We start from the raw sequence: 72,089 nt of genomic DNA on the forward strand, positions 1-72,089 counted from the left end.
AGTGTTTAAACACCCTACATATCTGTAGTACTCTACAGGAACCTGTTAGAACAAGATTTGTTCTGATCAATTATCTTAGTTTTGATGATAACAATAATATGAATTTTGCTTAAGATAATATGGTACTCTAATCCAATGCAATTTCCTTTTCAGGAAATATATAAAGAGTATGCATAATTCAGCGCTCAGAAGCTTTGTCTCAAAGGGTTCAGCATGCAACATCAGAACATGGTCTGGCAAGACATCAGAAGATGGTCGAAGCAGAATCAGAACATGGGTCTATGGAAGCATCAGAAGAACATGAGATCAGAAGCACTGAAGTTCTGATGGTATCACGCTCAGAAGCACTTCAAGGTCAGAAGATCAGAAGATGCTTTGCACCAAGCTGTTTGACTCTGATGATATTCAAACGTTGTATTCACAAACATCAGATCAGAAGGAAGTACAAGTGGCAAGCTACGCTGACTGACAAGAGGAACGTTAAAAGCTATTATAGGCAACGTCAGTAGACACAGCGTGAACAAGGCTCGAGGTAGTTGACAAAAGCATATAACATTAAATGCGATGCTGTACGGAACACGCAAAGCATTAAATGCACTCAACGGTCATCTTCTCCAACGCCTATAAATATGAAGTTCTGATGAGAAGCAAGGTTAACGATCCTGAACAAAAACAACTCATATTAACTTGCTGAAACTCTGTTCTACTCAAAGCTCAGAATCTTCATCTTCATCAAAGCTCACTACATTGCTGTTGTAATATATTAGTGAGATTAAGCTTAAACGTTAAGAGAAATATCACAGTTTGTGATTATAGCTTTTAAGAAGCAATTGTAATACTCTTAGAATTGATTACATTAAGTTGTAAGGAACTAGAGTGATCGTGTGGATCAGAATACTCTAGGAAGTCTTAGAGGTTATCTAAGCAGGTTGTAACTAGAGTGATCGTGTGGATCAGAATACTCTAGAAAGTCTTAGAGGGTATCTAAGCAGTTGTTCCTGGAGTGATCAGTGTGTGATCAGAAGACTCTGGAAGACTTAGTTGCTGACTAAGTGGAGAACCATTGTAATCCGTGCGATTAGTGGATTAAATCCTCAGTTGAGGTAAATCATCTCTGCGGGGGTGGACTGGAGTAGTTTAGTTAACAACGAACCAGGATAAAAATAACTGTGCAATTTATTTTTATCTGTCAAGTTTTTAAAGCTACACTAATTCAAACCCCCCCCCTTTCTAAGTGTTTTTCTATCCTTCAATTGGCATCAGAGCGCCGGTTCTAAGGTGCAAGCACTTAACCGTGTTTAGAAAAGATTCAGGAAGAGAAAAACGCTTCAGTAAAAGATGGCTGATGAAACTGCAAAGTCTACACCTGCATCTACATCTGGCTCTGCTGAGCAACACAACGGTAACAATGGTTATACTAGACCGCCGGTATCTAATCTCCGCATAGGTGTTGTATCAACCGTCAAATTATCTCTTACTTGAACATCGTCCAATTGAATAACATGTGATGGATCCGTAATATATCTCCTCAATTGAGACACATGGAACACATCATGGAGATTAGAAAGAGACGGTGGCAATGCAATCCGATAAGCTACATCACCCACCCTTTCCGAAATTTGGTAAGGACCAATAAAACGTGGTGTTAACTTGCGTGACTTCAACGCTCTACCAACTCCCGTTATTGGCGTGACACGAAGAAACACATGATCGTCTTTATCAAACTCAAGAGCTTTCCTTCTCTTATCATGGTAGCTCTTTTGGCGACTTTGAGAAGCCTTCATCTTCTCTTGAATCATCTTAATTTTATCCGTAGTCTCTTGAATTAATTCGGGTCCAACCACAGCACTCTCTCCCGACTCATACCAACATAAAGGAGTTCTACACCTCCTACCATAAAGCGCTTCGAAAGGTTCCATTCCAATACTTGTATGGAAACTGTTGTTATAAGTAAACTCAATCAAAGGCAAGAAACTATCCTAACTTCCTCCTTGTTCCAAAACACAAGACCTTAAGAGATCCTCAAGTGACTGGATAGTCCTCTCCGTTTGGCCGTCAGTTTGCGGATGATATGCGGAACTCAAACGCAACTTCGTACCCAATGCGCCTTGCAAACCTTCCTAAAATCTCGAACTGAAACTCGGATCTCTATCCGAAACAATACTCGATGGAATACCATGCAAGCACACAATCCTCTCGATGTATAACTTAGCAAGTCTCTCCATTGAATAATCCATCCTCATCGGAATAAAATGAGCATACTTAGTCAACCGATCTACAATTACCCATATCGCCTCACAATTACTCGATGTCCGCGGTAAACCTGAAACAAAATCCATGGATATACTATCCCATTTCCACTCGGGGATAGATAACGGTTGCATCAGACCAGACGGTTTTTGATGCTCAATCTTTGACTTTTGACAAGTCAAACAAGAATACACAAATTCCGCTATGTCTTTCTTCATACCTTGCCACCAAAACATCTTCCTCAAGTCTTGATACATTTTAGTAGCGCCCGGATGAATACTCAAACCACTCCTATGTCCTTCCTCAAGAATCCTCTTTCTCAAGTCCGCAACATCTGGAACACAGACTCGATCACGACACTTCATAATACCATTCTCATCAATTCGAAAGTCACCACCTCTTCCTTGATTAATCAGTGTGAATCGATCAACCAAACCTAAATCAGATTTCTGCCCTTCTCGAATCTCATCCAAAATACCACTAGTAAGCTTCAACATACCAAGCTTCACACCACTAGAAGTCTCTTCACATAACAAACTCAAGTCTCTAAATTGTTCCAATAATTCAAACTCTCGAACCATCAACATAGACATGTGTAATGACTTCCTACTCAATGCATCGGCTACAACATTCGCTTTACCAGGATGGTAGTTTAACCCAAAATCGTAGTCCTTCAAGAACTCCAACCATCTTCTTTGTCTCATATTCAACTCTTTCTGATCGAACAAGTACTTCAAGCTCTTGTGATCACTAAATACATCAAACCTTGATCCAAATAAGTAATGTCTCCAAAGCTTTAGCACAAACACCACAGCTGCTAACTCCAAATCATGTGTAGGATAATTCCTCTCATGAACCTTGAGTTGCCTCGAAGCATAAGCTACAACTTGCCCTCTTTGCATTAAAACACCTCCCAATCCTAACAAAGAAGCATCACAGTATACCACGAAAGGTTCTAACGGATCCGGTAAAATCAAAATGGGAGCAGAAGTCAATCTTCTCTTAAGTTCTTGGAAATTCTCTTCACATTGCGAAGTCCAAATAAAGGCTTGACCCTTTCTAGTCAACTGCGTTAATGGTAACGACAATTTCGAAAACCCTTCAATGAACTTCCTGTAATAACCAGCCAACCCAAGAAAACTTCTAATCTCAGCAACAGACTTAGGTGCCTCCCATTGGGATACAGCCTCAATCTTTGAAGGATCAACAGAAATACCTCCACTTGAAATCACATGCCCAAGAAAGGTTACTTCACTTAACCAAAACTCGCATTTAGATAGCTTAGCAAACAACTTCTTCTCTTTCAACACGGATAGAACAACTCTCAAGTGCTCAGCATGCTCTTCTTCACTCTTAGAGTAAATCAAGATGTCATCAATGAATACCACAACAAACTTATCCAGGTAGTCATGAAAGATCCTATTCATATATTCCATGAATACACCAGGTGCATTAGTCACACCAAACGGCATCACAGAGTATTCGTAATGACCATACCTCGTCCGAAAAGCAGTTTTCTGAATATCCTCAGCTCTAACGCGAATCTGATGATAACCGGACCTCAAGTCAATCTTGCTAAACACACATGCTCCAACCAACTGATCCATCAAGTCATCAATTCTCGGAAGTGGATATCGATTCTTAATTGTCACCTTGTTCAATTGTCTATAATCAACACATAATCTCATCGAACCTTCTTTCTTCTTGACCAATAGAACAGGTGCACCCCACGGCGATACACTAGGACGAATAAATCTCTTCTCAAGTAACTCTTCAAGTTGACTCTTCAACTCTTTCAGCTCAGAAGCGGACATCCTATATGGAGCCATCGATACAGGACTAGTTCCAGGAACTAAATCAATCGAGAACTCAACTTCTCGTTCTGGTGGTAAATCAATTATATCATCAGGAAATACCTCTGTAAATTCACAAACTATAGGCAATTCCTCAATGGTTCTCTTCTCGTGCACATCTAAGGTTGCTAACAACATGAACAATTCAGCTCCACCTTGAATTGATTCGTTGACTTGCTTAGCGGATAAGAATGAATCTTCTTTAATACAATTCTCAGGAAAGATGACCGACTTATTAAAACAGTTGATATGCACACGATTAAATTCCAACCAATTCATGCCCAAAATCACATCAAGTTGTTCTAAAGGAAGACAAATTAGATCTATCCCAAAATCTCTACCAAAGATGCTCAATGGACAATTTAAACATACATAAGAAGTAGAAACAGAACCCATAGCAGGTGTATCAATAACCATACTTCTACGCATATCAGATAATACAAGATTCAATCTTCTAGCACAATCCAAGGAAATAAAAGAATGTGTCGCACCGGTATCAATAATAGCAATCAAAGGTGTACCATTAATGAAGCACGTACCTTGAATTAGCCTCTCATCAGTAGTGGCTCCCGCACCAGATAATGCGAACACTTTTCCTTTTGTTTGCTCCTTCTTTGGCTTGTCACATTTTGTACTAATGTGGCCTTTCTCCCCACAGTTGAAACAAGTCACAGTCGAACCACCTCTACAATTAGTAGCTATGTGACCATACTTGCCACACTTGAAACATGTGGTAACCTCTTTCTTGCACTCAACAGCCTTATGACCCTCAACACCACATTTGAAACACTTAGGTGAAGTAGAAGATCCTCCCCAACTTGGCTTCTTGCCAAAACTAGCTTGTTTCCTCTTGTCATCATACGGTTTCCCACGATCCTGATTCTTTCCTTTCAAACTCTTGTAGATAGAGGCACTCTCTCTACTATCCTCATCATAAATCCGACTCTTGTTAACCAATTCAGTAAAACGGGTAATCTGTTGGTAACCAATAGCCTTCTTGATATCATGTCTCAAGCCATTCACAAACTTCAAACATTTAGATCTCTCAGCATTAGCAGTATTATAGTGGGGACAATACTTGATAAGCTCCTGAAACTTAGCAGCATAAACAGCAACGGTACCATTTCCTCGCTTCAACTCAAGGAACTCCACCTCTTTCTTCCCACGACAATCTTCAGGAAAATAGTTCTCCAAGAAGACATCACGGAAAAGATCCCAAGTAACCTCAATGCCATCTTCTTCAAACCTCTGAAGAGTGTTGTTCCACCAATCTTCAGCTTCCTTTTCCAGCATATGAGTACCAAACTGCACCCTCTGAGCATCAGTACAATTCATAACTCTGAAGATCTTCTCAATCGCCTTCAGCCAAGCTTGAGCTTTATCAGGCTCATGTTCACCTTCAAAAACAGGAGGATTGTTCCTCTGGAATCTCCCTAAAGCACGGTACTCATCATCATCTCCATTTCGGTTACCAGCATTCGCTTGAGGAATCTGACCAATGGAGCCAGCCAACATCCTCAATGCCTCAGCAATAGCATCATCATTTCTGCCTGCAACCATTGTCCTAAACAACCAAACAACCAGACAAACAGTATCGATCGTGTCAGATACACAAATCAAATACAACAAGATAAGAAATCACTAAAGACTATTGACCAACTGGTCGACCATGCTCTGATACCACTAATGTAACACCCCTTTTTCTACCCCAAAATATATAACATATAATCAGAGAATAACATGCATATAATTAAAAAGATCGTCACATTGATGCTTTTAGAAGAACTAAAAACCTAAAAAAACTGACAGCATTTCTCTACACAGCACAATACTCCTGGTCATTTTAATAACACTCAATATCAAATCACAATTTAACCTGAATATGCATTCACAGCGGAAATATATGATACTCATGCGATTTATAATGATTCATGTCCCATACCATGATCATACATCGACTAGTAGTCTCAATCCAACATAAAACATAATCAAAAGGTTTGGCTTGTAAGCCTCTCAAAAGACATGTAACCGATAAATAAGTTCACCAGTCATAGCATAATACATACACAAACATAACATGAGTTCATTACACCTAGTCTACCCAGTGTTACATGACCAGAGCATCGACTCACTACCTAGTCTCCAATAACCAAGGAAGAACCTCCGGCTAGGTCACACGCGGCTACTAAACTCCAGAACCTGCATGTCGCCAAACGAGGGCAACATTAAAACAGAAGGGTGAGAATACGAACCATTATGAAGAAAGTATAACAGGATACAATGGTTAAATCAATACTTCAAGTAATTAGTCATAGAATGTAAAACAGAACATATAATAGAAATCAACACATAATTCACATATTATTGAGTATACACAAGCTGAAATAGTATAATATTTCAATTCTACTATTATATTCCCAATTAAGTACACAATCATAATTCTCACATATTCACACATCGAATCAAATATGTATTCAAACTTCACTCGTTTCGATGATCGACTCATACACATATCACATCTACATCAACTTCACATACTCAATTATCGCATAATTTTTTAATGTGACTCAATGCAAGATATGTGACGCTATGCATGTGGTACGAATTGTGAACCCAAAGTTTCACCGCTTTCTGATTCAATATCTAGAATCCAAGCCACGCTTCCGATCCGGACAAGACCAAAGCCCACCAAACGTAAACATATAGTTTACCGCTTCCGATTCACTTTAGAATCTAAGCCTCGCTTATGTTTCAAAGCAAACCACCTTTGTTTCAAGGCATCCATGATATGAATGTATGTACAATGTTAATCAACCATATGCAATTAAGATCATCTCTACCATCTTAACATTTAGCATATCACAATAATTCACTCAATGAATTATTCCACAATATTGTACACAACATTCTCATCACATAAGCATTATTCACATATAACAATCAACACACAATTCCAATCCAATATTTCAATCAACACTATTAATTATTATTTATTACATGCTAACTCATAATTTATTAATTATAAAATATTTACTCCTTTCATTAAACCCAAAAAAAAAAAAACATAAGGTCTATGCCACCTAACTACTTCTAGGAGCTTTTAACCTTATAATTGATCATAGAAACATGACCATTATTTAATTAGTATGTATGTCTCTCACATGTTCCATATAGTATGATGGCATTCACGTTTTTGCTTGTCTACCAATGATGAACAGTAGTTACATTATACTCCTAGCCTAATTCACGTTTTAGATGCTCAATAATGTATTACATTAGTATGTCTAATTAATAGAAGTGTTGGTTCAAACACCATGTGAATAAATTACTAGCTGTAGCGGATCTGTCCACTAAGGTAGCTTAGTGACTCATTTTCCCCACTTGAATCAATGTGAATTACTATATATATTCCTCTCTAGTCAAGGTGGAAAACAGGGCATAGGGAAAAGAGAAAAAAAAAGTTAATCCATTCTTTATGTATGCGCTACAGTAGAGTAGCATCACACTATCATGTGGTGTTTAATCCAAGACATGCATTTAAAGTTTTCGTTTTCTTCAATGTGGACAGACAAAAACAGTGCTTCCAACAATGAATTATAGTAGTATCTCATGTTAGGATTGACCAAACAACCACTAGTAGCCACATAGAATAATTAAAGAAACAATTAAATGAAGCCACATAGAATAATTAAAGAAACAATTAAATGAAGCCACATAGAATAATTAAAGGAACAATTAAATGAAGTAGCATAAGGAATTAAGGTGATTCACGTTTTTCCTTAGACCAATAGCCAGCAACAGTAGCAGGTAATGAAAAGAAAACGAAACAGGCAGGTGATAGTCAATACAATAAGTAGTGTCATCCATATGCATACACTTCCGTCCGTCAGCAACACCACGCGTGACATCATTCGGTGTTCCATTCCCATTTTCAAAATCTTACGACACAGCAATACTCATTTCAGCATTTAAACTTTGGTTTCCCATTTCAATTTCTCAACAGATCCCAATTTACTAAACAGAAATTAACACACATATTTTATAAGATTCAACTATGGATAAATATAAATATGTTAATCTACCAATTACCCCATTATACTAACCCACAATGATTAGGGATTCTCCCCCTTACCTCTTGTTTTCTCCTCCAAAACCCTAGTTTCCTCTTCTTGTTCCTCTCCTCCACTTCTATTCTTGAAAAGCCAGAAAAAGAAATGAAATGAATCTCTTCTACCCTATTTCCCTTCTTACTATCTTTATTTATTATTTTGGGCTTTAAAAAAATTAATAACACCCCCCAAATGCTTATAACTCTAATAAATAGGCCCAATTAATCTAACTCTCTAACAATTTAATTAATTCTATTTAAACACAAATGCACTCGAGTTTAATTAATTAAATTAATAATTAAATCTCATAACTATTAAATAATTAAATTGACACACCAAAAGTATAAAATAATATAATAAAATAAATACTATAAAAAAAAACGGGTTGTTACACCTTTCGTCAGGATTTTCTGGCTAAGGCTACAGACACTCAGAGAAGGATTATGTCTGAAGCTCCTGGTGTTCGTGGTCTTCGGTTGGAAGTTGGTGAAAGCAGCTATCATCATCTCATCAGGAACAGAAGTGTTCTTGAGGAGAAGATACCAGCAGATGAGTTGGAAGAAGAAAATCTCTGCAGAGACATCGTGGTGTGGAGACCATGGTTTCCTGTGCTGACTGGAGATTTTCAGTGGCTGTTCAACTGGTTCAGAATGAACCCTTCTGAAAAAGCACCTCACATGGTCTTTCCAGTAGTGGTTTATCCTGCTGAAGTTGCTGGTCCTACTCCTCCAACAAACCTAGCAGCTATTCTTCAAGCGTTGGAAGATGGAACTTCTGAGCTGCCTGAACCAGAATATGCTAAGGCTACTTCTGAGTCAGACTCAGATGAGGAAATGGAAGATGCACAAGCTGAAGATCTCCCAGAAGATCACCCTGCTGAGATTGCTGTCCCTTTTGGCAGAAATTCAGGTGCCTCTTCTTCTGGTGAAACCTCAGCTCTGATGGAGACCTTGGAAGCTCTTCATCAGAATCAAGCTATGCTGGCTTCTCGTTTGGACGCGCAAGAAGTAGCCAATGCTGAGTTTCGCTCCTTCATGGCAAGGCAAGCTACAAGCACTGACGGGATTCATGATGTTCTGGCGCGGATTTTGCGTAGGCTAGGATCTTAGTCCTTTGGTCTTACTAGTCTTCTTTCCTTGTTGCATCTGTTTTCCTGCATTCCTCTCTTGTAATCTCTTTTGATTATCAATGAAAAGTTTCTTTGGTTTTACATTCCAGTGATTTTATTTGTCGTTTTATTCATCTGAATCTTTTGATATATTCTTTTTGATGTTATGACAAAAAGGGGGAGAAGATAAATGATAAATGATTTGATTAATCTATCAGTTGCTGGGTAAAGCTCCCACACATTTACTAACAAGAACTGCAAGTTCTATATGGCTTAAGTGTTTTGCAGGTATAAAGAAGTGAAGAGAATCTTCAAAGCAAACACAAGAAGCAAAACCATAAGAAGTGTTATTCTGTAAAAAGAATAAAGCTCATGGAAACTGAAGCAAGCTGAGTGCTGTCAAGCTTCAGAAATCAGAAGCAAGAAAGAAGAATGAATCAGAAGCACTGATAATAGAATTTGATCCATATTTGTCTATTAGCTTTGACAAAATTCTATTTTCTCTGATACATTATTTTAGCCTATATGGCTCTGATACATATCATGTGTTCTAATATACATTTTATGTTCTGACTCGTTCATGCTGACTTTTGTCGTTTAGTTTTTGTTCTGTAACATTTCAGGATGTAGAGATGCTCTGATGATGCTCTGGTACATTCAACAATGTTCTGATACAAATCTAGCATGAAGTGATGTTGGTAGAAATTCAAAGCTCTGAAGCTATCCGTGGGAAGCAGAAATCAGAAGCTGTGAATGTTCTAAAGATCCAGAAAACTCAAGTTCTGAAGCTGTCCTAAATGGAAGCAGAAATCAGAAGCTGTGAATGTTCAGAAGATCAAAGAAATTCAAGTTCTGAAGTTGTCCTAGATGGAAGCAGGAATCAGAAGCTGTGAGTGTTCTAGGGATCTAAAGAAATTCTAGTTCTGAAGCTGTCCAATGGAAGCAGAAGTCAGAAGCTATGAATTCTCTAAAGACAGAAGCTTGTGTGATCGTCTCTACCGAAATAATCAGGGAAGTCTTTTATTAAAGTTCTTCGAGTATTTATTTCAGGGGGAGATTATTTATCTCAGGGGGAGATTGTTAATCTCAGGGGGAGACATATTCATATGCTTATGCTATAGCTGTGTAATTTGTCTTTTGCCATCTGCTCTTTCTGATCGCAAATTCATATCATTTATATATGTTTTTGTCATCATCAAAAAGGGGGAGATTGTTAGAACAAGATTTGTTCTGATCAATTATCTTAGTTTTGATGATAACAATAATATGAATTTTGCTTAAGATAATATGGTACTCTAATCCAATGCAATTTCCTTTTCAGGAAATATATAAAGAGTATGCATAATTCAGCGCTCAGAAGCTTTGTCTCAAAGGGTTCAGCATGCAACATCAGAACATGGTCTGGCAAGACATCAGAAGATGGTCGAAGCAGAATTAGAACATGGGTCTATGGAAGCATCAGAAGAACATGAGATCAGAAGCACTGAAGTTCTGATGGTATCACGCTCAGAAGCACTTCAAGGTCAGAAGATCAGAAGATGCTTTGCACCAAGCTGTTTGACTCTGATGATATTCAAACGTTGTATTCACAAACATCAGATCAGAAGGAAGTACAAGTGGCAAGCTACGCTGACTGACAAAAGGAACGTTAAAAGCTATTATAGGCAACGTCAGTAGACACAGCGTGAACAAGGCTCGAGGTAGTTGACAAAAGCATATAACATTAAATGCGATGCTGTACGGAACACGCAAAGCATTAAATGCACTCAACGGTCATCTTCTCCAACGCCTATAAATATGAAGTTCTGATGAGAAGCAAGGTTAACGATCCTGAACAAAAACAACTCATATTAACTTGCTGAAACTCTGTTCTACTCAAAGCTCAGAATCTTCATCTTCATCAAAGCTCACTACATTGCTGTTGTAATATATTAGTGAGATTAAGCTTAAACGTTAAGAGAAATATCACAGTTTGTGATTATAGCTTTTAAGAAGCAATTGTAATACTCTTAGAATTGATTACATTAAGTTGTAAGGAACTAGAGTGATCGTGTGGATCAGAATACTCTAGGAAGTCTTAGAGGTTATCTAAGCAGGTTGTAACTAGAGTGATCGTGTGGATCAAAATACTCTAGAAAGTCTTAGAGGGTATCTAAGCAGTTGTTCCTGGAGTGATCAGTGTGTGATCAGAAGACTCTGGAAGACTTAGTTGCTGACTAAGTGGAGAACTATTGTAATCCGTGCGATTAGTGGATTAAATCCTCAGTTGAGGTAAATCATCTCTGCGGGGGTGGACTGGAGTAGTTTAGTTAACAACGAACCAGGATAAAAATAACTGTGCAATTTATTTTTATCTGTCAAGTTTTTAAAGCTACACTTATTCAAACCCCCCCCTTTCTAAGTGTTTTTCTATCCTTCAGAACCTTCTCTGTGTCATTGTGATTGTGTTTGCTGCTAATGATTGGGAAAGTTTCTCCTTTGTATTAGGAGAGAGAATTAAATTGAATAAAAGAAAGACAGACAGACTGACTGACTATTTTTGGTATTTTATTAGCTCGCTGAGATTCCTTGTGAACCTCATGCCTACATATCCCTAATGGAAGTCAGAGCTTAATGTAGTTCGGGGAACTAACTAGGGAAATTACTTGTTTTTGGTGCCTTGCTTAAAGCTCAAGGTTGAAGCTTGAATTAAATCTCTGTTTACAGTAAAGAGACATGAAATCATCTTTACAGAGAGGTATTAGTACTATTCTACCACAAACATTTAAAGGAGTGACAGAATAACTGAATTCATTTCATTCAAGAGGGGGACCTTACTTGTGTATGTGCAAGTATACCAGTCAAATGCCTCTTAAATGAAAGAAAGATGCTCATCCAAATTAGGGAAAGTTACCACATGTCTGGGTTTTACTGCCAGCTCATGCCTTTCAAAATCCTAAATGGGAGACTTGATTAAAATTGAAATGATATGTTTGTTTGTTTGAATGTGGTAGAGTAGTAAAAATATCTCTCTATAGAGATAAGCTATGTCTATCTACTGTATAAAAGATTTGACTTTAGCTGGCTTGTATGAGGCCCAAGCTTGAGGCTTTTTGATTAATTTATTAATTATTGACTCTGGGAGATGACTCCACTGGGGATTAATTACAGGGTATTTTTGTGTTCTGTACAAAGCCCAGAATTGAGGCTGACTCTACTTAGGGAGACTCTATTTATGTGCCTTGTACAAAGCCCAAGGTTGTGGCTAACTGTTGAGGATGATTGAATGAATGACTCTATTTTGTGTGCCTTGTACAAAGCCCAAGGTTGTGGCTAACTCTAGCTAGGGAAAATATTATTTTCTGCCTTGTACAAAGCCCAAGGTTGTGGCAGACTCTTAAATAAACTGAGCATGGATGACTCTATAGGGAAAAGATCCTAGGTGTTAGGAATCTTTGACACATGAAAATATGGTTTATCTGCCTTGTACAAAGCCCAAGGTTGTGGCTACTGAATGATGAAGAACTCACTGGGGAGACTCTATTATCTGCCTTGTACAATGCCCAAGGTTGAGGCTGACTCTTGACAGGGGAGTTTTATTGTTTGGGTGCCTTGTATGAAGCCCAAGGTTGAGGCTAACTATTTTTGTTGGTTTTGACTCTACTGAGGAGATTTTATTTATTGAAAGACTGTTTTTCTTTGGAAGCTAACCCTTTCCAGGGATTTTGACTCAGCTGGAGAAATTATTTGGTAAAAGACTGACTTTATCATGTTTTTTGGAGGCTGACCCTTTCCAGGGGTTTTGACTCTTTTGGGGAAATTATCTCCTAAGAGAAATGAATCTTTATTTATTTTGACATTTAATAATTGACTTTGGAGGCTAACCCTTTCCAGGGAATTTTATTAAAAATGAAAGAATGTGTGGAAGCTAACCCTTTCCAGGGATTTTGTTAACATGAATGGCAGAAAGATTATCTAATGGAGACTTCTTGTTTAAAGCCCAAGATGAAGGCTGACACATGCTGAGGAGAAAATAAACATAGATCCTAGACTCTGCTAAGGAAGATTGATGAAGATAAGGGTGACAGAGACTGTCCATGTCTCTCATTCCAAAAATGTACTCAATGTAGAATTGAGACAAACTTAGCTTGTTTAAAGTCTGGTTTAAATTGGAAGAAACTCACCAGGGCAGGCTAAAAGGTGACTAAAGACCTGTTCCTATGTTTATAAGAAACCTGATGGGTGTAACACCCCTCTAAATAACCCGCAGCAATTAAACGAATCAATAAATCAGAGTAACATGTAGAGAGGTATCACAATTCAAAAATAACAAAATACACGTCACATAAGTCATGCATCATTGGAACACCTGAAATTCATAACTCATTATCCAAACCATGTTCTACGCAGCGGAAAAATACCACATCAAGTCTACATTATTACTAAATGTATTAGACTTCAACCAAAACAGATAAATATAGAGTTACAATCAAAACCACAAACAAACGTTCCCAGTGTTACAACTACCAGAGCATGACACCTGACGCTAACTAAAAACACTGACTTATGAGCTAATCCTCACCGAGTCGAACAGCTGCTATCTTCAGTCTGAAAATGACAACATGTAAGGGTGAGTCTCGTCATAATTAACAAATGTTATAAGGTTATAAAGCAATAACACGTCACAGTTGCATCATTCACCCAATTGTTTCATAAACAGACAATCAAAACAAAACAAATAACAACCAACACATCATCAGCATTTACAATACTGGAATTCCTTCAATCATGTCGTAAATCATGCATATGAATGAACTGACACTATGCATGTGGTACCAACGTCATCCAATGGGTATAACCCATGACCGATCTATCATCATCCAGATACGGCCCTGCCAGCACAGATTCCACACAATGGGAATCATGCCCTTCACTGATCCAACACATCCCTTATGGATACAGTATCAACAATGCACATGAATGAATGCAACATATATAACATACTTACATCATCATCAACATCATCCTCAATAATCATCATCATCATTCAAGTATGTTCATATATATTAACATCATTCAACCACAATTCTATCATCATCATGTCGAAAACATGCACATATTTGCTACAATCATCATCATCATCAAGAAATAGCAACATATATAATCATCATTCTAAAACCAGTCAAATCATCATCACATAGATCGATTAATAAGGTTCATCTAGCCCAAAACGGCGCATCAAATGAACCAACGGTTAGAAAGTTATGCCTCTTTGAACTTTCTTAAAAATATCACAAAACATCAACAGCACGCGGCGCCATCACGCATTCGCGGCGCGGAACGAATCGAAACAACGCCTTCGCGGCGCGTACACATGTTCGCGGCGCGGAACGATTTGGAACAACGCCTTCGCGGCGCGGTCACCTGTTCGCGGCGCGTACTGAACTCAACAAGTCTTCCTGGCCTTACGCCTTCAGGTTCGCGGCGCGTCCCCTATGTACGCGGCGCGAACCGCGATTCTAAAAAACCCCAATCTGCAGAGAAGACAGCATTCCATGTATCCCAAACATCCCAACACATACCAGTGCGAACATAGAGAATTAGAATGCACAAACAACACCAATTACGTCTCATAATACACCAAATATTCATCAATTGAGATTATAACAACACATACATCATAGATTCAAAACACAGGGGTCAAATATAATACAATTGACACAATCCCTAAACCTATCATATGACTCAATTGATCCGAATTCTACATCTATTCAGCATTATCAACCCCTAACCCGATAATAGATGATAATCAAGACAAGTCCCCCCTTACCTTAGATAATTCTGGATTCTTGGTCTCTCCCTCTATCGTTCTCCTTCGCGTTCTTCGTTCCTCGGACTTCTTTCTTTCACGCTCTTTCTTTGTTCCCAAATCCAATGTTTATGAAATAATAAAATTAGAAAAAGGTTTTACAGAATTACCCCTCCTTCTTCCTCTATTTCCACATATGGCCCAAAGCCAAAACCCCATTTATTTATTAATTCCACAATTTCTTTAATAATTCTAATTATTAATTCAATAATAAAATTAAATTAATATTAAAATTATACGGGCGTTACAACTCTCCCCCACTAAAAGAGTTTTCGTCCTCGAAAACACACCTCAAGCAAAGAGCTCCGGATAGGAATCTTTCATCTGGCTCTCTAGCTCCCAGGTAACATTCCCTTCAGCTGGTCCTCCCCAAGCTACTCTGACTAAAGCTATTTCCTTGCCACGCAATTGCTTCAGTCTTCTATCTTCAATCCTCACAGGCAATGTTTCAACCGTTAAGTTGTCTTTTACCTGTACATCGTCTACTTGGATCACATGGGACGGATCTGGAATATACTTCCTCAATTGAGACACGTGAAACACGTCGTGCAAGTTTGCAAGCATCGGCGGCAAAGCGACACGATATGCCAATTCTCCCACCTTTTCAGAAATTTGGAACGGTCCAATAAAACGCGGAGTCAACTTCCTTGACTTCAATGCCCGACCAATTCCTGTCATAGGAGTAACTCTCATAAACACATGATCTCCCTCTTGAAACTCAAGTGGCTTCCTTCTTTTATCATAGTAACTCTTCTGACGACTCTGAGAAGCTCTCATCTTCTCCTGAATCATCTTAATCTTCTCCGTAGTCTGTTGTACAATTTCTGGCCCAATCACAGCACTCTCACCAGATTCATACCAACACAACGGCGTCCTACATCTCCTACCATACAAAGCCTCAAACGGAGCCATACCAATACTCGAATGATAACTATTGTTGTAGGTAAACTCAATCAAAGGCAGATAACTATCCCAAGTACCTCCTTTTTCCAGCACACAAGCACGTAACAAATCTTCTAACGACTGTATTGTCCTCTCCGTCTGTCCATCCGTCTGCGGATGATAAGCAGAACTCAACCTCAGTTTAGTACCTAAAGCCTTCTGCAAACCTTCCCAGAACTTAGACGTAAACCTCGGATCTCTGTCTGACACGATACTTGAAGGAATACCGTGAAGACTAACTATCTTCTCGATATACAACTGAGCTAGCTTCTCCATCGGATAATCCATCCTCACCGGTATAAAATGTGCAGATTTCGTCAACCTGTCTACCACGACCCAGATAGCTTCACAATTCTTGCCAGTCCTCGGCAAACCCGACACAAAATCCATTGATATGCTATCCCACTTCCACTCAGGAATAAACATCGGTTGCATAAACCCAGACGGTTTCTGATGCTCAACCTTTGACTTCTGGCAAATTAAACAAGAGTACACAAACTCGGCAATTTCTTTCTTCATTCTCGGCCACCAAAACAACTTTTTCAAATCATGATACATCTTGGTAGCACCAGGATGAATACTCAACCCGCTACGGTGTCCTTCTTCTAAAATACGTTTCCGGAGTTCAACAACATCAGGGACACACACTCGATCACCAAACCTCAGTATACCATTTTCATCAATTCTAAATTCACCACCCTTGCCTTGATTAATCAAAGTCAACTTATCTATTAACTCAACATCATCTTTCTGACCCTCTCTGATCTCTTCAAGAATGCCACTAGTCAACTTCAACATACCCAATTTGACACTAGTAGGAGTACCTTCACATACCAAACTCAAGTCTCTGAATTGTTCAATCAAATCCAATTCCTTCACCATTAGCATAGACATATGCAAGGTTTTCCTACTCAATGCATCAGCAACAACGTTTGCCTTACCCGGATGGTAATTCAAACCAAAATCATAATCTTTCAGGAATTCTAACCATCTTCTCTGCCTCATATTCAACTCTTTCTGGTCAAAGAGATACTTCAGGCTCTTATGATCACTGAATACCTCAAATCTCGAACCATACAAATAGTGTCGCCACAACTTCAAAACGAACACTACAGCTGCCAACTCCAAATCATGAGTCGGATAATTCCTCTCATGTACTTTAAGTTGTCTCGACGCATAAGCAACTACTTGCTGATTTTGCATTAACACACCACCTAAACCCATTAGTGATGCGTCACAATAAACCACAAATGATTCTGTCGGACTTGGCAAAATCAAGATAGGAGCACTAGTCAATCTCCTCTTGAGCTCTTGGAATCCTTCTTCACACTTTGCATCCCAAATAAAGGCTTGTCCCTTCCTGGTCAGTTTAGTTAACGGCAATGCTAACTTTGCAAATCCTTCAATAAACTTCCTGTAATAACCTGCAAGGCCAAGAAAACTACGAATCTCTGATACTGACTTCGGAGCTTCCCACTGAGACACGGCTTCTATCTTTGTAGGATCAACAACAATACCATTCTTAGAAATCACATGCCCAAGAAAACTAACTTCTTCTAACCAGAATTCACACTTCGACAGTTTGGCAAAAAGTTGCTTCTCCTTCAACAGTTCTAACACAGTTCTGAGGTGTTCGGCATGTTCTTCCTCATTCTTAGAATATATCAGAATATCGTCGATAAATACCACCACAAACTTGTCGAGATAAGGATGAAATATTCTGTTCATATACTCCATAAAAACACCAGGTGCATTAGTAACTCCAAACGGCATTACAGAATACTCATAATGTCCATACCTCGTTCTAAAAGCAGTCTTCTGAATGTCATCATCTTTCACACGTATCTGGTGATACCCAGACCTCAAATCAATTTTACTAAATACCCGCGCTCCAACCAACTGATCCATCAAATCATCAATCCTCGGCAATGGATACCGATTCTTGATAGTAACCTTGTTCAATTGCCTGTAATCTACGCACAGCCTCATCGAACCCTCTTTCTTCTTTACTAGTAACACAGGCGCACCCCACGGAGAAACACTAGGACGAATAAACTTCTTCTCCAGCAATTCTTCTAACTGCTTCTTCAGTTCGGCTAGCTCAGACGGCGACATACGGTACGGTGCCATCGACACTGGACTGGTTCCCGGAATCAAATCAATAGAAAACTCCACTTCTCTTTCCGGTGGTAATTCATTTACATCTTCAGGAAAAACTTCTGGGAATTCACACACCACAGGTAATTCGCTACTAGCCACCTTTTCTTTCACATTCATCATTGCGAATAACATAAATACTGTTGCACCATCTCCGATAGCCTCATTCACCTGCCTAGCTGTCATTTCCAGATTATCAGCACAACCCTCTTCAGGAAAAGTTACCGTCTTCTCAAAACAGTTGATATGAACACGGTTGAACTCCAACCAGTTCATTCCCAGGATTACATCAAGTTCCTTCAACGGAAGGCACACTAAGTCCATTCCGAATTCTCTACCAAAAATATCAATCGGACAATTCAAGCATGCAGACGAAGTAGTTACTGAACCCGACGCAGGAGTGTCAATAATCATACTTCCATTGATGTCAGATATCTCAAGATTTAACCTCGTAGCACAGTCCAAAGAAATAAAAGAATGAGTTGCTCCAGTATCAATAATCGCAACTAAAGGTGTGCCATGAATAAAACACGTACCTTTAATCAATCTGTCCTCTGGAGTAGTCTCTGACCCGGTCAAAGCAAAAACTTTTCCTCCCGATTGGTTCTTCTTTGGCTTAGGACAATTGGGACTGATGTGACCCTCTTCACCACAGTTGTAACAAGTCACAACCCTCTTCCTACAATCAGCCGCGACATGACCCACTTCCTCACACTTGAAGCACTTCTTCTGGTTCAGCTTACACTCATTCCTACGATGTCCCACCTCACCACAATTGAAGCATCTGATACGAGCACTGGAATCTCCCCCACTGGGTTTCTTCCAATCAACAGGTTTACCTCTACCATATGGTTTACCTCTGTCCATAGGCTTCTTTCCTTTTCTGTCAACCAACTCGCGAGAGTGAGATGACTTCAGCTTGACGCTATCTTCCTCAAAAATTCTGCTACAATCCACCAGATCAACAAATCTCCGGATCCTCTGGTACCTGATACCCTGTTTGATCTCATCACGAAGGCCATTCTCAAACTTGACACATTTCGAGAATTCACTGGCCTCGTCGTTGTTGTAGTGCACATAGTACTTTGCCAGTTCCACAAACTTGGCAGCATACTCTGGTACAGTCATGTTACCTTGAACCAACTCCAAAAATTCTACTTCTTTTCTGCCCCTGACATCCTCAGGAAAATACCTCCTCAAAAACTCTCTTTTGAATATAGCCCAAGTAACCGCTGTACCGCCGGCATCCAGTTCAGCTTTTGTTGTCAACCACCAGTCATCAGCCTCTTCAGACAACATGTGAGTACCAAACCTCACCTTGAGATTCTCAGCACAATCTATGACTCGGAAAATCCTCTCGATCTCTTTGAGCCATTTCTGAGCACCCTCAGGATCGTGCGTGCCTTTGAACAATGGAGGATTGTTCCTCTGAAAATTCCCCAGTTGCCTATCAGCACCAATCCCTGCTCCTACAGTCCCTCCTCCAAGCACACCAGCAATCATGCCCAGAGCCTCAGCAAGAGCATCATCGTTTCTTCCTCCTCTTCCAGCCATTTGTTCTGCTTAAATGCAACAATCTAGTCAGAACAAAGCATCGACAAATAACTCGTATTAGTCGTATACACAGGGAAACTGACACTGACACTAAGACTCTGGTCACAACGACCAACTATGCTCTGATACCACTATTGTAACACCCCTCTAAATAACCCGCAGCAATTAAACGAATCAATAAATCAGAGTAACATGTAGAGAGGTATCACAATTCAAAAATAACAAAATACACGTCACATAAGTCATGCATCATTGGAACACCTGAAATTCATAACTCATTATCCAAACCATGTTCTACGCAGCGGAAAAATACCACATCAAGTCTACATTATTACTAAATGTATCAGACTTCAACCAAAACAGATAAATATAGAGTTACAATCAAAACCACAAACAAACGTTCCCAGTGTTACAACTACCAGAGCATGACACCTGACGCTAACTAAAAACACTGACTCATGAGCTAATCCTCACCGAGTCGAACAGCTGCTATCTTCAGTCTGAAAATGACAACATGTAAGGGTGAGTCTCGTCATAATTAACAAATGTTATAAGGTTATAAAGCAATAACACGTCACAGTTGCATCATTCACCCAATTGTTTCATAAACAGACAATCAAAACAAAACAAATAACAACCAACACATCATCAGCATTTACAATACTGGAATTCCTTCAATCATGTCGTAAATCATGCATATGAATGAACTGACACTATGCATGTGGTACCAACGTCATCCAATGGGTATAACCCATGACCGATCTATCATCATCCAGATACGGCCCTGCCAGCACAGATTCCACACAATGGGAATCATGCCCTTCACTGATCCAACACATCCCTTATGGATACAGTATCAACAATGCACATGAATGAATGCAACATATATAACATACTTACATCATCATCAACATCATCCTCAATAATCATCATCATCATTCAAGTATGTTCATATATATTAACATCATTCAACCACAATTCTATCATCATCATGTCGAAAACATGCACATATTTGCTACAATCATCATCATCATCAAGAAATAGCAACATATATAATCATCATTCTAAAACCAGTCAAATCATCATCACATAGATCGATTAATAAGGTTCATCTAGCCCAAAACGGCGCATCAAATGAACCAACGGTTAGAAAGTTATGCCTCTTTGAACTTTCTTAAAAATATCACAAAACATCAACAGCACGCGGCGCCATCACGCATTCGCGGCGCGGAACGAATCGAAACAACGCCTTCGCGGCGCGTACACATGTTCGCGGCGCGGAACGATTTGGAACAACGCCTTCGCGGCGCGGTCACCTGTTCGCGGCGCGTACTGAACTCAACAAGTCTTCCTGGCCTTACGCCTTCAGGTTCGCGGCGCGTCCCCTATGTACGCGGCGCGAACCGCGATTCTAAAAAACCCCAATCTGCAGAGAAGACAGCATTCCATGTATCCCAAACATCCCAACACATACCAGTGCGAACATAGAGAATTAGAATGCACAAACAACACCAATTACGTCTCATAATACACCAAATATTCATCAATTGAGATTATAACAACACATACATCATAGATTCAAAACACAGGGGTCAAATATAATACAATTGACACAATCCCTAAACCTATCATATGACTCAATTGATCCGAATTCTACATCTATTCAGCATTATCAACCCCTAACCCGATAATAGATGATAATCAAGACAAGTCCCCCCTTACCTTAGATAATTCTGGATTCTTGGTCTCTCCCTCTATCGTTCTCCTTCGCGTTCTTCGTTCCTCGGACTTCTTTCTTTCACGCTCTTTCTTTGTTCCCAAATCCAATGTTTATGAAATAATAAAATTAGAAAAAGGTTTTACAGAATTACCCCTCCTTCTTCCTCTATTTCCACATATGGCCCAAAGCCAAAACCCCATTTATTTATTAATTCCACAATTTCTTTAATAATTCTAATTATTAATTCAATAATAAAATTAAATTAATATTAAAATTATACGGGCGTTACAATGGGTCCTTGTATACAAGCTCAAGAGGAAGCTGGAAATGCTTTTAAGAAGCCTGTGGGTCCTTGTACAAAGCCCAAGAGGAGGCTAATCGAGGATCCTTGTTATAGCACAAGAGAAAGCTATGTAGTTTTGAACTTATTTTGGCTCTAAGCAAATGGGTAAGAGGTTTCACCGGGAATAATTCCTCTTTGGGTTGATGTGTCCTATTATTTGGATTCTAAGGTTTTTACCAAGATGTTTCACCGGGAATAATTCATCTTGGGGGTTTGAACTACAGATCTCTAATTAGGAAAGAGCCTTCACCGGGAAGACATTCTCAATCCTAGGCCATATTCCTATAGTATATATATAGTTTAACTGTCCTAGGGTTTATACTCAAACGTAATTCTAAACTAATATATGCACAGTTTATATTTGACAGTAATTTAAATAAAGACTGTAAATTGAAAGCTTGTAAAGCCTAACCTGGATGGAGTGGAGGCCTTTGAAGAAGTATGTACAGAGCCTCAACAGTAATTGGTGGATAACAGTTGAATATATATATGATAAACAGTTAAGGGTTTTTGAAAACAGAAGAAGTGAAGATGGACAAAGGTCACATAGGTATCTGAAGAGTTTCACCGGGAATAATGCCCTTCAAATACCAGAAGAATGTTTTGAAAACAGAAAGAAGATTTTGAAAATACAGTTTTGAAAACAAGCTAAGAAGAGAAGGTTTTTGGGACTTACACTCTATTAGAGGCCCAGTACTTTACAGTACTGGTGTAAAAGCAAATTGAAAAATGATTTGGAATGATACAAGGTTTTGTTGTTTGAAAACCCTAATCATTTGATTTATTCGGAGATTGAAAATAGTTTTGAAAATTGACAAAAGTCAACTTAATTAAGGTAAAAATAAAGACTTTTAACTAATTAAGACCTAAACAATTAGGGTTTTATCATAAAATTATTTACAAAGTGATTAGGTTAAAATAAAGTGACAATATATATTTAAAGTATTTAAGAAAACACTTAAAAACATACTATTTTAAACCTAATTAAAATTCATGAAATAAATAATATTTTTATGATTTTTTTGACTATTCACAAAATAGATATATTAAATAATAGGTGTATGAAAAATGAAGTGAAAATGATTTAATTTGATAGGTGAATTAATTGTGTGAAGTTGTGAAGAAAATAGGTGTGACAAGTGATAAAAAATTAGGAATGTCTCCACCAAGGCTTGAACTCACGCCCTTTAGGTCACATACCCAAAACCAAACCACTGGGCCAGCACGCGCATGGTGATAGTGATACACATCCAACACATTATATTTTCAGATAAACGTGTAAATCATGGAAAAAAATAAAAGGAATAAAAAGTCTGGGGCGAGGGGGATTCGAACCCCAGACTTGAGGCATGAGGAGACTAAGAGCGCATGTGAGGCCACTAGGGCAAACGATGTATTCGTTTAAAACACGCTTTCAGTTAAATATATTTTAAACCCTCCCCTGAGAATCCAAAAATGGCGCCACCCACCATCTTCATCTTCAACCTCAAGCTCTTCAAATTTGAACTTCTGAACTTACTCATTTCTCAACCAAACGTGATGATGTAAAGATGAATTTCACTCCAAATTTCCTCACGAATCTAAATATGTAACTAATATCTATTTATATTAACTACATCTAACTAATTTACCAGAAATCGTTAAGAACCCTAAATTTTAAAAATCAAATTAAATGACTATACTGAAAGATAAATGAATGATGATAGAGGGTTTTCAATCCTCTGATGATGCTGAACAAGATAGAATCGAGCTTTATCACAAAGAGTGCTTAAATTAAAGAGGTGAGGTTCAGAAACTTACCTCTGAAAATGGAGGTCGTGAGGATGATAGAGAGCACCTGGGCTTGAATGAATGATCTCAATAGCTTCCCTGAGACTCAATGATGCTAACTGAATGCTTATTGGAGCTTGAATCCTCCTGAATTGCTCTATGGACCTCCCTCGATTTCAGCTTCAAGTGAACATGGAGGTTGTTGAATTTGGAGATACAGATGAGCTGCAGCCATCTGGTTAGCTTCACTATGACCTGAGGAGTGTGCCTGGATGATTGGCTTGGCTTGAAACCTCCTGAATTGTTCTGTGGTCCTCCAACTGCAAGTGCTCCAAATGAGAGGTGGAGATGATGATTCTCCACGCCCAGCAGTGTTCCAGAGGTTTGGATCACCTCCAAATGCCTCCCTCAATGTGTTTGAATACTTATTTTCAAAGAGAGAGCTTTGGTTTGAAGAATCCGAGTCTTCTTGCCAAAGGACCTTTGAAAAAACTAAGTATGAAGAAAGAAAAGAGCAAGCAAGAATTCTGTTGCTTTGGTGTGTTTTTTGAATGAGAATGAGGCCTCTATTTATAGGCAATTGGTTCAGTATAGTTGCAGAAGAGTGAGCTTGCTTAATGAAAGAAGTTTGGTTTCTTAAGCATGAAGGAAGTTTGCAAATATCTCTTATGCAATGATGAGAATTTTGATTCCATTTGATCAATCCCCTAGCCCTCGATTTTGCTTGATCTTAGGGGACAATTCTGAGCCAGAAATGAGCTCTAATTGGTTGGTGAGAAGATTCCTTGGGTGATTCATCAATTTGCCATAAATTCACAAATGTAATCATTACATAATCACATGTTCTTGTTTTTAGAATCTTCTTCAATCCTTATGGCATGGTGAAAATGAATGCATGGCATTGTTTCAGATATGTTATGGGTCGTGTAGCATCCATAATTGAGGTCATGTGCACAAAATTTCAAAGTTCAAAAATGATGCATGACCTATAATTTTAGTTCATGAGGCCAACTTTGAACAAGCATAACTCTTAGCTCAAATTGAATTTGGAGAAGGTTGAACACAATTTGGAAAGCCCTAAACATCTACTTCAAATCATTAGTTTATGTCTTCTTCAGAATCATTTGGGAAATTTGTGAAAAATGAGCCCAAAGTTGGATGAAAACTAGGTTAAAACACTTAGAAAATTTTCTAAGTGTTTATGACCTAAAACTTCAAAATTTTCAAAACCCTTAAATGGTTGATCTTTTGAAAAAAGTTCTTATGTGAGATGTTGTTTTATTTTGCAAGATCTACAACTTTCATGTTGGAAGTTTTTTGAGTTGTGTAGGCGAAATTTTGAGTTCTCACCATGCCCTCAAAAACCCTAATTCCCGACTTTTTGCTCCTTGATGAATTTCTTTGAATTTCTTTGGTCAAATGACTTTGACATCCATATATTGATGATATTGATCTTTGAAAGTCATTTTTTGACCAAAAACCTTAAAAGTCATTGATGATCCCACATAGTTGACTTTTCCTAACAAAGTGAATTTTTGGGCTTTTGTGTAGAAACAAGATCTTCTCCTCAAATGAATGATGTAAATGGATTATATTGAGGTAGTAGAGATTCTTGAATCATGTCTTGAGTTTTGGATCCATGCCCTGATTAAAAGTCAACTATCTTGGTGAATTAGGTCAAAAACCCTAATTGTCGACCAGAGGACAATGATGAGTGTAGACTTTGAATTGAGGTGTAATGTCTAGTGGATCTTGTCATAAGAGTTATTTGAAGATGATTAATGTCTTTGAATGGTTTCCTGGGGCTTTTTAGGGTTTCCCAAAGGTGATCCCTGATTTTAGTCCTTGATAGGCTCCAAACCCTAGTCTGTTGATCTGAGTAATCCTGTACTTAGATGACTGGGTGTCTTAATCAATCATAGGTGTAATAATGAGGATTTTGAGTCTTATGATTGTATTAGAGACTAATCCCTCTATTGATTGATCCTTTGCCTGAGTTTTCTTGTCTTTGAACACCCTCGATTGAATGCCAGACTGCCCTGGGTACTTATTTTGACTTGATGAAAATCCTGAAGATATGTTATCTATGGGGGGTCAAAAATTAGGGTATGACACTCGGGCTATACCAAATTAGTTAATCAACTAATAATTAATTATTTATTTAAATCATATTATTATCATTATTATTTATTTATAAGAAAAAAGTACCTGTCACCCTAGCCTGGTGATTCATCTTTTTTCGTACATATAAAAAAGAAAATTAAATTACATCATTCATTATCGAAATTCAAGTCTGACACTTATAAATTAAAAAATAGTAGTAATTGGTGATTAAAAGTATGATAAAAAATGATGGTTCAATCATTAGTGAACCCTCCAACTTTTCGATGTCCCAATGAACTCCGTAAGGTTTGTGCTTTCTGCTCTGGTAAGCCAGATAGCATGAAACACTTAAGCTGGTGTCTCGACGTCAAATATTATTTGACGTACCCCCAAAGTCCATTAAGGGCAATCTAGATAGGAGGCGTGATCCAGGTCTTACTTATTAGTTGTTAAATATTATTATTTAATTAATTTGGACACATCACTTAATATCATATTGTTCCATCATTTTAATGTCCCCACTTGGGTAACAGGCTTACGCAACTAAGCCCGACAAATCATTATGTAGAGTATATCCTTATAAACCTTGCAAAAAGGATTATTATGGCCGATGTGGGACTCGTTATAATAACAATTCACCAATGAAGTAGTTATCTCAACCTTGGATTAAATAACTTTATTTTTAGTTAATATAATTATTAAGTTAGCTCATTTAGAAATATAAAGTAATATAAATTTGTTTAAGAGCTGAAAACATGATCATCACGTAATTTAAATAACATAAAATATTTAAAGTATTGCGCACTAATATATAAAAACAATTGATGGAAACTATTACGAATTATTTTCTACAATATACTGAATTAATTTGACCTCTATCGGTAGGCGATGAATTTTTTTTTTAAAATACCACATAATGAAATTAATTAACATTTAAATCAAATCACACTGTCAAATATATTTCAAGGAAATTAAAATGTGAGTTTATTAATTGATTCAAATCGCTTTAATAATGAAATGGTTATCTCGGGCTATACCAAATTAGTTAATCAACTAATAATTAATTATTTATTTAAATCATATTATTATCATTATTATTTATTTATAAGAAAAAAGTACCTGTCACCCTAGCCTAGTGATTCATCTTTTTTCGTACATATAAAAAAGAAAATTAAATTACATCATTCATTATCGAAATTCAAGTCTGACACTTATAAATTAAAAAATAGTAGTAATTGGTGATTAAAAGTATGATAAAAAATGATGGTTCAATCATTAGTGAACCCTCCAACTTTTCGATGTCCCAATGAACTCCGTAAGGTTTGTGCTTTCTGCTCTGGTAAGCCAGATAGCATGAAACACTTAAGCTGGTGTCTCGACGTCAAATATTATTTGACGTACCCCCAAAGTCCATTAAGGGCAATCTAGATAGGTGGCGTCATCCAGGTCTTACTTATTAGTTTTTAAATATTATTATTTAATTAATTTGGACACATCACTTAATATCATATTGTTCCATCATTTTAATGTCCCCACTTGGGTAACAGGCTTACGCATCTAAGCCCGACAAATCATTATGTAGAGTATATCCTTATAAACCTTGCAAAAAGGATTATTATGGCCGATGTGGGACTCGTTATAATAACAATTCACCAATGAAGTAGTTATCTCAACCTTGGATTAAATAACTTTATTTTTAGTTAATATAATTATTAAGTTAGCTCATTTAGAAATATAAAGTAATATAAATTTGTTTAAGAGCTGAAAACATGATCATCACGTAATTTAAATAACATAAAATATTTAAAGTATTGCGCACTTATATATAAAAACAATTGATGGAAACTATTACGAATTATTTTCTAAAATATACTGAATTAATTTGACCTCTATCGGTAGGCGATGAAAAAATTATTTAAAATACCACATAATGAAATTAATTAACATTTAAATCAAATCACACAGTCAAATATATTTTAAGGAAATTAAAATGTGAGTTTATTAATTGATTCAAATCGCTTTAATAATGAAATGGTTATCTCGGGCTATACCGAATTAGTTAATCAACTAATAATTAATTATTTACTTAAATCATATTATTATCATTATTATTGATTTATAAGAAAAAAGTACATGTCACCCTAGCCTGGTGATTCATCTTTTTCGTACATATAAAAAAGAAAATTAAATTACATCATTCATTATCGAAATTCAAGTCTGACACTTATAAATTAAAAAATAGTAGTAATTGGTGATTAAAAGTATGATAAAAAATGATGGTTCAATCATTAATGAACCCTCCAACTTTTCGATGTCCCAATGAACTCCGTAAGGTTTGTGCTTTCTGCTCTGGTAAGCCAGATAGCATGAAACACTTAAGCTCGTGTCTCGACGTAAATTATTATTTGACGTACCCCCAAAGTCCATAAAGGGCAATCTAGATAGGAGGCGTGATACAGGTCTTACTTATTAGTTGTTAAATATTATTATTTAATTAATTTGGACACATCACTTAATATCATTTTGTTCCATCATTTTAATGTCCCCACTTGGGTAACAGGCTTACGCAACTAAGCCAGACAAATCATTATGTAGAGTATATCCTTATAAACCTTGCAAAAAGGATTATTATGGCCGATGTGGGACTCGTTATAATAACAATTTACCAATGAAGTAGTTATCTCAACCTTGGATTAAAAAAATTTATTTTTAGTTAATATAATTATTAAGTTAGCTCGTTTAGAAATATAAAGTAATATAAATTTGTTTAACAGCTGAAAACATGATCATCACGTAATTTAAATAACATAAAATATTTAAAGTATTGCGCACTAATATATAAGAACAATTGATGGAAACTATTACGAATTATTTTCTAAAATATACTGAATTAATTTGACCTCTATCGGTAGGCGATGAAAAAATTATTTAAAATACCACATAATGAAATTAATTAACATTTAAATCAAATCACACAGTCAAATATATTTTAAGGAAATTAAAATGTGAGTTTATTAATTGATTCAAATCGCTTTAATAATGAAATGGTTATCTCGGGCTATACCGAATTAGTTAATCAACTAATAATTAATTATTTACTTAAATCATATTATTATCATTATTATTGATTTATAAGAAAAAAGTACATGTCACCCTAGCCTGGTGATTCATCTTTTTCGTACATATAAAAAAGAAAATTAAATTACATCATTCATTATCGAAATTCAAGTCTGACACTTATAAATTAAAAAATAGTAGTAATTGGTGATTAAAAGTATGATAAAAAATGATGGTTCAATCATTAATGAAACCTCCAACTTTTCGATGTCCCAATGAACTCCGTAAGGTTTGTGCTTTCTGCTCTGGTAAGCCAGATAGCATGAAACACTTAAGCTCGTGTCTCGACGTAAATTATTATTTGACGTACCCCCAAAGTCCATAAAGGGCAATCTAGATAGGAGGCGTGATCCAGGTCTTACTTATTAGTTGTTAAATATTATCATTTAATTAATTTGGACACATTGTGGTGGTCGTTTTCTTTACCTCCCCGTTTCACTTGGGAGGACGGCACGCTAAACCCTTCACGCGAAATTTGGAAGGAGAATGCGCCCGTGGTGGGATGAATTTTATTTCAATTCTTCCTACGATATCACACGAACTTTCTTATTTGTCCTACGAGTAGGAAAGGGAAAAAAAGATCTCAACTAAACCCTAGGAGTTTGCTAAGTGTGGGGATTTCACCTAGACTAGAAATTCTGGAGTCCGGGAGGTCGGTTATACATAGGGAAGTGTTTAAACACCCTACATATCTGTAGTACTCTGCAGGAACCTTCTCTGTGTCATTGTGATTGTGTTTGCTGCTAATGATTAGGAAAGTTTCTCCTTTGTATTAGGAGAAGGAATTGAATTGATTTTAAAAGACAGACAGACAGACAAACTGACTATTTTTGGTATTTTATTAGCTCGCTGAGATTCCTTGTGAACCTCATGCCTACATATCCCTAGTGGAAGTCAGAGCTTAATGTAGTTCGGGGAACTAACTAGGGAAATTACTTATTTTTGGTGCCTTGCTTAAAGCTCAAGGTTGAAGCTTGGAATTAAATCTCTGTTTACAGTAAAGAGACATGAAATCATCTTTACAGAGAGGTATTTGTACTATTCTACCACAAACATTTAAAAGAGTGACAGAATAACTGAATTCATTTCATTCAAGAGGGGGACCTTACTTGTGTATGTGCAAGTATACCAGTCAAATGCCTCTTAAATGAAAGAAAGATGCTCATCCAAATTAGGGAAAGTTACCACATGTCTGGGTTTTACTGCCAGCTCATGCCTTTCAAAATCCTAAATGGAAGACTTGATAAAAATTGAAATTGAAATGTTTGTTTGTTTGAATGTGGTAGAGTAGTAAAAATATCTCTCTATAGAGATAAGCTATGTCTATCTACTGTATAAAAGATTTGACTTAAGCTGGCTTGTATGAGGCCCAAGCTTGAGGCTTTTTGATTGATTAATTAATATTATTGACTCTGGGAGATGACTCCACTGGGGATTAATTACAGGGTATTTTTGTGTTCTGTACAAAGCCCAGAATTGAGGCTGACTCTACTTAGGGAGACTCTATTTATGTGCCTTGTACAAAGCCCAAGGTTGTGGCTAACTGTTGAGGATAATGGAATGAATGACTCTATTTTATGTGCCTTGTACAAAGCCCAAGGTTGTGGCTGACTCTAGCTAGGAAAAAAACATTATTTTCTGCCTTGTACAAAGCCCAAGGTTGTGGCTGACTCTTAAATAAACTGAGTATGGATGACTCTATGGGGAAAAGATCCTAGGTGTTAGGAATCTTTGACACATGAAAATATGGTTTATCTTCTTTGTACAAAGCCCAAGGTTGTGGCTACTGAATGATGAAGAACTCACTGGGGAGACTCTATTATCTGCCTTGTACAATGCCCAAGGTTGAGGCTGACTCTTGACAGGGGAGTTTTATTGTTTGGTGCCTTGTATGAAGCCCAAGGTTGAGGCTAACTATTTTTGTTGGTTTTGACTCTATTGAGGAGATTTTATTTATTGAAAGACTGTTTTTCTTTGGAAGCTAACCCTTTCCAGGGATTTTGACTCAGCTGGAGAAATTTGTCTGTTAAAAGACTGACTTTATCATGTTTTTGGAGGCTGACCCTTTCCAGGGGTTTTGACTCTTTTTGGGGAAATTATCTCCTAAGAGAAATGAATCTTTATTTTTTGACATTTAATAATTGACTTTGGAGGCTAACCCTTTCCAGGGGTTTTATTGAAAATGAAAGAATGTGTGGAAGCTAACCCTTTCCAGGGAATTTTATTGGAATGATGGATTGATTTTAATTGACTTTGGAGGCTAACCCTTTCCAGGGGTTTTTATTGAAATGATGGAATGTGTGGAAGCTAACCCTTTCCAGGGAAATTTATTGGAATGATTGGCAGAAAGATTATCTAGTGGAGACTTCTTGTTTAAAGCCCAAGATGAAGGCTGACACATGCTGAGGAGAAAATAAACATAGATCCTAGACTCTGCTAAGGAAGATTGATGATGATAAGGGTGACAGAGACTGTCCATGTCTCTCATTCCAAAAATGTACTCAATGTAGAATTGAGACAAACTTAGCTTGTTTAAAGTCTGGTTTAAATTGGAAGAAACTCACCAGGGTAGGCTAAAAGGTGACTAAAGACCTGTTCCTATGTTTATAAGAAACCTGATGGGTCCTTGTATACAAGCTCAAGAGGAAGCTGGAAATGCTTTTAAGAAGCCTGTGGGTCCTTGTACAAAGCCCAAGAGGAGGCTAATCGAGGGTCCTTGTTATAGCACAAGAGAAAGCTATGTAGTTTTGAACTTATTTTGGCTCTAAGCAAATGGGTAAGAGGTTTCACCGGGAATAATTCCTCTTTGGGTGGATGTGTCCTATTATTTGGATTCTAAGGTTTTTACCAAGATGTTTCACCGGGAATAATTCATCTTGGGGGTTTGAACTACAGATCTCTAATTAGGAAAGAGCCTTCACCGGGAAGACATTCTCAATCCTAGGCCATATTCCTATAATATATATATATAGTTTAACTGTCCTAGGGTTTATACTCAAACGTAGTTCTAAACTAATATATATATGCACAGTTTATATTTGACAGTAATTTAAATAAAGACTGTAAATTGAAAGCTTGTAAAGCCTAACCTGGATGGAGTGGAGGCCATTGAAGAAGTATGTACAGAACCTCAACAGTAATTTTTGTTGTTTTGTTGATAACAGTTGAATATATATATGATAAACAGTTAATGGTTTTTTGAAAACAGAAGAAGTGAAGATGGACAAAGGTCACATAGGTATCTGAAGAGTTTCACCGGGAATAATGCCCTTCAAATACCAGAAGAATGTTTTGAAAACAGAAAGAAGATTTTGAAAATACAGTTTTGAAAACAAGCTAAGAAGAGAAGGTTTTTGGGACTTACACTCTATTAGAGGCCCAGTACTTTACAGTACTGGTGTAAAAGCAATTTGAAAAATGATTTGGAATGATGCAAGGTTTTGTTGTTTGAAAACCCTAATCATTTGATTTATTCGGAGATTGAAAACAGTTTTGAAAATTGACAAAAGTCAACTTAATTAAGGTAAAAATAAAGATCTTTTACCTAATTAAGACCTAAACAATTAGGGTTTTATCATAAAATTATTTACAAAAATGATTAGGTTAAAATAAAGTGACAATATATATTTAAAGTATTTAAGAAAACACTTAAAAACATACTATTTTAAACCTAATTAAAATTCATGAAATAAATAATATTTTTATGATTTTTTTGACTATTCACAAAATAGATATATTAAATAATAGGTGTGTGAAAAATGAAGTGAAAATGATTTAATTTGATAGGTGAATTAATTGTGTGAAGTTGTGATGAAAATAGGTGTGACAAGTGATAAAAAATTAGGAATGTCTCCACCAAGGCTTGAACTCACGCTCTTTAGGTCACATACCCAAAACCAAACCACTGGGCCAGCGCGCGCATGGTGATAGTGATACACATCCAACACATTATATTTTCAGATAAACGTGTAAACCATGAAAAAAATAAAAGGAATAAAAAGTCTGGGGCGAGGGGGATTCGAACCCCAGACTTGAGGCATGAGGAGACTAAGAGTGCATGTGAGGCCACTAGGGCAAACGATGTATTCGTTTAAAACACGCTTTCAGTTAAATATATTTTAAACCCTCCCCTGAAAATCCAAAAATGGCGCCACCCACCATCTTCATCTTCAACCTCAAGCTCTTCAAATTTGAACTTCTAAACTTACTCGTTTCTCAACCAAACGTGATGATGTAAAGATGAATTTCACTCCAAATTTCCTCACGAATCTAAGTATGTAACTAATATCTATTTATATTAACTACATCTAACTAATTTACCAGAAATTGTGAAGAACCCTAAATTTTAAAAATCAAATTAAATGACTATACTGAAAGATAAATGAATGATGATAGAGGGTTTTTAATCCTCTGATGATGCTGAACAAGATAGAATCGAGCTTTATCACAAAGAGTGCTTAAATTAAAGAGGTGAGGTTCAGAAACTTACCTCTGAAAATGGAGGTCGTGAGGATGATGGAGAGCACCTGGGCTTGAATGAATGATCTCAATAGCTTCCCTGAGACTCAATGATGCTAACTGAATGCTTATTGGAGCTTGAATCCTCCTGAATTGCTCTATGGACCTCCCTCGATTTCAGCTTCAAGTGAACATGGAGGTTGTTGAATTTGGAGTTACAGATGAGATGCAACCATCTGGTTAGCTTCACTATGACCTGAGGAGTGTGCCTGGATGATTGGCTTGGCTTGAAACCTCCTGAATTACTCTATGGACCTCCAACTGCAAGTGCTCCAAATGAGAGGTGGAGATGATGATTCTCCACGTCCAGCAGTGTTCCAGAGGTTTGGATCACCTCCAAATGCCTCCCTCAATGTGTTTGAATACTTATTTTCAAAGAGAGAGCTTTGGTTTGAAGAATCCGAGTCTTCTTGCCAAAGTACCTTTGAAAAAACTAAGTATGAAGAAAGAAAAGAGAAAGCAAGAATTCTGTTGCTTTGGTGTGTTTTTTGAATGAGAATGAGGCCTCTATTTAGAGGCAATTGGTTCAGTATAGTTGCAGAAGAGTGAGCTTGCTTAATGAAAGAAGTTTGGTTTCTTAAGCATGAAGGAAGTTTGCAAATATCTCTTATGCAATGATGAGAATTTTGATTCCATTTGATCAATCCCCTAGCCCTCGATTTTGCTTGATCTTAGGGGACAATTCTGAGACAGAAATGAGCTCTAATTGGTTGGTGAGAAGATTCCTTGGGTGATTCATCAATTTGCCATAAATTCCCAAATGTAATCATTACATAATCACATGTTCTTGTTTTGGGAATCTTCCTCAATTCTTATGCTATGGTGAAAATGAATGCATGGCATGTTTTCAGATGTGGTATGGGTCGTGTAGCATCCATAAATGAGGTCATGTGCACAAAATTTCAAAGTTCAAAAATGAGGCATGACCTATAATTTAACTTCATGAGGCCAACTTTGAACAAGCATAACTCTTAGCTCAAAATGAATTTGGAGAAGATTGAACACAATTTGGAAAGCCCTAAACATCTACTTCAAATCATTAGTTTATGGTTCCTTCAGAATCATTATGGAAATTTGTGAAAAATGAGCCCAAAGTTGGATGAAAACTAGGTTAAAAACACTTAGAAAAATTTCTAAGTTTTTATAACCTAAAGCTTCAAAATTCCAAAACTCTTAAATGGTTGATCTTTTGAAAAAAGTTCCTTTGTAAGATGTTGTTTTATTTTGCAAGATCTACAACTTTCATGTTGGAAGTTTTTTGAGTTGTGTAGGTGAAATTTTGAGTTCTCACAGTGCCCTCAAAAACCCTAATTCCCGACTTTTTGCTCCTTGATGAATTTCTTTGAATTTCTTTGGTCAAATGACTTTAATATCCATATATTGATAATATTGATCTTTGAAAGTCATTTTTTGACCAAAAACCTTAAAAGTCAATGATGATCCCACACAGTTGACTTTTCCTGACAAAGTGAATTTTTGGGCTTTTGTGTAGAAACAAGATCTTTTCCTCAAATGAATGATGTAAATGGATTATATTGAGGTAGTAGAGATTCTTGAATCATGTCTTGAGTTTTGGATCCATGCCCTGATTAAAAGTCAACTATCTTGGTGAATTAGGTCAAAAACCCTAATTGTCGACCAGAGGACAATGATGAGTGTAGACTTTGAATTGAGGTGTAATGTCCAGCGGATCTTGTCATAAGAGTTATTTGAAGATGATTAATGTCTTTGAATGGTTTCCTGGGGCTTTTTAGGGTTTCCCAAAGGTGATCCCTGATTTTAGTTCTTGATAGGCTCCAAACCCTAGTCTGTTGATCTGAGTAATCCTGTACTTAGATGACTGGGTGACTTAATCAATCATAGGTGTAATAATGAGGCTTTTGAGTCTCATGATTGTGTTAGAGACTAATCCTCCTATTGATTGATCCTTTGCCTGAATTTTCTTGTCTTTGAACACCCTCGATTGAATGTCAGGCTGTTCTGGGTACTTGCTTTGACTTGATGAAAAATCCTGAAGATATGTCATCTCAGGGGGGGTCAAAAATTAGGGTATGACAGATGCCCCTATTTAAGTTTCTTTTATCTGGAGGGAGAGAGATTGAGATCTCGATTTCTCCTGCGTAAAAGAGACTTAAATATCAAGGAATGCCCGAATTTTGGGCGCTCCTGAGATGATAAAATCTTTGCATGATTTGATCCCGTTGTCGCACTTGGCGGGGGATGAGGAGACAAACTCCTTCAGAAATACTTGATGTGGATTCTGGAGAATGGATGGCAGTGTAGGATGCGCAATCCATCTTCCTTAACTAAGTGTTGACACTTAGAAAAAGGTAAACAACCTCCCCTTGTTCCGGATGTCCATATCTCGAAACTGGTCTTAGTTGCGTTTTGACAATATCTCAGACAAAGAGAAAATTTCCAAAGGTCTGTTTCCTCATCAAACTTCTCATCAGCACTTGGAGATGAGATACCATTTGACGGTAATAAAGAAACTTCAAAGGTTTGTTTCCTCATCAAACTTCTCATCAGCACTTGGAGATGAGATACCATTTGACGGTAATAAAGAAACTTCAAAGGTTTGTTTCCTCATCAAACTTCTCATCAGCACTTGGAGATGAGATACCATTTGACGGTAAATAAAGAAACTTCAAAGGTTTGTTTCCTCATCAAACTTCTCATCAGCACTTGGAGATGAGATACCATTTGACGGTAAATAAAGAAACTTCAAAGGTTTGTTTCCTCATCAAACTTCTCATCAGCACTTGGAGATGAGATACTATTTGACGGTAATAAAGAAACTTCAAAGGTTTGTTTCCTCATCAAACTTCTCATCAGCACTTGGAGATGAGATACCATTTGATGGTAATAAAGAAACTTCAAAGGTTTGTTTCCTCATCAAACTTCTCATCAGCACTTGGAGATGAGATACCATTTGACGGTAAATAAAGAAACTTCACCATCTTCCCTTTTGACCTGGCATCTTTGAAAGATTGTCATATGGGCCCATGCTCTTTTGAGGGGCTAATGACTTTGTTTGAAGGCGGACGAACTGTTTTCGGGGTGGAAACTGCCATTCGTCGACTGGTGCCTGGGGAATCAACAAACTGTTTTCCTAAGGGGAAAACTACCATTTATCGACTCTGTCGGGAACTAAACATCCCTGAAACAGACAAACTGTTTGAAGAAACTGCCATTTGTCGATCTCTTGAGTATTTAACAGACAAACTGTTTGAAGAAACTTCCATTTGTCGATTGCTAGGGGAACAAACTGTCTTCTGCCGGGGAAGACTGCCATTTGTTGACCCTGTCGTGATAGAAAGTGAGCAAACTGTCTTCTGCTGAAAGAGACTGCCATTTGCTGACTTTGTTGGGGAATCTGAACTATCTTCTGGACGAAGACCATCATTCGCTGACTCCGCTGGGGAATCATTTGTCGATCTGCTGGCAGATTTCCTGAATTATTTTCTTTGACGAAAAAGTGGCATCTCTCGACCTTGCTGGGGAAATACCAAACCTGTAGGGAATTCCAAAATGCGAAGCAGACTATCTTATCTGAAGAAGACTGTTGAATGTCGCTCTGCAGGAGAATCTTGGCTGAGGAATTCCAAAAGTGAACAAACTATCTCCTTGAGGGAGACTACCATTTGTTGACTTGCTTGGTGAGATCCTTGTGTATGAACTGTTGTCTCGAAGGAAAAAGTTTCTCCGGAACTTGCAGGGGAAACTTGAGTTCATGCCTCAATGACTCGGGCATTCAAAGGATCAAAGCCTGATTCGGCTATGCAATTATGATGTAATGTATGCATGAATATTATGACAATGAATGTAAAGTGAATATGAATAGAATTGTCGCGGATGTAAAATCCTAAGATACGACTTGAATTCTTGTTGATCAGAAGATGTCCTCTTCTTGTAGTTCGAACTCTGTTGGGAATATCTGGTTATCAGTTGTCCGCTGTCCGAAGTGAGTAATACGAATTGAAGTAAAGATCCGTCATCGGGAGATGTTCGCAAAGCGACCTCATGGGGGAAATCTTGGTTCCCGGAGTCTCAACCGTTCTCGGAGCAACTGTTTGCATTCTTCCTATTGTTTGTAAACCTTAGAAAGAAATTTCACCTTTATTTTTGCAAGTAAATTCATTTTATTTTATGAAAACATTTGTTTCAAGAAAATGACTGTTTAAATTCAAAATGCATTTCAAGAAACTGAATAAGACTAGATCGCAAAGGAAAAGCACAAGGCTCAAATTATTATATATGGAATGGTAATCAGCCAAATGCTTGATTCCATGGAGTATTTACAAAGTTGGAAATTGGTAATTTTTCGGGAAAAGGGCTACGATGAAACGTGACGACCGTTATCTTTCCCTTCCACTCCGAGTTGCGCTGTATTCGTGCTTCGTAGAAGATGACCTGCCGATGATGAATACTCCGCTATGGATTTTGAATGATCAAGTTTGTCCTGAACACAGTTACTTGCCATATATCCCTAACTTTTGCGTAAACTACCCCTTTCGGGTTTTAAGTCTACCGGGATTGATTATTTATTTTTTTTATGTCTCTAATTTTTGCCTGAATCGCCCTTTCGGGTTTTCAATTCACCGAGACGCTCTTTTTTGCCTAAGCCGCTCTTTGTGAGTTTTCAACTTAGCGAGCTGTTCTTTTTGTTTATTTAGGCGAAGTATTTCTTGACTGCGTCGACGTTCACAGGACGGGTGAATTCTTCTCCATCCATAGTCGTGAGTATTAAGGCTCCTCCTGAGAAAGCTCTCTTGACCACGTAGGGGCCGTCATAATTGGGAGTCCATTTCCCTCTCGAATCTGTGAGAAAAGATTGAATCTTTTTGAGTACAAGGTCGCCTTCTTTGATTGTGCGAGGTCGAACCTTTTTGTCGAAAGCTTTCTTCATTCTTTGTTGATATAGCTGTCCGTGGCATAAAGCTGTCATTCGCTTTTCTTCGATTAAGTTCAACTCATCGAATCTACTTTAACACCACTCGGCTTCTGTTAATTTTGCCTCCATCAAGACTCTCATTGATGGAATCTCAACCTCTATTGGTAGGACTGCCTCCATGCCATATACAAGGGAGAAAGGAGTTGCTCCAGTCGAAGTACGTACTGATGTACGGTAACCCTGAAGAGCATACGGGAGCATTTCATGCCAATATTTGTAAGTGATGACCATCTTCTGAATGATTTTCTTGATGTTTTTGTTAGCTGCTTCTACAGCTCCATTCATCTTTGGTCTGTAAGGAGATGAGTTGTGATGCTTAATCTTGAATTCTTCACAAAGCTCCTTCATCATTTTGTTATTCAAATTTGACCCATTGTCAGTGATTATCTTGCTAGGAACGCCGTAGCGACAGATGATGTGATTCTTGATAAACCTGACGACAACTTGTCTTGTAACGTTTGCATATGAAGCTGCTTCAACCCATTTGGTGAAATAGTCTATGGCTACCAAGATGAAGCGATGTCCGTTGGACGCTTTTGGCTCGATCATTCCAATCATGTCGATTCCCCACATGGAGAAAGGCCAAGGGGAAGAGAGTATGTTGAGAAGAGATGGTGGCACATGAATTCTATCGGCGTAGATCTGGCATTTGTGACACCTCTTTGCGTACTGGTAGCAATCTGACTCCATTGTCAGCCAATAATATCCTGCTCTCAGTATTTTCCTTGTCATGGTATGTCCATTGGTGTGAGTACCAAAGGAACCTTCATGTATTTCTCTCATGAGTATTTCTGCTTCTTTTGTGTCAACGCATCTGAGCAGAACCATGTCGAAGTTTCTCTTGTACAGAACATCTTCATTCAGGAAGAATCTACAAGCTAACTTTCTCAAAGTCTTTCTATCTTTCTTTGATGCCCCAAGAGGGTACTCTTGCTTTTGAAGAAAATTCTTGATGTCGTGATACCACGGTTTGTCGTCGATGATTGCTTCTACTGTGAACACATGAGCGGGCCTATCCAGGCGCATAACATCGATCCGAGGAATGTCATTCCAATGATTTATCCTAATCATGGAAGAGAGTGTGGCTAATGCATCAGCCAAATTGTTTTCTTCACGAGGAATGTGATGAAAATCTACCCTGTCGAAGAATGGTAACAATCTTCTCGCGTAGTCTTTGTAAGGAATTAGCCCTGGTTGGCGTGTTTCCCATTCTCCTTTGATTTGATTGATGACCAAAGCAGAATCTCCATATACATCCAAGTGTTTGATTCTTAGATCCATGGCTTCTTCGAGACCCATGATGCAAGCTTCATATTCGGCCTCATTGTTTGTGCATTTGAAAGTTAATCTGGCAGTAAATGGAATATGGGTACCCTGAGGTGTAACAATGATTGCCCCAATTCCTCGTCCATAAGCATTGACAGCTCCGTCAAAGATTAAGCCCCACTGGGATCCTATCTCAGGTCCTTCGTCTGGTAGTGGCTCGTCGTAAACTTTCATCTTGAGGTACATGACGTCCTCGTCCGGAAAGTCGAAACTGGTTGATTGATGACCATTGAGTGGATGGTTGTCGCACGCTCGCGAAAAATGAACAGAGTCGCCACCAATATATTTATCCCATAAGGGAAAGGAATATCAGAAAACCTAACAAAGGAAGGAACAGGGTCTTGCGACCAGAGAATCAAGGTACGGGAGTCGGTTACGCAAGGGGAAGGTATTAGCACCCCTCACGCCCATCGTACTCGATGGTATCCACCTATGTTTGTTTCTATCTAAAGGGTGTGTACTATGTCTATGTCTATATGCGAAATGAATGCAAAATGTAGGGAAAAGAAGAATTGTACTCGCACGGGCCCTACCCCGCTGCCTACGTATCCTTTTCAGGAATCAGAGTTACCGTAGCTCGGCTCACGATTTTCTGTTTGTTTTTGTGTTTTTTAGTTGGGCGGCGTTAACGCTCACGCTCTTGCATAAGGGATCGCCTAGGATGCAACGGAGCGGAGATAACTTGCCCTTAAGAAAAGAAAAAAGAGATTGGTTTGTATCTTTTAGGGTAATTCCATGATGACGAGAACCCACTACAAGGTCTCGCATCACTTCCTTACTTTGTGTTAAATCTGACCATTTATTAGTGTTTTAAGTGTTTTTGGTTGGTGTTTTTTAAGGGGATTTAATTTGTGACTTAGATCATACCAAAAAGAGTTTTGTTCTGCATATTTAGAGAACGCACATTGAGGCCTACGCCACAATCGTTTCTCTAAACAACGGTTAAGAAATACATCGAGGTTTCACACCTCAATCATTTCTTCTCCGCTAAGTAAAGGAGATACAAAAAGAGTTTTTTGTGAATATTTAGAGAATGCACATCGAGGCCTACACCACGATCGTTTCTCTAAACAACGGTTAAGAAATACATCGAAGCTTCACACTTCAATCATTTCTTCTCCGCTAAATAGGAAAGAACATACATCGGGGCCTACACCCCAATCATTTCTTTCCTACTATGAAATATAGTAACGGTATGATCTTCATCGATATTTATTAAGTATTTTAAAAGTTGAAAGGGAAAAGAATGAAAGAAGGGAACTATTTCTAAATCTAGTCTAAGTTGTCTATACAAGTCTAAATCCTTATGTTAACATGGGAAAGACTCTAAAAGAAGCAATAAAATGGTACTAACAAAATAGGCCTAAAATAAGGCCAAAAGCTAAGCAACAAAGTCACACAACAATTATACAAGAATAACATGGAACTGATACAAAAGCAATTCAGACAATTCAAGTATTAGTACAAAATTAGTCTAAAAAACTATTATTTTTATGAGCTTTTTATGAAGGAATTTAACTGTCAAAATCTAACAACTAAACTAAAATCTATTTGAAAAGGGGGTGAATTTTATCATTTTGAAACTAAAAGAAATAAGAGAAAACGGGAAAAACTAGAGAACAAAATTCCAATTTTAATTTGCAAATTATGAGTCAGGGGGTGTATGCCAAATTTATGGTGCAATCAGCAATGGGCGCAGAGCCCAATCAAATCTGGCCCGGATGCTTGTTTTTGTAAGTCAGAAAAAGGAGAGTAGTGTGCATGGGCCTAAGGGGTTCAAGCAGCAATTGAAAACAGTGTGAGGCCCCAGGATTTTTCATCAGATTTTTGAAAGGACTTGATCCAATTAACACACAATCTTCATTATCAGATTTTTAAAAAAAAAAGGAAAATCAATTAAAACAATCAAAGAGGAAATTAGGGTTCCGTATAGCGACATTCACGTTCTCAGACCCTTCTTCTCTTTTAAACAGACGGCGGCGATTTTCTATCCCTCCACCGATTCGTTCTAATGCGCCGCCGTGAATCAACCACTACCTTTACCTCTCTCACCTCTCACGTCCAATTCAAACCTTACTCAAATCTAACCCTAAGTGTGAGAAGATCGGTGTACAACGCTCAAACAACGCGAGATATCGACGTAAATCCGAAGTTTGATAGAAGCTACAAGCTACCATGACATCAGAGAAAGAAAAACGAGGCGCATAGAGGAACGTATTTACCTGCAACGATCTTGATGATGAAGAACGGCTTGCAATTGTTGGATTCGCGAAATGAACGTGATAAGCGGAGAATTTCTTCAGGTGAGTCTCGATTCCTCTTTAGCTCTTGCTTGCCGCTTCATCTTCCTCTTCTTCTTTCTTGGATTTGCGACTCCTTCTGGAAGCTCTGTGAGAGTTGTGGTTCTGAGTGAAATTAGCGCGCTGTTGTTGATATCGTGAGGTACAGAGAGGAGGTCTAGCCCGATTGAATGGAGCTTCAGATGTTGAAGCTCCTTCAATGATGGAGATGAAAGGCTCTAGGTGAGTGTGTGGAGATTGAGCAAGGAGAGAGATTGAAGCAGGGTGGTGGAAGAGAATGGCCTGAAGAATGGTGAACGTGAAGGTGAAAGGTGGACGGTGAATGAAAAAAAATGGCGTGAAGATTGATGAAGATGGATGAGAGAAGAATGTGAGAATGAAAAATGGTGGAGGATTGAGAATTGTGGAGGGAGAGTGTTTATATAAGGATTAGGCTCGGGTGAGTTAGGTTTGGAGTGAGGTTTGGAGTTAGTTGCTTAGGTTCGGATTCTGTTATAGGGAATTCAATTCAGTTAGAAGGTTGTTATTTCTGTTTTGGTTAGTTAGGTTCTGTTGGGGTTTGGTTAATTGTTAGGGAGTTATTTGAAATTGTAAAAGGTTAGGGTGGTTATATGGTGGTTTGAATTTCTGTTAAGGCTTGTTACTGAGCTTGGCAATTGGAGAGTGAGTTTTTTTAGCTCATGGTTGAGAGGTTGACAGTTTTTGTAGTTATGAGAAGTTAGGATAGGTTTGAAGGTTTGCTGTTAGAAGTTTTTGGTTACTTTTTCTTTGCTGACTTCTGAACTATCTTGGTGATGTGGTTGGTTGCATGAATTAATACTTGACTGAATTGTGTGTGTTGCAGGGCATATAAGAGGCTCAAAAGGAGATGGAATGTGGAGCATGGGGTTGTTGAGTGCAGGTATGGTAGCTGGGTTTGGGTGATTTTGGTAGTTATAGGTTTGTAAAACTGTTGGTTAGGTTTCTGTTGTGATTCTGTTAGGAGTATGATGCTGAGCTGGATTTCAATTAGCAATTGAGTATGTTAGTTGATGTTTTTATGCAATATGATTGCGGTTTATCGCTTTTGGCAGAGGACCAGTTTTTTATGGTTCAGTTGCAAGGTTAAATGCTAGAATCAGTTCCCAAAATTGCTAGAAACCAGGGTATTAGCTTGAGATATTCTGTGGGTGAGTTCTTGGTTTTTCCTCTTTTGTTGTAATCTTTATATGTATTGGGCTGTCTTTTTGTTTGATTTTTGAATTGAATGAATGTATGGGATGAGTTTGTGGAGGATGGTTAGAGGTATGTAGTGGGTTTGTGAATGTATTGAATGCAGGGACTGTTTTCTTTTTCTTAGGTTTGATATGAATTTTGTGGTTGTTTATTATGCAGGTTTGGCATTCATGGCACGGTTGCAGCAAGCGGTTCAAACTTGGAGTTACTATCATGTCCAAATGAAGATGAATGATGATCCTTGATGGCTTAGGGCGGGAAACGTCCATAGGATTAGTCGGTCGACTTTTATCAACCGCTTGAGAAATGTTATCTTTGTAATTTCCAGTAGCTCTGACTTTGCCATGTATTAGACATTTGTATGGTATAATTGTAATGAGACTTGTACTTTGACATAAAGTGAACATTTTTTCCTTCATTTCTCTTGAATTTTCAAACATTCTTTTCCACTTGTAAGTTGAATGAAATATGATGAGAAAGAATCCGAAGGTTTATTATTATTTTTTTTTAGAAGGACTTGGTCAAGAGTCAACCCTCACATTTGACTTGAATGGAAAATCTTGTATTATGAATAGGGACGAAGAAACCAACACAACCACATAATTCAACCATCTAAACCTCCAATGTTGGGACATAATCAAATGGCAAACAACAATAATCCTCTGAATAATACCATATGCAAGTGAATGAATCTAGTCCTCCATAACGAGAATGAGTTCATTAATCCCTAAAGAAGGAAGCAACTGATCACGAATTCCTGAGACATACTTGACTCCTAAACGAAGTCCAATAAGTCAAACGATCACCCATTATTTAGGGAAATAAACCTCGATCTTTGTTGGAGAATAGCTTTGTATAAAGATGAGAAAGAAGTACACACTAAGGAAACCTTACTCTTCCAAAACCCTCGATCCCAAGCCGACTTTATTGATTAATGATGCATGAGTATGTTAATGGCCTAGTGGAAGTATGCAGATGAAATGCGGAGCCAAAGCCAGTTAGAAATTAACGGGTAGGACAAATTTAGGGTATGACAGCTGCCCCTATTTAATCGTCTTAAACCTGAAGGTGAGATTGGCGCTAGCCTTTCGAACATTCGAGGTAGAAGAAGATTAAATATCCAAGTACCAGAAATTTGTCCTAAAGAGAAGATGGTGTAAGTGTCATCCTTATTTTTTGTTTTTGTTTTGATATCTGCTGGGGAAAGAGAATTCTCTGTTTTTTCTGATGGAAAAGTTTACAGTGGGTAATGGGTTTGAATGGAGATAGCTTATAACGTGGTAGCGGTGCCGACACGGGGTTTTCAAAGAGAATGGTTGTATGAAACAATGATCGAAAGAAAAAGACTTCGTGCAATTTACGACTCAACATCAGGACTGAAAGGAATAAGATCTCGTGGCGATCTATGACTCAACATCGAAAGAAGATCTCGTGGCGATCAACTCATCAACAGAAGAAAAGGGAATAAGATCTCGTGGCGATCTTATGACTCAACATCGAAAGAAGATCTCGTGGCGATCAACTCGTCAACAGAAGACAAGGGAATAAGATCTCGTGGCGATCTTATGACTCAACATCGAAAGAAAGTCTCGTGCGACTTTCCACACTTTGGAAAGGAATAAGATCTCGTGGCGATCTATGACTCAACATCGACTCGACATCGAGGGACAAAAGAAGACATTGTGTCAGACATTCATCAGAGATTGAAGATACCTCGCATCGGCACCGTGGTTGGAAGAGATTTGAAATGTAGTAGCAGATATCAATCGGAATTTGTAAGGACAAATTTTTGTGTGGGGATGTATTATTGTCTTGACTGGGTGCGGATTTGTATTATCTGGCTTATGCTCCGTATGAATGTTTGAGTTTTTATGGCGTAATGATCCACTGTAATGGATATGCTACGCTTTCGAGGATGCAATGCTATATGCAATGGATTCTATATGCAGAGAGTGCCAAATAAAGGCCCTTGGTGGGACAGAAGAGTAGAATCATTGGGGTCCGTTGCTTGTGATCTTGAGACGCCATTGTGGGTGGGCGTTGAAAACCTCATAGTGCCAAAGATGATTGGCAACTGTGTGGAGGATCAGAACATAACTCTGTTGGGGAGGAAGTGGCTTTGCTCGACTTTCCTTACATCCTATACTGCTTGGGGAAACGTGGGTTCTGATGGACACTTCTTCGTCTGCCGTGTAGGGGAGAGACATGGATTTCTTCCGGTGTCTTGTGCTTACCAGTACTGATGAATTATACGCTTGAACTTTCACGCGGGATGATGACGCCCTTTGTGGCATGTCGTAAGCCAAGATGACGACTAGAACCTGCAACCTGCACGAAAAACAACGTTTGGACGCAAATGGTGCCCCTTAGAGCACTTTTATGTTTATGTAACATCATGTTTCGTTTTGATTTTGTGATTATTATTCCCCATGTTTTCAATGCAATGTTTAATAACGAGTTAAATCACACCTCGCATGCGAAAAAAAGGAAAGCAGGAAAGAACATTTCTTATCAAAAGATCTTTTTATTGATGGAATGCCTATGAATAGGCTTCTGTACAAGGAAGCAACTCCTAAATGAGGTAGTTGCGAAAGGAAAATAAAATGCAAAAAGCAAAATGGCAAAGAGAAATGCTCGAATTTCCATTAAAACTGATATTGCTACAATTCCCATATCCTTGATCCTCTCAATGCTTTGCTTCAGAAGGGTAATGGTTGGATTGATCTGTCCGTTCTGCCAAGGGCGTATAGGGGTCTTTGTGAAAGATATTCAGAATGCAGCCTCTCGCTTTTGATCCCTAACTTTTGCCTGGATCGCCCTTTCGGGTTTTCAATCCAGCGGGATGCCCCTTTTTGCCTAAGTCGCCCTTTCGGGTTTTCAACTTAGCGGGTTATTCTTCTCTTTTTTTGTTTTATCCCTAAGTTTTGCCCAAACCCTTTTGGTTTGCCGGGATGCCCTTATTTTTGCCTAGGTACGTCGACCTAGCGGGTCTTTTATGCGTAGTATTTTTTGACTGAGTCTGAATTGACTGGGAGTGGAACGTCTTCCCCATCCATCTTTGTCAAGATTAAAGCACCACCTGAAGATGCTTTCTTCACAATGTATGGTCCCTCATAGTTGGGAGTCCATTTGCCCCTTGGATCGGTATGAATTGGCAAGACCTTCCTTACGACTAGGTCACCTGTGTGGAATTCTCGAGGCCGAATCTTCTTGTCATACGCTTTCTTGATCCTCTTTTGGTACAACTGGCCATGGCAGATAGCAGATAAGCGTTTCTCCTCAATTAGATTGAGATGATCAAGCCTCGTTTGAACCCATTCTGTTTCATCGAGTTTGGCGTCCATCAAGACTCTCAACGAAGGAATTTCCACTTCGACAGGTAGTACGGCCTCCATACCGTAGACGAGAGAGAAGGGAGTTGCCCCAGTTGAAGTACGAACCGAAGTTCTATAGCCATGCAAAGCAAACGGTAACATTTCATGCCAGTCCTTATACGTTCTGACCATCTTCTGGACGATCTTCTTTATATTCTTGTTAGCAGCTTCGACTGCGCCATTCATCTTTGGCCGATAGGGTGATGAATTGTGGTGTTCAATCTTGAACTCTTCACACAACTCTGCCATCATCTTGTTATTAAGATTGGACCCATTATCAGTGATGATCTTGTTTGGAACCCCATATCGGCATATGATCTCTTTCTTGATGAAGCGAGTAACGACTTGCTTGGTCACGTTCTTGTAAGAAGCAGCTTCAACCCATTTGGTGAAGTAGTCGATAGCAACAAGAATAAATCTATGACCATTTGAAGCTTGTGGCTCTATCCGTCCAATCATGTCTATGCCCCACATAGCAAAGGGCCAAGGCGACGTCAGGACATTCAGAGGAGTTGGGGGAACATGAATTCTGTCAGCATACACTTGGCATTTGTGACATTTCTTCACATACACATAACAATCACTTTCAATCGTCATCCAATAATATCCTGCTCGCAAGATCTTTTTGGCCATAGAATGTCCATTGGAATGAGTTCCAAAAGATCCTTCATGAATTTCCCGCATGATCAATTCTGCTTCGTGTCTATCCACGCATCTGAGCAAAACTGAATCATAGTTTCTTTTGTACAGGACGTCTCCTGACAAGAAGAATTTGGATGCTAACCTTCGAAGCGTTCGCTTATCACCAATCGTAGCATCTTCGGGATACTCTTGCTTCTCAACATACCTCTTGATGTCGTAATACCATGGCTTTTCATCATACACATCTTCAGTAGTGAGACAATGAGCAGGGAACACATGGGCAGGCTCTTTGTAACGGAGGATTCTTATATCTGGCGCTTCATTAGGGGAGCTAACTCTGAACATTGCTGCCAAGGTAGCCAAAGCGTCTGCCAATTGATTCTCCTCTCGTGGGATGTGATCAAAAGTGATTTCCTCGAAAGCGGGCAACAACTCCAAGATATAGTCCTTATAAGGAACTAAATTGGGGTGTCGTGTTTCCCAATCACCTCTTACTTGATGTATGACCAATGCAGAATCCCCATAAACCTCAAGGATCTTGATCCTCATATCAATGGCTGCTTCGAGGCCCATTATGCAAGCTTCGTACTCTGCGACATTGTTTGTGCAATCAAAGCATATTCTAGCCGTGAAAGGGATGTGAGTTTGACGAGGAGAAGTCAAAACTGCCCCAATACCATGGCCCATAGCATTTGATGCACCGTCGAACGTGAGAGTCCATCGCTCTCCTGGTTCGGGTCCTTCATTATCATCCAGTTTCATGATATCTTCATCAGGAAAGTCAAACTTCATTGACTGATACTCTTCTAATGGTTGATGAGCAAGATGATCTGCAAGGACACTTCCTTTGATGGCCTTCTGTGTGACATACTGGATATCATATTCTGATAAAAGCATTTGCCACCGGGCTAGTCTTCCTGTAAGGGCCGGTTTTTCAAAGATGTACTTTATCGGGTCCATTTTGGAGATCAATAGAGTGGTGTGGGTCAGCATATACTGTCTCAGTCGGCGAGCAGCCCATACCAAAGCACAGCAAGTTTTCTCGAGTAGTGAGTAGCGGGATTCACAATCGGTAAACTTTTTGCTCAGGTAATAAATGGCGCACTCTTTTCGACCGGACTCGTCCTGTTGGCCCAGCACACACCCCATAGATCCTTCAAGCACAGTTAAGTACATAAGAAGCAGCCTCCCAGGAACCGGAGGCATGAGAATTGGTGGCTCTTGGAGATACTGCTTGATCTTTTCGAAGGCTTCCTGACAACGATCATCCCAACGGATATCTTGATTTTTGCGCAGCAGTTTGAAGATGGGTTCACAAGTGTCAGTGAGATGAGAAATGAACCTGGCTATGTAATTCAACCTTCCAAGGAACCCTCGAACTTCTTTTTCATTCTTCGGTGCTGGCATGTTCTGTATTGCTCTTACTTTATCAGGGTCGACCTCAATCCCTCGTTGGCTCACAATGAATCCAAGTAACTTTCCAGATCGCACTCCAAAAGTGCACTTGTTTGGATTAAGTCTCAACTTGAATTTACGCAAACGAGCAAACAATTTCTCAAGATATACCAAGTGTTCCTCCTCAGTTTGGGATTTTGCAATCATATCATCGACGTACACCTCAATCTCTTTATGGATCATGTCATGGAAGAGGGTCACCATTGCTCGTTGATATGTTGCACCAGCATTCTTAAGACCAAAAGGCATCACCTTATAACAATACGTACCCCACGGAGTGGTAAAAGTAGTCTTGGTCATATCTTCAGGAGCCATCTTTATTTGATTATAGCCAGAAAAACCATCCATGAAAGAGAACACCGAATACTGAGCAGTGTTGTCGACTAGCACATCAATATGAGGTAGAGGGAAATCATCCTTCGGACTTGCCCTATTCAAATCTCGGTAGTCAACACACATGCGTACCTTTCCGTCCTTCTTAGGAACAGGTACTATGTTTGCAATCCAAGGAGGATACTCACACACAGATAAGAAACCAGCCTTCAACTGTTTTTCAACTTCTTCCTTGATTTTCAAAGCCATATCAGGTCGTGTTCTTCGTGGTTTTTGCTTTACAGGCGGACATTCTGGTTTGAGAGGTAGCCTGTGCATAACTATATCTGTGTCTAAACCAGGCATGTCTTCATATGACCAGGCGAAGATATCAACATACTCTCGAAGCAACTCAATCAACCTTCTCTTTACATCACTTTGCAAAGCGGCACCTATCTTGACCTCTCTTTTTGCTTCTTCTGTACCGAGGTTGATGATTTCTATGGCTTCTTGATGTGGCTGAATAGACTTCTCTTCTTGTCTCAAAAGTCTTGCCAATTCCTCGGGGACTTCACAATCTTCCCCACTATCCTCATCAGCTTGGTCAATTGGATTCTCAAGGATATCAGGACGTGGAACTGTAACATTATCATTTTTGATGGAGTTCGAGCCGGATCTGCACGATGGATGATTTATGCCTTAGAATGCAACACATAAAAAGGAAAAAAAAGGAAATCTTTGCCATTTTTGAAAAAGTTTTTTTTTTAAGTAAAAACAAAAATGAAAGAAATGGAACAGTAATTGCATGCGAAGATATGATTTTCATTCAATATTAAACAAATTGAAACAACATGGGGGCCCTTCTTTATACAAGTGGTCAAAATGCTTAGGGCGAAGCACATGACTTATCGAAACAAGAAAATTACATCTCCATAAAAGTGACTCTAGGGATGTCCAAGATAGTCCAATTGTTGAGTTCATGTCCAGGTGCAGCATGGCAAATGAATCTGGAGAGATCTTCTTCATCATCATCATCCACGGCGAGAACCTGACTTCCAGAACTGGTGCTTGCGCTGACGAACACTTGAGAAATGGGGGGAATCACCTTCTTTCCAGGAGTTATGCTGAGCTGCGTAGAGGAAGATGGCTGATACCTAAGGCCATACTTGTCTCGCTTCTCATGAACATCAATCAGCTTGCCCCAGGCACTATGGGGAGTACCAGCTTCTAAGAAAGCCTTAGCATCATTTAAAGACGAGAGGGGCGCTCCGAGTTCCTTCTTATTCTCGACCACAGGGAGTTTGTCAACTGACACAATCTCTAAGGCTTGAAAAGGTGTCTCTTGTATCTCTCCCTCCACTTCAACATAACGGTATGATGCCAGATTATTGACTATCAAATCCTCTTCACCAGTGATCACAACAATCTTGTCATTCACAACAAATTTCAAACACTGGTGGAGAGTAGATGTCACAGCTCCAGCAGCATGAATCCAAGGACGACCCAAGAGGCAAGTGTATGAAGGGTTTATATCCATAACGTAGAAGGCAATGTAGAACATGTGAGGACCAATCAAGACAGGCAGATCAATTTCTCCTTCTACGGACCTTCTAGAACCATCAAATGCTCTAACACTCATAGTGCATGGTCTCATCATAATCCCATCCATACTCAGCTTAAACAAAGTGGCCTTGGGCATCACATTAAGAGAAGAACCTGTATCAATCAGAACTCGAGACAACACATCATCCAGACACTTGACGGAGATATGCAATGCTTTGTTGTGTGCTCTACCCTCAGGTGGAAGTTCATCATCAGAAAAACCCAAACAATTACCAGCAGCAATGTTGGTCACAACCCCTTCAAACTGAGGCACGGTAATGTCTTGAGTCACGTGAGCGGAAGCCAGAACTTTCATCAGAGCATCACGATGAGCTTCAGAATGTACCAAGAGAGACAAGATGGAGATCTTGGCTTGGGTCTGATCAAGTTGGTCAATCAGTTTGTAATCACTTTTCTTAATGATTTTCAAGAGTTGCTCGGCATCTTGGGCATTACGTGTTACAGGAGGATCAACAGCAACTTGCTTTCCTTTTGCTTGTGTACTAGCCTCTTTGTTGGTCTCTTTAGGAGGCGGAGGAGGGGCAGCAAAGATCCGACCACTACGGGTAATGCCACTAGTGCCAGTAATATTTGTGATACTCGAAGTACCCACTGGAGGACAGTCAAACTTCTTCCCTCGAATGTACACGGCATTATAACTCCAAGGAACAACCTTAGAATCATTCACAGGAGAGGGAACAAGAGACGAGGTTGAAGGAGTCGAAGGAACATTTGGAACCTGAATAACCAACGGAGTCCTCGGAGCCTGAATGACCAAAGGAGTACTCGGAGCATGAATGACCAAAGAAGTGTCCTGAGTCTTTGATATCTCAGCAGGATAGTAAGGGATCTCTAAAGTAGCCACATCTTCGACAGGAACGACCCTTTCCACTCTAAGAATACCTTTATCCATTAATTCCTGGATTTCCTCTCTCAACCTAGTGCATTCCTCAGGATTAGAAGAACATTGCAAACAGTAGTCATGTAGTTCACACAAAACCTTCTGTTGCACAAGATACTCTCTGACAACTGCTAGCGGCATCCTAACCTCATTAACATCATTTACCAGGATCTGATCATCACATAACTCAATAGCATTGGTCGTACCAGCATGAGGAGGCATAGGATTATTCTGCACATTAGGACCAGTAGGAGCGAATGAGATAAGCTTGTCGTCAAGGAGATCCTGAACCTTCAATTTGAATGCTCTACACTTTTCAATAGTATGGCCTGGAGCCCCTGAATGAAATTCACATCGAGCATTAACATCATAACCGGGAGGGAGAGGACTAGGTGGAGGTCCAAGTTCACGGAGTTGTACCAATTGACCAGCAAGCAACTGAGGGAGAAGCTGAGCATATGACATCGGAACCGGATCGATACGCCTATCTTGGAATCTTGTTCTTTGCGGGCCCCTTTGACCTTGAGGCCTAGGGTTTTGTTGACGATTCTGAGGAGCAGCAGCTTGTTGTTGTGGTACGAAAGGCTGTTGGGGTGCCATCCATGGTTGTGGAAGAGCAGCAGCATATGCTTGAGGGACATACGGACCAGGAACAGCATAAGGCATCGGATAATAAGGAGGTGGAACAGCAGAATATGCAGGAGCTCGGCCTGGGTCAACAGAAGCGGTGCTAGTCTGACCTTCCTTCTTCTTCACAAACCCAGAATACGGCTTCTTACCATTACCACTTGAGTTGCTAGGATTAGTAACACCTTGAATGGTACCAGCCTTGACACAGTTCTCAACCCTCTCACCAATGATGACCACATCCGAAAAGGAAGGAGAAGTATTACTAACCATGTGCTGAAGATACGGCCCTTTCAGAGTCCCCATAAACAGATCAATCAACTCTCGGTCCAATAAAGGAGGTTGGACTCGAGCAGCAAGTTCACGCCACCTCTGGGCGTATTCCTTAAAAGACTCTTCAGATTTCTGTGACATATTCTGCAGCTGTGCACGGCTAGGAGCCATAGCAGTATTGTAGTGATATTGTTTCAAGAAGGCATCAACAAGTTCTCCCCAAGTACTGACGTTAGACCTCTCGAGTTTCATATACCACTCTAACGGGGCTCCAGTGAGACTATCCTGGAAGAAGTGCATAAGCAGAGGTTCGTTCTCAGCGTGAGCGGCCATCTTACGGCAGTAGGAACGAATGTGAGTCTCTGGGCAGGTAACTCCCTTGTACTTATCAAAATCTGGCACCTTGAACTTCGGGGGAATAACAATCCCAGGTACCAAGCACATAGCAGCAGTGTTAAAACTCGAAGTTTTAGCAACCTCAACGGCCTTAAGGCGTTCTTCAAGAGCTTGGTACATCCTAGCGGTCTCAGTCAACTCAGCAGTAAGATCATGTTCAAGGTCAATAACCTCGTGGTGGTCATCCACTACCTTCGGTATCCCCTCAGCAGGAATCTCCTTAGTTTTCACCCCTCCATCAGCAGAATTGGTGGGAGTATCCTTGATCAATCCAGCAACGCTCTTTCTGAGCTCTTCTTGTCCTTGGATAACGACATGGAGAGTCTCCATAAGTTGGGTCATTCTCTCCCCCATAACATCCATATCCCTACGGAGGGCAGCTTGGTTCTGCTCAAATTGATCCATGAGTCTCTCGTTGCTCCGGGTACGGTAAGGATGTAAGAAAGTCAGCTTCGTCGTCGGAAAAGAAATCTGTTGCTGAAAGGGACCCCAATTAGTTTCTTGTACAATAACCTGAAAAATGCAATGTGATAATGTGAATGTATGAGTGCATGTGTGCGTATGACGTGATGTGCCATTTTCAGAGTATCCAAGGTTTAATATTGATCCAGAATAGCTAACAATGTGACAAAAGATAAGTATCAAGAGAAACTAGTTCTTTTTATTCATAACAGAAATTTAAACTTGGGCAAGCCATACATCAACAAGATAGTTCAACAAGGGAAATAAAAGACCCCATCCAACAAGTCTGGTGGTGGTCGAAACATACAGACTCAAACATCAATCCATCTGAATATAAAACAGAGGTCCTCCTTGTCTGAAGTGCTCGTCGCTCCACTTCTTAGTTTCATCAAACAGTTTCTTGGTTGCTTCTCGATCTCTTCCTTTAAGAAGGCTTTGGATCACCTCATCTTTGCGAAACAAATGCCCATCCAGCTTCTTGCAGCACTCCTTGAGTTCGTCACATCCTTTGCATTCTGGGAGATAATCTTTCTCAGATATGTCCTCCATCACTCGATCTCTGAGCTTGGCATTTTCTTCTGTTAGTCGAGTATTACGGAGGTGACTTCCTTTCAGTTGAGTCTCAATTGCCATTCTTTTAGTGGTCTCTTCTTCCAGTTTCTTTTTCAGATTCTTCACTTCAACTCTAGCATCCCTTTCTATCTTGAGCTTATAAGCTTTCAAGTCTTCTCGGTACTCTCGCTTGAGTTTCTCTTCTGCCTCTTTCATGGCCCTTTTTAGGATCTTCTGGTGATCCTCGACAATAACAGTGGTGTCTCTTTCACCTTTTTCCGTTCTAGCCCTCTTTTGAACTCTGGAAGATCCTCCCTTCAGCATTTTGGCTTCGTGTGTCAACTCAACTCTTTTCTGGTCTATAAGACAATGTTTCGGTTGCGCATCCGACTTCTTTTCGTGCAATTGGGTGCATTCCATATCTACCTGAATACGATTCTCAGCAGGCACAGTGGCAATTGGAATCTTAGGTGGTTGCTCGTATAATGGGTTAACCTTCGGGAAAGGCAACAGGCGATCTTTAACTCTATTTTCAACCCAATCTGTGTAGGCTTGTTTGGCAACGGCATTCTTTTCACCTAGAGAAATCTGATCATCTGTATGGATGCTATTCCAGGCACTCTTCACTTTTTCTAGACCCTTTGGATTGGTTCCCTTTTCAAAGCAAACGGATTCGAATATCTCTTTGTCCAAAGGCTTGTCTTCAAGTGCAAAACCCAACTGGCGCAACGCTAGCTTAGGATTATAATTGATAACACCTTTTGTTCCTATGAGAGGAACTTTGTCAAAAGTACCACAACTAGTTATAACTTTCTCCACGTCCATTCCAGTGGGACACCAGACAATGTCATTTCCAGTAAGCCCCATGATCCTTTGAGGCCATTTCTGAGTAGAAGTAATGAAAGGACCACTTGTAGGTAGGTGGGACTTAAACCAGGTGTATAACAACGGCAAACAATTTCTTATGGCTCCTCCTTTCCCATATCGAAAGTGAATGGAATAGTACGTATCGGCTAGCAAAGTAGGGATCGGATTCTTATCCACGAAAAGACATATAGCGGCCAGATCAACGAACTTGTGAATGTTAGGGAACATCACGATCCCATAAATCAAAACGGCCAGAAGGGCGTTGAAAGCTTCCCACACCTTTTTGTCGGCCAATTCTTGGGCCTTCTCAACCAAGAAACTCATATAGAAACCATGAGTGTTACCATTCTTCTTCCAATTCCCAAGAACGTCTTCTATGCTCAAATAAAGAGCGTTGGCAATGTTGTCCAAATCAGGTTTCTCTGGGACACAAACGAAAGGAACCTTGTGTTGAATCTTGATATTGAGAAAGTGAGAGTACTCCTCGAGAGTGGGAGCCAACTGATAGCCTGAGAAGGTGAAACAACGCAAGTCAGGATCATAGAACTGGAGAAGAGTAGACAAACCCCATTCGTCGACGTGTGAGTCCAAAAGAGTCAAGATGTTTCCATAATTCTCAGTGAACACAGTTTTATTATGACCAGTGATCAATCCACCCAACTGCCCCAACTGAATCAAGCCTTCGCGATGGAAACTGTAAGTGTGAGTACGCCTTGTAGCTTCTCTGGTAGCGGTCACGTTGTTAGCCATCCTGGATGAAAAGTAATAACCTCGGATACCCTGAAAAATGGCATGCATATGAGAAATAATACTATTTTCCCTTTTTTTTTCCTTTTTCTTTTTTATTACATCTTTTCATTCTCTTTTTTTTTGAAAATAAATATGCCATGATGAAAATGATGCAATGGAGGTTCCCCCAATATGAGAGAGTTGTTGTGTCGTCTCTGAGCAGAATCACATGTCATAAGGTCGAAGGTTCGGCATAGGTGCCACACAGCCATAAGAACAATAGTCACCAACGGTACCTGTCATGTATATCCCTCCCCACTCACAGGTGAACCTAGACACGGACAAGTGGTCCCTAATGGTCGCCAGGAATTTCGAACAAACAATGAGAGCGCCTGCCTACGGCCATAAGCATGCCGGACAGAGATCGCCCCACCGAGTTCTCTCCTGGTTGTGGTATGTTATGCCAACTCTACGTGCCAAGCGCCACGAGAGCCAACATAACTATCCACGCTAAACTAAGTGTATGCTCGGTCTGGGTAATGGACCTTTTACCTCATAGAACATCCCACCCAACCTGCAAAACAGAACAGAAGACCCCAAGGAACACAGAATATAATCCATATGCATGATGTGCAAACAGAAATAAACATGATATGCAAGCAGAAAAATAAACATGCAAACATATATACAAGGTATAGACATAAAAACAAATAAACACCCAGTAAATAAACAAACAAACGCAGGCTAGGATCGACTCGCTAAGGATGGACCAGCAACAGGTCTAGCAACATCCCCAGCAGAGTCGCCAGCTGTCGCACGCTCGCGAAAAATGAACAGAGTCGCCACCAATATATTTATCCCATAAGGGAAAGGAATATCAGAAAACCTAACAAAGGAAGGAACAGGGTCTTGCGACCAGAGAATCAAGGTACGGGAGTCGGTTACGCAAGGGGAAGGTATTAGCACCCCTCACGCCCATCGTACTCGATGGTATCCACCTATGTTTGTTTCTATCTAAAGGGTGTGTACTATGTCTATGTCTATATGCGAAATGAATGCAAAATGTAGGGAAAAGAAGAATTGTACTCGCACGGGCCCTACCCCGCTGCCTACGTATCCTTTTCAGGAATCAGAGTTACCGTAGCTCGGCTCACGATTTTCTGTTTGTTTTTGTGTTTTTTAGTTGGGCGGCATTAACGCTCACGCTCTTGCATAAGGGATCGCCTAGGATGCAACGGAGCGGAGATAACTTGCCCTTAAGAAAAGAAAAAAGAGATTGGTTTGTATCTTTTAGGGTAATTCCATGATGACGAGAACCCACTACAAGGTCTCGCATCACTTCCTTACTTTGTGTTAAATCTGACCATTTATTAGTGTTTTAAGTGTTTTTGGTTGGTGTTTTTTAAGGGGATTTAATTTGTGACTTAGATCATACCAAAAAGAGTTTTGTTCTGCATATTTAGAGAACGCACATCGAGGCCTACGCCACAATCGTTTCTCTAAACAACGGTTAAGAAATACATCGAGGTTTCACACCTCAATCATTTCTTCTCCGCTAAGTAAAGGAGATACAAAAAGAGTTTTTTGTGAATATTTAGAGAATGCACATCGAGGCCTACACCACGATCGTTTCTCTAAACAACGGTTAAGAAATACATCGAAGCTTCACACTTCAATCATTTCTTCTCCGCTAAATAGGAAAGAACATACATCGGGGCCTACACCCCAATCATTTCTTTCCTACTATGAAATATAGTAACGGTATGATCTTCATCGATATTTATTAAGTATTTTAAAAGTTGAAAGGGAAAAGAATGAAAGAAGGGAACTATTTCTAAATCTAGTCTAAGTTGTCTATACAAGTCTAAATCCTTATGTTAACATGGGAAAGACTCTAAAAGAAGCAATAAAATGGTACTAACAAAATAGGCCTAAAATAAGGCCAAAAGCTAAGCAACAAAGTCACACAACAATTATACAAGAATAACATGGAACTGATACAAAAGCAATTCAGACAATTCAAGTATTAGTACAAAATTAGTCTAAAAAACTATTATTTTTATGAGCTTTTTATGAAGGAATTTAAATGTCAAAATCTAACAACTAAACTAAAATCTATTTGAAAAGGGGGTGAATTTTATCATTTTGAAACTAAAAGAAATAAGAGAAAACGGGAAAAACTAGAGAACAAAATTCCAATTTTAATTTGCAAATTATGAGTCAGGGGGTGTATGCCAAATTTATGGTGCAATCAGCAATGGGCGCAGAGCCCAATCAAATCTGGCCCGGATGCTTGTTTTTGTAAGTCAGAAAAAGGAGAGTAGTGTGCATGGGCCTAAGGGGTTCAAGCAGCAATTGAAAACAGTGTGAGGCCCCAGGATTTTTCATCAGATTTTTGAAAGGACTTGATCCAATTAACACACAATCTTCATTATCAGATTTTTAAAAAAAAAGGAAAATCAATTAAAACAATCAAAGAGGAAATTAGGGTTCCGTATAGCGACATTCACGTTCTCAGACCCTTCTTCTCTTTTAAACAGACGGCGGCGATTTTCTATCCCTCCACCGATTCGTTCTAATGCGCCGCCGTGAATCAACCACTACCTTTACCTCTCTCACCTCTCACGTCCAATTCAAACCTTACTCAAATCTAACCCTAAGTGTGAGAAGATCGGTGTACAACGCTCAAACAACGCGAGATATCGACGTAAATCCGAAGTTTGATAGAAGCTACAAGCTACCATGACATCAGAGAAAGAAAAACGAGGCGCATAGAGGAACGTATTTACCTGCAACGATCTTGATGATGAAGAACGGCTTGCAATTGTTGGATGCGCGAAATGAACGTGATAAGCGGAGAATTTCTTCAGGTGAGTCTCGATTCCTCTTTAGCTCTTGCTTGCCGCTTCATCTTCCTCTTCTTCTTTCTTGGATTTGCGACTCCTTCTGGAAGCTCTGTGAGAGTTGTGGTTCTGAGTGAAATTAGCGCGCTGTTGTTGATATCGTGAGGTACAGAGAGGAGGTCTAGCCCGATTGAATGGAGCTTCAGATGTTGAAGCTCCTTCAATGATGGAGATGAAAGGCTCTAGGTGAGTGTGTGGAGATTGAGCAAGGAGAGAGATTGAAGCAGGGTGGTGGAAGAGAATGGCGTGAAGAATGGTGAACGTGAAGGTGAAAGGTGGACGGTGAATGAAAAAAAATGGCGTGAAGATTGATGAAGATGGATGAGAGAAGAATGTGAGAATGAAAAATGGTGGAGGATTGAGAATTGTGGAGGGAGAGTGTTTATATAAGGATTAGGCTCGGGTGAGTTAGGTTTGGAGTGAGGTTTGGAGTTAGTTGCTTAGGTTCGGATTCTGTTATAGGGAATTCAATTCAGTTAGAAGGTTGTTATTTCTGTTTTGGTTAGTTAGGTTCTGTTGGGGTTTGGTTAATTGTTAGGGAGTTATTTGAAATTGTAAAAGGTTAGGGTGGTTATATGGTGGTTTGAATTTCTGTTAAGGCTTGTTACTGAGCTTGGCAATTGGAGAGTGAGTTTTTTTAGCTCATGGTTGAGAGGTTGACAGTTTTTGTAGTTATGAGAAGTTAGGATAGGTTTGAAGGTTTGTTGTTAGAAGTTTTTGGTTACTTTTTCTTTGCTGACTTCTGAACTATCTTGGTGATGTGGTTGGTTGCATGAATTAATACTTGACTGAATTGTGTGTGTTGCAGGGCATATAAGAGGCTCAAAAGGAGATGGAATGTGGAGCATGGGGTTGTTGAGTGCAGGTATGGTAGCTGGGTTTGGGTGATTTTGGTAGTTATAGGTTTGTAAAACTGTTGGTTAGGTTTCTGTTGTGATTCTGTTAGGAGTATGATGCTGAGCTGGATTTCAATTAGCAATTGAGTATGTTAGTTGATGTTTTTATGCAATATGATTGCGGTTTATCGCTTTTGGCAGAGGACCAGTTTTTTATGGTTCAGTTGCAAGGTTAAATGCTAGAATCAGTTCCCAAAATTGCTAGAAACCAGGGTATTAGCTTGAGATATTCTGTGGGTGAGTTCTTGGTTTTTCCTCTTTTGTTGTAATCTTTATATGTATTGGGCTGTCTTTTTGTTTGATTTTTGAATTGAATGAATGTATGGGATGAGTTTGTGGAGGATGGTTAGAGGTATGTAGTGGGTTTGTGAATGTATTGAATGCAGGGACTGTTTTCTTTTTCTTAGGTTTGATATGAATTTTGTGGTTGTTTATTATGCAGGTTTGGCATTCATGGCACGGTTGCAGCAAGCGGTTCAAACTTGGAGTTACTATCATGTCCAAATGAAGATGAATGATGATCCTTGATGGCTTAGGGCGGGAAACGTCCATAGGATTAGTCGGTCGACTTTTATCAACCGCTTGAGAAATGTTATCTTTGTAATTTCCAGTAGCTCTGACTTTGCCATGTATTAGACATTTGTATGGTATAATTGTAATGAGACTTGTACTTTGACATAAAGTGAACATTTTTTCCTTCATTTCTCTTGAATTTTCAAACATTCTTTTCCACTTGTAAGTTGAATGAAATATGATGAGAAAGAATCCGAAGGTTTATTATTATTTTTTTTTAGAAGGACTTGGTCAAGAGTCAACCCTCACATTTGACTTGAATGGAAAATCTTGTATTATGAATAGGGACGAAGAAACCAACACAACCACATAATTCAACCATCTAAACCTCCAATGTTGGGACATAATCAAATGGCAAACAACAATAATCCTCTGAATAATACCATATGCAAGTGAATGAATCTAGTCCTCCATAACGAGAATGAGTTCATTAATCCCTAAAGAAGGAAGCAACTGATCACGAATTCCTGAGACATACTTGACTCCTAAACGAAGTCCAATAAGTCAAACGATCACCCATTATTTAGGGAAATAAACCTCGATCTTTGTTGGAGAATAGCTTTGTATAAAGATGAGAAAGAAGTACACACTAAGGAAACCTTACTCTTCCAAAACCCTCGATCCCAAGCCGACTTTATTGATTAATGATGCATGAGTATGTTAATGGCCTAGTGGAAGTATGCAGATGAAATGCGGAGCCAAAGCCAGTTAGAAATTAACGGGTAGGACAAATTTAGGGTATGACAGCTGCCCCTATTTAATCGTCTTAAACCTGAAGGTGAGATTGGCGCTAGCCTTTCGAACATTCGAGGTAGAAGAAGATTAAATATCCAAGTACCAGAAATTTGTCCTAAAGAGAAGATGGTGTAAGTGTCATCCTTATTTTTTGTTTTTGTTTTGATATCTGCTGGGGAAAGAGAATTCTCTGTTTTTTCTGATGGAAAAGTTTACAGTGGGTAATGGGTTTGAATGGAGATAGCTTATAACGTGGTAGCGGTGCCGACACGGGGTTTTCAAAGAGAATGGTTGTATGAAACAATGATCGAAAGAAAAAGACTTCGTGCAATTTACGACTCAACATCAGGACTGAAAGGAATAAGATCTCGTGGCGATCTATGACTCAACATCGAAAGAAGATCTCGTGGCGATCAACTCATCAACAGAAGAAAAGGGAATAAGATCTCGTGGCGATCTTATGACTCAACATCGAAAGAAGATCTCGTGGCGATCAACTCGTCAACAGAAGACAAGGGAATAAGATCTCGTGGCGATCTTATGACTCAACATCGAAAGAAAGTCTCGTGCGACTTTCCACACTTTGGAAAGGAATAAGATCTCGTGGCGATCTATGACTCAACATCGACTCGACATCGAGGGACAAAAGAAGACATTGTGTCAGACATTCATCAGAGATTGAAGATACCTCGCATCGGCACCGTGGTTGGAAGAGATTTGAAATGTAGTAGCAGATATCAATCGGAATTTGTAAGGACAAATTTTTGTGTGGGGATGTATTATTGTCTTGACTGGGTGCGGATTTGTATTATCTGGCTTATGCTCCGTATGAATGTTTGAGTTTTTATGGCGTAATGATCCACTGTAATGGATATGCTACGCTTTCGAGGATGCAATGCTATATGCAATGGATTCTATATGCAGAGAGTGCCAAATAAAGGCCCTTGGTGGGACAGAAGAGTAGAATCATTGGGGTCCGTTGCTTGTGATCTTGAGACGCCATTGTGGGTGGGCGTTGAAAACCTCATAGTGCCAAAGATGATTGGCAACTGTGTGGAGGATCAGAACATAACTCTGTTGGGGAGGAAGTGGCTTTGCTCGACTTTCCTTACATCCTATACTGCTTGGGGAAACGTGGGTTCTGATGGACACTTCTTCGTCTGCCGTGTAGGGGAGAGACATGGATTTCTTCCGGTGTCTTGTGCTTACCAGTACTGATGAATTATACGCTTGAACTTTCACGCGGGATGATGACGCCCTTTGTGGCATGTCGTAAGCCAAGATGACGACTAGAACCTGCAACCTGCACGAAAAACAACGTTTGGACGCAAATGGTGCCCCTTAGAGAACTTTTATGTTTATGTAACATCATGTTTCGTTTTGATTTTGTGATTATTATTCCCCATGTTTTCAATGCAATGTTTAATAACGAGTTAAATCACACCTCGCATGCGAAAAAAAGGAAAGCAGGAAAGAACATTTCTTATCAAAAGATCTTTTTATTGATGGAATGCCTATGAATAGGCTTCTGTACAAGGAAGCAACTCCTAAATGAGGTAGTTGCGAAAGGAAAATAAAATGCAAAAAGCAAAATGGCAAAGAGAAATGCTCGAATTTCCATTAAAACTGATATTGCTACAATTCCCATATCCTTGATCCTCTCAATGCTTTGCTTCAGAAGGGTAATGGTTGGATTGATCTGTCCGTTCTGCCAAGGGCGTATAGGGGTCTTTGTGAAAGATATTCAGACTGCAGCCTCTCGCTTTTGATCCCTAACTTTTGCCTGGATCGCCCTTTCGGGTTTTCAATCCAGCGGGATGCCCCTTTTTGCCTAAGTCGCCCTTTCGGGTTTTCAACTTAGCGGGTTATTCTTCTCTTTTTTTGTTTTATCCCTAAGTTTTGCCCAAACCCTTTTGGTTTGCCGGGATGCCCTTATTTTTGCCTAGGTACGTCGACCTAGCGGGTCTTTTATGCGTAGTATTTTTTGACTGAGTCTGAATTGACTGGGAGTGGAACGTCTTCCCCATCCATCTTTGTCAAGATTAAAGCACCACCTGAAAATGCTTTCTTCACAATGTATGGTCCCTCATAGTTGGGAGTCCATTTGCCCCTTGGATCGGTATGAATTGGCAAGACCTTCCTTACGACTAGGTCACCTGTGTGGAATTCTCGAGGCCGAATCTTCTTGTCATACGCTTTCTTGATCCTCTTTGGGTACAACTGGCCATGGCAGATAGCAGATAAGCGTTTCTCCTCAATTAGATTGAGATGATCAAGCCTCGTTTGAACCCATTCTGTTTCATCGAGTTTGGCGTCCATCAAGACTCTCAACGAAGGAATTTCCACTTCGACAGGTAGTACGGCCTCCATACCGTAGACGAGAGAGAAGGGAGTTGCCCCAGTTGAAGTACGAACCGAAGTTCTATAGCCATGCAAAGCAAACGGTAACATTTCATGCCAGTCCTTATACGTTCTGACCATCTTCTGGACGATCTTCTCGAGCATGGAGTAGCGGGATTCACAGTCGGTGAATTTCTTGCTCAGGTAGTAAATGGCATGCTCTTTTCTCTTTGTCTCGTCTTGCTGTCCAAGGACACAACCCATGGAATCTTCTAAGACGGTTAAGTACATTATCAAAGGTCTCCCTTCCACTGGAGGAGACAAGATGGGTGGTTCGAGCAGATACTCCTTAATGCTGTCGAACGCTTTCTGACAATCGTCTGTCCAGACGCAACTTTGATTTTTCCGTAGAAATTTGAAAATAGGAGCGCAAGTTGCAGTCATGAGATATATGAATCTCGAGATGTAATTCAGACGTCCAAGAAATCCTCTAACTTGTTTCTCGGTTCTGGGTGAAGGCATTTCTTGAATTGCCTTGACTTTGTCTGGATCTACTTCAATTCCTCGTTTGCTGACAATGAAACCAAGGAGTTTTCCTGAGTAGACACCAAAGGTACACTTGTTGGGGTTCAGGCGAAGCTGAAACTTCCGTAAGCGTTGAAATAACTTTGTCAGATTCTGTATGTGATCTTCTTCATTTTCTGATTTGGCAATCATGTCGTCCACATAGACTTCCACTTCTTTATGCATCATGTCGTGGAAAAGCGTAGTCATGGCCCTTTGATAAGTTTCCCCTGCGTTCTTTAGTCCAAAAGGCATAACACGGTAGCAGAACGTGCCCCAGGGGGTGATGAAAGCTGTTTTTTCCATGTCTTCAGGTGCCATTTTGATTTGGTTGTATCCTGAAAATCCGTCCATGAATGAGAACACTTTGGATTTTGCTGTACTGTCTACCAACATGTCAATATGTGGTAAAGGAAAATCATCCTTAGGGCTAGCTTTGTTCAAATCTCTGTAGTCGACGCACATGCGGACTTTTCCGTCTTTCTTAGGAACGGGAACAATGTTAGCTAACCACTGAGGGTATTCTGAAGTGACGAGGAAACCTGCGTTGATCTGCTTTTGAACTTCCTCTTTGATTTTCATGGCCATCTCCGGATGAGTTTTTCTTAATTTTTGCTTGACCGGGGGGCATTCTGCTTTTAACGGCAAGTGATGCTCCACTATACTGGTATCCAACCCTGGCATATCTTGATAAGACCAAGCGAAGACATCTGAGAATTCTTTGAGTAGTTGTATCAAACTCTCTTTGATCTCTGAACTGAGCGAAGCTCCAATCTTAACCTCTTTTCTGTTTCCATCGGAACCAAGGTTAATGATCTCTAGAGGCTCATTGTATGGCTGAATGGCCTCTTCCTTTTGTTGAAGTAATCGTGAAATTTCATTTGATATTTCTTCGTCTTCTTCTTCCTCTGCCTCGAATACAGGAAACTCAAAGCTTGGAGAAGTCATACGGTCGTTCGTTTCAACGGGGTATTTTATGATTAATCTGCATATGTGTGATAAGTTTTATTTAGACAACGAGGGAAGACTCGGTGTATGCAGTTAATGATTTTTTTGATGTTTTTTTTAAGGGTGTTTTTTAGGATTACCAATTTCCGAAAAAAGAAAAGGGAAAACTAAACGAAGGAACAAAATGACATTTTTATTTATTGACAGTCACTTCTTGAAACAAAGACCCTATAAAACAAAACTCTATTGCTTTGGTCGAAGCAAAGAGGGACATTTAACTAAGAAATAGTAAAATGCAAGGCCCTATGAAACATCTCTTCTCCCTGGGCTATGGTGAGAGGACAAAATAACGGTGAAAGTTCCTACTTAGGAGTGCGAACAACAGTTGAAACCTCAACAGCTGTCCAGTAGTGGCGAACCCCATTGTGCACTAAGTAATCTGGAACCTTAGGCTTAAGCTGGCCTGTGGTAGGTCTTGATTTACCAACCACTGTCTTTGCAACACTCAGACGATCTTCTTCTACTTCAGCAGACTGAGCTGTGTGAGCATACCCATTTCCAAGTGGAGTATGTCGAACTTTCTTTTGAGGAAACTTCCAATCTTCTGAATGGAGAGACTCGTTGTCGGAGACACTTTCGAGATCATCCTCTTCTGTATTTTGGTCTTGCTCTTCTCCCAAGATGGCATTGACTAGATATGTGAACTCTAGATCCGTAGTCTTGGAAGGTGACTTGGGGATATAATCCTCAATGATGACTTCACCAGTAGATGATGATGAATAGCAAGGGTTATACATCTCTTTTGGCTGAGAGAGGTACTCATAATCAATGTTCCATCCAGTTGGAACAATATCTTCAAGAGAGATTCTTGAACTTTCAGGAGCGGAGTATTTCACCATGTAGTCGAATTTCCCGCTTGGTTCTCCTAATGTATCCCAAGTCTCTTCGGGGATAGGAGGAACTTCTTCTGATGAACCATGACTTCTGGTGGTGAAGCTGTTAGTAACTTCATCACTGCTTGGTTGAGTCTTACTTTCAGATCCTTTAGTCGGATAACAGCAAGGTGATTCAGACTCTAATAGGGATATGTATCCTGCTTTGTTAAGATAGGATAACCATTCCTCTTCATCGGTGTTTTCCATACCGATGGTATTGACTGTTTGTTGAACAGGTTGAAGAAAACCTCCACTGCAGAAAGTTTCTTGAATAGGGAGAACTACCTCAATCCCTGGGATAGCTCTTGATGATGTCGGAAAGAATCCAATTCCTGTTCTGTTCTTGTTGTTGGTAGGAATATTAATGTGCCCCCAACCACTGGTAGTGCCATCCTTTACAACTTGGATTGCATCTTTGTATGAAGAAATAGACGCTGCTTTCTCCTTTCCTTTGTCTAAGGAAAGTGCCTGGAATTTAGTTCCAACAACTTCTTTTGGTTCTATGTCGGAGAATGATGACAGGTTGCTGACGATTAGAGCTCGTTCTCCACATACGGTTACCAATTTGTCATTTCTTATGAACTTCAGTTTCTGATGAAGTGTTGAAGTAATTGCCCCAGCCTCATGAATCCATGGGCGACCTAGCAAACAACTGTATTGTGCTGGAATGTCCATAACCTGGAAAGTGATTTTGAACGTCTGAGGTCCAATAGTTATGGGAAGATCTACTTCTCCGAAAACTGACTTTCTTGATCCATCAAATGCTTTGACGATGACATGACTTTTTCTTAGAGGGTAATCTTCGAAAGATAATCTTGATAATGTTGATTTAGGCATGACGTTGAGAGAGGATCCATTGTCTATTAGGACTCCTGTGAGTGTATTACCCATGCAGCCAACTAAGATGTGAAGTTGAAGATTGTGGTCCACTCCTTCTTCAGGAAGATCTTCGTCACAGAAACTTAGGTTAGTTCCGGCGGAGATGTTGGCAACGATGTTGTTGAATTGGCTTATTGTAACAGTTGGTTCTACGAAAGCTTGTTCCAAAACTTTCTGTAGAGCTTCCCTATGAGCTTCAGAACTCAATAGCAGGGAAAGAACAGAAATCCTAGACGGAGTATGTAGTAATTGGTCTACAATGTTGTATTCACTCCTCTGGATTAACTTCAAGATCTCATCATTTTCTTTCGCTTGAACAGCATTGGTCGGATGATTGTCTTGCTTATGTGGTACTTCCTCCGAAGGTTTCTCCACATTTTCTGTTGTTCTGTTGAAGACTCGTCCACTTCTGGTGACTCGGCTAACATCAACAATGTTGACAACAGTCGGTAATGGTATTTCCTTACCATTTTCAATGAATGTAGCATTGTACTTGTATGGTATAGCCTTGCTGGACTCATACGGTACAGGACCTGGTAAGTAGATGACTAGTGGTGCAACTGCTGTCTTCCTGCTATCATACTTAACTTGCATAGGTTCAACTTGATTAATTTGAGGAGATACGGTAAAGACTTCGTCATCTTCTTTGTTGGCAAGAACAGTAATGGTATTGTCATCCATCAGCTTTTGAATGTCGTTGCGAACACGCAAACATCCTCGTGAATTTCTTCGACAGATTTTGCATCTACTGTAAGCGTGGAAATCTGTTCCAAAGTAGGCAAGTCCATTTAAAGTTTTGTGGAACCTGACTACCGATCCTTCAAGGTCTTCAACTTTGTAGATTTTGTATTCTCCTGGACATCCTTGAACCATGTTGATGTCATGTTCAGTTCTGACTCGGATATGTTGAATCCATCCTAAGTCCATTTGTTCTTGTAATGCAGCTTGAACTACGGCACATCCTTGAGTATTCCTTGGACAAAGATCGCATGTGAAGTAGTTGTGAGGTGGTACATGACCGTACCCAGCTTGTCTAGCGTGCATCTTGACAAGATTTTCCCCTATCTGACGAATGTCGTAGATTTGAATGACATTGGGGTGTTGATCTACCAGATTTACTGAAGCTTCTTTATGATGCGGCAAAGGATTTGCTTGGACGTTTGGATTAGTATCTTTGAAGGATAGCATTCCGCTTTTCACTAATCGTTGGACGTCAATCTTGAAAGGGAAACAGTTCTCAATATTGTGACCTGGTGCCCCCTGATGATAGGGACAAGATTGGTCAGCCTTATACCATGGTGAGGAACTGTTTGTAGGATTTGGAGGACTCCTTGTCTAAATGAGTCCTTTTGCCAGTAATGTTGGAAACAATTCCGCATACGGCATTGGTACGGGGTCAAAGGCAGGATACCTTGGAGCCCGATTGTTGTAATTTGGAGGTCGAACCTGCTGCTGAGGTTGCTGCGACCTTTGTTGAATTTGTTGTTGCGAAACCTGAGGTTGATAAGCTGGCGCTGAGTTAACAACCGGAGTTATTGTTGCAACTTGAGGTTGGAATTTCTTCTTGATTTTGTGCAAGACATTGCTGACATCTTGATCCTTTTTCTTCTGGAAAGAACGTCCATACTTCCTTGGACCAACAGAAGATTCTGGTTCTTTGTTCAAGCGTCCTTCTCGAACTGCTTCTTCTAAACGCACACCCATGTTTACCATCTCGGTAAAGTCACTTGGTGCACTTGCAACCATTCGTCCGTAGTAAAATGGACTAAAAGTCTTGAGATAGATTTTTGTCATTTCTTTCTCTTCAAGTGGTGGACAAATTTGAGCAGCAACTTCACGCCATCTTTGAGCGTATTCCTTGAAGCTTTCTCTATCCTTTTGAGTCATGGCTCGAAGTTGATCTCTGTCGGGAGCCATATCCAGATTGTACTTATACTGTTTGACGAAGGCCTCTCCGAGGTCTCGAAAAGTACGAATCTCTGAACTGTCCAAGTTCATGTACCATTTGAGTGCAGCACCAGTCAGGCTGTCTTGAAAATAATGAATGAGCAATTGTTGATTATCAGTCTGAGTTGACATTCTTCGAGCGTACATCACAAGATGACTTTGTGGGCATGAATTCCCTTTGTACTTCTCGAAATCTGGTACTTTGAATTTGTGAGGAATCTTAACATTTGGAACCAGACAGAGGTCTGCAGCATTCTTTCCAAATAGATCTTGTCCTCGAAGAGTCTTGAGTTCCTTCTGCATTTGCAGAAACTGTTCTTGGAACTCGTCCAATCTTTCATACACGCCAGCATCCTCACTGGGAGCGTGATGATATACTTGTCCGCCTTGCGGGGGAAAAGTATGCATAATGGGCTGTGGAGAAGCCATGACAGCAGATCTCGGTATCTCAGCATTCTGTTGTGCGAAACCCATTGCCGTTGCTCTTGGAACTTCAATTTCCAGAGGTTTGTAACCCTCCGGTGGACGCATATCCATGGTGACTTTTGGAGCTTCAGAAGCTGGAGGTATGTACCCTTCTGGAGTAAAGTTATACGGCATGCCCCAAGGTCGATCAGGCGGCATGGTATACTGAGGAATAGGAGTAGAAACAATCTCGGAAACCACAGTCCTTTGTGGTTCTTCTGGCGTTGGTCGATTCTGCGCAACTACCAGGGCTTCTACCATACTATTGAGTCTTTCAACAGTACCTTTGAGAGTATTAATCTCTTCTCTGAGTTCTTCATTCTCTTGCTCAAAGTCTTCCATTCTTTTCTTGCGACTTGAACGAGTGTTGTATGGATGAGACAGCTTGAAAGTCTTGGTTCACCTCCTTCTCCTCCTCTCTTTCTGGAGAAAGGAAAGTGACTATTAGATCCGCGACAATTCTCGTGTCAGTGCGTACGACTAAAGTGATGTATGATATGCAATTAAGTTATTATTTTTCAAGGAAACACCATAATTACGTTATGAAACATCAAACTTTTATTAATTAAGCGAAAACGCCGTTTTTACACACTTTGAAAATGGAAATACAGAGAAACTGAGAGAAAGGACTCTAAAACTTTGATGAAGAGCCGATTTCACGTTCTAACATCTTCTTCTGTTTCTTGAGCTGAGCGTTCACTGACGTGAGCTGATCGATGATCCAGGAAGTAGGAGGGATATGATGAGAAAGTGACGTTTGTGTCACTTGTCGATCGAGTACTTCAAGTAACTCATCCTTCCTTCTTAGGATGTTTTGAATTTCAACATTTTCCGTGTTGACAATTCGATACTTGTTCCTCCAAGCATTCCTTTCTTGGCATACCTTGTTTAATGCCGCTTGCAGTTTTTCAACGTCAGTGGAGAAAAGGTAAATTGGTTCCCTTAGGGGAATAGGTTCTTGATGTTGATATGGCATCCTGAGCTTGAATGCTCTGACGCGTACCCATTGAAGGTAAGGATCCAGGGAGATGCAAAGATGTTTTCCTAACAATCTTCTCCCTTTGCTGTGAACAAAACGCCAGGCTTGGACAATTTCCTTCTTCAGCATGTTGCCATGATCGTCAATGTTCTTGAAGAACAGACCCTCCAATTGGATGTTACTTGGTATATTTTTCATGGGATAGCCGTATTGACGACGGGCTAAAGCTGGATTGTAACTGATTCCTCCCTTAGTTCCAATAAGGGGTATGTTGGGGAAACTTCCGCAACTGAAGATGATCTTGGTTTCGTCGTTGTCAGGACTACACCACTCAATGTCTGTATGAGTGAGAGACATGATTTTCTGTGACCAGTAAAGGCCATCCCTCATGTTCCAGAAAGTGCTAGACTTCGGCAGGTGTGAAACGAACCATTCGTATAACAACGGTATGCAGCATGTGATTAATCCTCCTCGCTGCAGGTTTCTTGAATGCACAGAGTGATAAGCATCCGCAAGCAAGGTTGGAACTGGATTTCCAATTAAGAAGATCTTAATTGCGTTGATGTCGACGAAATCGTTAATGTTAGGGAACAAAAACAATCCGTAGATAAGCAAAGCCAAGACTTCCTCAAAAGCGCTCATATCTTGGATGCTGACGAAGTACCGAGCTTGGTCAAACAGGAATTTGGAGGGCAATCCTTGAATTCCTCCTCTACTCACCATATGAGTTCTGATGTCGACTACATTCAAAGGAGTAGTTGCAGCAATGATAATGTCGTCAGGATTCTTTTCCAAACCGGAGTACGGATCTTGCGCGTACACGGGTATTCCAATCAGACGAGAGTACTCCTCCAACGTAGGCATGAGCTGATAATCTGGAAAGGTGAAGTAGTGATACGTTGGATCGTAAAACTGCACCAAGGTGGGAAGGATCCCAACCACCATGTTGGTATTGAGCAAAGGCAGAAGTTTTCCATACTTCTCCTTGAAAGCCTGGGGGTTGACCACCAGTTTTCCGAGCTTTCCCAGTTCCTCGACCTGGGGAATCTTGAAGGTGTATTTCCTAGCTCTCTTTCTTCCATAATCCATGGTATAGATCCATAAGTCCTTTCTCCGTTTCTCTCTTTCTATGAAGTTCAAAACGTTCGTTATTTAGTTTCCTTGAAAAACGACTCGAAAAAGACTCTTTTTGTTTTTAGTTGTTTATTAATGAATGATGCATGAATGCATGAATGCACACACAAGAGTTTTAAACAAACATGGCGTTGAAGGGTATAGTGGTCATGAAGTCCAAACGCAATCCCCGCCCCAATGGTAAACTAAGGTTAAGGATTTTTGTACCTGTAGAACGGGTTCTAGGGGTCTCAGAGTTTTTGCTCAACCTTAAAGATACGTTGATTGGTATCTATAAGAGAGTTTTTTCTGAGTGTAGTATCTGCGTGACAATTACTTTCGTAATCACCGCTCTACGTCCTAAAAAAAGGCTTTAAGTGGGGTTAATGTGTTTCTAGGTCCTCCTGGTACAAATCAGTCTCGGAATGCAGTGGCGCAGTTAATCACAACCAGCCAGGCAAATCCCAAGAGTAGACTTGGAAACCAAGATTAGAGGGCCTTCACCGGGAAGACATCCTCCATCCTATCTTATGTTGCACTCAAATCCGGGTATAGGATTTCTCACCACAAGGGGGAATCAAGCCCTTTCCCGATACAGAATAAACAAAATAAACAAATATAAATGCAACAAACACATGAAAGGACACAGAAGTTAGGCAGGACCTCTCTTGTTTGAGGGGGAATTTGGCATCCCTAATTCCTCATTGGGGCTGGACCAGCAACAGGTCAACCATTGGTTTAGATGAAAAACCAAGGTTTTTAACACTTATATCCCCAGCAGAGTCGCCATTTTATCTGTGGTGGTCGTTTTCTTTACCTCCCCGTTTCACTTGGGAGGACGGCACGCTAAACCCTTCACGCGAAATTTGGAAGGAGAATGCGCCCGTGGTGGGATGAATTTTATTTCAGTTCTTCCTACGATATCACACGAACTTTCTTATTTGTCCTACGAGTAGGAAAGGGAAAAAAGATCTCAACGAAACCCTAGGAGTTTGCTAAGTGTGGGGATTTCACCTAGACTAGAAATTCTGGAGTCCGGGAGGTCGGTTATACATAGGGAAGTGTTTAAACACCCTACATATCTGTAGTACTCTATAGGAACCTTCTCTGTGTCATTGTGATTGTGTTTGCTGCTAATGATTGGGAAAGTTTCTCCTTTGTATTAGGAGAAGGAATTGAATTGATTTTAAAAGACAGACAGACAGACAAACTGACTATTTTTGGTATTTTATTAGCTCGCTGAGATTCCTTGTGAACCTCATGCCTACATATCCCTAGTGGAAGTCAGAGCTTAATGTAGTTCGGGGAACTAACTAGGGAAATTACTTATTTTTGGTGCCTTGCTTAAAGCTCAAGGTTGAAGCTTGAAATTAAATCTCTGTTTACAGTAAAGAGACATGAAATCATCTTTACAGAGAGGTATTTGTACTATT

At 39.5% G+C, this 72,089-nt stretch overlaps 1 protein-coding gene across 1 annotated transcript; it reads right to left on the reverse strand.

Moving 5' to 3' along the window:
• Positions 1-43,879: 43,879 nt before the first annotated feature.
• Positions 43,880-55,400, reverse strand: LOC131640328 (uncharacterized). The gene is made up of 4 exons (XM_058910737.1): positions 55,217-55,400; positions 54,578-55,072; positions 54,056-54,484; positions 43,880-43,962 (listed from the first exon to the last, which is right to left on the reverse strand). The coding sequence occupies exons 1-4, from the start codon at positions 55,398-55,400 to the stop codon at positions 43,880-43,882; spliced, it is 1,191 nt and encodes a 396-aa protein (XP_058766720.1).
• Between the last annotated feature and the right edge of the window lie 16,689 nt (positions 55,401-72,089).

The sequence above is a fragment of the Vicia villosa genome, unplaced genomic scaffold, assembly GCF_029867415.1.
Source record: "Vicia villosa cultivar HV-30 ecotype Madison, WI unplaced genomic scaffold, Vvil1.0 ctg.003058F_1_1, whole genome shotgun sequence".
Classification (NCBI taxonomy): domain Eukaryota; kingdom Viridiplantae; phylum Streptophyta; class Magnoliopsida; order Fabales; family Fabaceae; genus Vicia; species Vicia villosa.

Coding starts and splice junctions, on each gene's coding strand:
- LOC131640328 (XM_058910737.1), bottom strand. CDS start 55,400: ATGGCTAACAACGTGACCGCTACCAGAGAAGCTACAAGGCGTACTCAC. Junction 55,073..55,216: donor CTCACACGTCGACGAATGGG/GTTTGTCTACTC, acceptor TTTGTGTCCCAG/AGAAACCTGATTTGGACAAC. Junction 54,485..54,577: donor GAAAGTTATAACTAGTTGTG/GTACTTTTGACA, acceptor TTGCACTTGAAG/ACAAGCCTTTGGACAAAGAG.